The sequence below is a fragment of the Gorilla gorilla genome, chromosome 2 (genome assembly GCF_029281585.2).
Source record: "Gorilla gorilla gorilla isolate KB3781 chromosome 2, NHGRI_mGorGor1-v2.1_pri, whole genome shotgun sequence".
NCBI classification, from domain to species: domain Eukaryota; kingdom Metazoa; phylum Chordata; class Mammalia; order Primates; family Hominidae; genus Gorilla; species Gorilla gorilla.
In genome coordinates, this window is record NC_086017.1 from 42,384,888 (window position 1) to 42,456,976 (window position 72,089).

General features: G+C 40.6%; 1 protein-coding gene across 2 annotated transcripts; it reads right to left on the reverse strand.

Moving 5' to 3' along the window:
• Positions 1-8,262: 8,262 nt before the first annotated feature.
• On the reverse strand, positions 8,263-55,606 carry DYNC1LI1 (dynein cytoplasmic 1 light intermediate chain 1). Of its 2 annotated transcripts, XM_031009537.3 has the most exons (13): positions 53,709-55,606; positions 53,429-53,502; positions 28,291-28,407; positions 27,318-27,548; positions 23,129-23,298; positions 19,292-19,385; positions 16,795-16,930; positions 15,272-15,383; positions 12,724-12,783; positions 12,539-12,583; positions 11,796-11,916; positions 10,699-10,854; positions 8,263-9,185 (listed from the first exon to the last, which is right to left on the reverse strand). In XM_031009537.3, exons 1-13 carry the CDS (start codon positions 53,852-53,854, stop codon positions 9,076-9,078), a joined length of 1,572 nt encoding a protein of 523 aa, XP_030865397.1. In that variant the 5' UTR covers positions 53,855-55,606; the 3' UTR covers positions 8,263-9,075. The 2 variants fall into 2 exon arrangements, with proteins under 2 accessions (XP_030865397.1, XP_055239330.1); XM_055383355.2 differs by lacking the exon at positions 12,539-12,583.
• Between the last annotated feature and the right edge of the window lie 16,483 nt (positions 55,607-72,089).

Sequence of the window (72,089 nt, forward strand, 5' to 3'; positions counted from 1 at the left end):
AAGAAATCTTAAAAGGATCTTATTTTATAATACCATCAAAACCAAATACTCTCCCAAAAAGCAACGAAAAGGAGATACAAGAGTGCACACTGAAAACTACAAACATTGCTAAGAGAAACTGAAAAAAACCCTATATATAATAAATGGAAGACTATTCTGTGCATAGTTTGGCGATGTTGTAAAGATAACAGTTATCAGCAGGGCACAGTGGCTCACGCCTGTAATCCCAGCACTTTGGGAGGCTGAGGCGGGCAGATCACGAGGTCAGGAGTTTGAGACCAGCCTGGCCAACATGGTGAAACCCCGTCTCTACTAAAAATACAAAAATTAGCTGGGCGTGGTGGCGGGCACCTGTAATCCCAGCTACTCGGGTGGCTGAGACAGGAGAATTGCTTGAATCCAGGAGGTGGAGGTTGCAATGAGCCGAGATCGCACCATTGTACTCCGGCCTGGGCGACAGGGCGAGACTCTGTCTCAAAAAGAAAAAAAAAACAAAAACGAAGTAACATTTATCCCCAAAGCAATCCCAATAAAAATGCCAGAATTTCTGTGGCAATTGACTAATTGGTTCAAAAGCCCAGAAATAGATGTTTGCATAAATAAACAGTCAAATTGTGACCAAGATAGCACCGCAGAATGGTAAAGAAAGGATGGTTTTTTTGTTTTTTTTTTTCTAACAGTGGCATTGGATTAAATGAACATTTGCATTTTAAGAATGAATGTTGTCCCCTATTTCACACTATGCATAGAAATCAATTCCAAGTGGATTGTAGAAATGTGAAACAATAAAGCTCATAGAAAAATGAAATCATAGAATATCTTTATGACTTTGGGGCTAGCAAAGGCCTTTTTTTTTTTTTTTTTTTGAGACAGGATCTTGCTCTGTTGTCCTGGCTGCACTGCAGTGGTGTGAACATGGCTCACTGCAACCTCTGCTTCCTGGGCTCAAGTGATCCTCCTTGTAGCCTCCAGAGTAGCTGGGACTACAGGCTCATGACACCATGCCCAGTTAATTTTAAAATTTTTGGTAGAGATGAGGTCTCACTGTATTGCCCAGGCTGGTCTCAAACTCCTTGGCTCAAGTTGGCTCAAGTGATCTTCCCACCTTGGCCTCCCAAAGTGCTGGGATTATGGTGTAAGCCACCATGCCCAGCTGGCAAAGACTTCTTAAAAACAGGTTATGAAAGCAATAACCATAAAGAAAAGCTGATAAATTGAGCTATATTAAAATCAGTAGCTTGTATTCATCAAAAGACACCAATAAGAGTGAAAAGGGAAACCACAGAGTAGAAAAAGATATTTGCAATACACACCTGACTGGAAACAGTATTCTGAATATGTAAAGAATGAGACAAGGCTGGGTGTGGTGGCTCACGCCTGTAATTCCAACCCTTTGGGAGGCTGAAGTGGGCAGATCACCTGAGGTCAGGAGTTCGAGACCAGCATGGCCAACATGGCAAAACCTCATTTCTACTAATAATACAAAAATTAGCCAGGTGTGGTGGTGCATGCCTGCAATCCCAGCTACTCAGGAGGCTGAGGCACAAAAATCGCTTGAACCTGGGAAGTGGAGGTTGTAGTAAACCGAGATCACACCACTGCACTCCAGCCTGGGCAACAGAGTGAGACTCTGTAAAAAAGAAAGAAAGAAAGAAAAAGAGAGAGAGAGAGGGAGGGAGGGAGGAAGGAAGGAAGGAAGGAAGGAAGGAAGGAAGGAAGGAAGGAAAAAGAATGAGACGATAAGAAAAACTCAGGCCAGGCGCAGTGGCTCACACCTGCAATCCCAGCACTTTGGGAGGCCGAGGCAGGTGGATCATCTGAGGTCAGGAGTTCAAGACCAGCCTGACCAACATGGAGAAACCCCGTCTCTACTAAAAATACAAAATAGCCTGGCATGGTGGTGCATGCCTGTAATCCCAGCTCCTTGGGAGGCTGAAGCAGGAGAATCGCTTGAACCCAGGAGGCAGAGGTTGTGGTGAGCCGAAATCACGCCATTGCACTCCAACCTGGGCAACAAGAGCGAAACTCTGTCTCAAAAAAATAAATAAATAAGAAAAAGTCATACAGTCGCCCCCTCCGCCTCCAAAAAGGACAAGACTCTTAAACAAGTACTTTACAAAAGAGGATATCCAAAGGCCAGTACACATGAAATATGCTTAACTTCATTAGTTATCAAGGAAACATAATTTAAACCACAAGATCCTACCATACATCTGCAGAATGTCTAAAACTGCAGACAGTCAATAGTTTGTATAGACAAGGATGTGGAGCAACTGCAACTCTCATGTTGCTGGTAAGTCATGGAAATTCTTTTTTAAAAAATTATATATAATTCACATAAAATTCACTTTTTTTTTTTTTTTTGAGATGGAGTCTCACTCTGTTGCCCAAGCTGGAGTGCAGTGGCATGATCTCAGCTTACTGCAACCTCTGCCTCCCGGGTTCAAGCGATTCTCCTGCTTCAGCCTCCCGAGTAGCTGGGACTACAGGTGCGTGCCACCACACCCAGCTAATTTTTTGTATTTTTAGTAGAGACGGGGTTTCACTGTGTTAGCCAGGATGGTCTCGATCTCCTGACCTCGTGATCCACCCGCCTCAGCCTCCCAAAGTGCTGGGATTACAGGCGTGAGCCACAGCGCCTGGCCCAAAATTCACCCTTTTGAAGTGTACAAGTCAGTAGTTTTTAGTATATTCACAAGATTGTGCGACTACCACCACTATGTAATTCTAGAGTAGTTTCCTTACCCCCCAAATAAACCCCACTAGCAGCCACTCCTCATTTCCTCCTTCCTCTACCTTCTAGCAACCCACTAATCTACTTTCTGTCTCAGCAGATTTGCTGTTCTAGATATTTCACATAAATGAAATCACACAATATGGCTTTTTGTGACTAGCTTCTTTGACTTAACATGTTTTCAGGGTTCATTCATGTTGTAGCATACATCAACACTCCATTTCTTTTCATGGCTGAATAATATTTTATTGTATGGATATGTCATTTCATTTATCTGTCTGTCTGTTGATAGATGTTTGGGTTGCTTCTGCCTTTTGGCTATTATGAATAATGCTGCTGTACACATTTGTATACAAGTTTCTGTGAGGACATATGTTCTCATTTGTGATTAGTATAAACCTTGACATGGAATGGCTGGGTCATATGGTAACATTTAACCTTATGAAGAACCACTAAACTGTTTCCCAAAGCAGTTGCACCACTTTACATTCCCACCAGCAATGGATGGGGGTTCCAGTTTCTTCAAGTCCTCACCAACACTTATTATTTTAGCCATCCTAGTGGTTGTGAAGTGGTATCTTATTGTGGTTTTTATTTTCATATTCCCAGTAATTAAAGATGTTAAGTATCTTTTCATACACTTATTTTACATTTTTATAACTTCTTTGGAGAAGTGCCTCTTCAAATCCCTTGCCCATCTTTAAATTGGGCTATCTTGTTATTGAATTGTAAGAGTTCTTTATATATTCTGGATACTGGGCCTTTCTCAGATCTATGATTGCAAATATTTCCCCCCAAGAATGGGAATTCTTAAAACCACTTTGGAAAAACTTTGGCTTTATCTGCTAAGGTTGAAAACATATATAACCTATGGACCCAATAATCCACTCCTGCATAAACACCCAACAGAAATGAAAATACGTTTTCCATCAGACATATTCAACAGTGTTTACAACAGCATCATTCATAATAACAATTAAAAAAACTGAAAATCACCCAGACATCCTGTGGTTAGGCTGAGTAACAGTGCCCCCAAAAATGTCCACATTCAAATCCCTGGAACCTGCAAATGTTACCTGACTTGGCAAACAGACTTTGCAGATATGACTGAGGATCTTGAGGGGGTAAATAAGATTTCCAGTTCAGCATGTAAGGAGTTTCGAGGTCATCACTTTGTCCTAAGTAGAGCTGTCAGGGCGCGGTGGCTCACACCTGTAATCCCAGCACTTTGGGAGGCCGAGGCGGGTGGATCACCTGAGGTCAGGAGTTCAAGACCAGCCTGGTCAACATGGTGAAACCCCATCTCTACTAAATATACAAATATTAGCTGGGCATGTTGGCGGGTGCCTGTAGTCCCAGCTGCTCGGGAGGCTGAGGCAGGAGAATCGCTTGAACCTGGGAGGCGGAGGTTGCAGTGAGCTAAGATCATGCCATTGCGCTCCAGCCTGGGCAATGAGCAAAATTTCGTCTGAAAAAAAAAGAAAGAAAAAGAAGTAGAGCTGTCGGAGAAATGGTCACAGGGCAAACCACTGCCTCCCAAATTGGAGACAGACAGGTGACACAGAATCACAACTTACCAGAGCAGAAATCACTGGGCATACACCTCCATGGGAACCAGTACTGGGACAGAGGAATCTGAATTGTAATTGATGAATTGCCCAGAGGTTCAGTTTGGGTAAGTGTGTGAGTTAATAATTCTACAAAAGACCCAGTCATAAGAGGGTCCCCACACTTTGTGAGTTTTACCTCTAGGAGCTCTCCCAGGTTCTCACCATGAAGATCAGAGTGAAGATTTCACCATGAAGATCTCTCGTGCTTCTGGCAAGGGAGGGGGAAAGTAACCATTTTGAAATATGCCAGAGCATTCTGTTCTTAACAAGGCCTGTCCTCAAGAAAAATGATTCTGCCACAGCCTTACCTGTTGAGGTTTTATCAGAGCCAAATCAACCTGGTGGAAGGCAAACACCTAACTCCAGCCCCTTCTAGACATCCTGTCCCACCTAAAGGGGGTGGGGGTACTGAAAAGCACTTGTGAAGTTTACATCCCAGGGGCACAGGCTTGCTAAAACTGAGACCTTATCATACAAATATAGAAAGCTTCCTCTCCCCCCTATACCGCTAAAGGACTACTTACCAGAGTTCCTTTTACTGTACATCATATCCAGCTGTTAATAAAAAAGTGCGAAGCATACAAAAAACAGTTTGAAGACAGAGCAAGCATCAGAACCAGACTGGGATATAGCAGCGATGTTGGAATTATCAGACCATGAATTTAAAACAACTATGACTAATACGCTAAGGACTCTAGTGGAAAAAGTAGACAACATGCAAGAACAGATGGGTAATGTTAAGCAGAGAGGTGAAGTCTAAGAGCGTATCAAAAAGAAATGCTAGAGATTAAGAAAAAGCTAACAGAGAATGCCTTTGATGGGCTCACTAGCAGACTGGATTGAAGGCGAGAATCGCTAAGCTGAGGAAAGAATTGCTGAGCTGGAGGACACATCAATAGCAACTTCCAAAACTGAAAAGCAAAGAGAAGACAGACACACACGCACACAAACGAACAAAATGTGCAAGAACTGTGGGGCAACTCCAAACGGTGTAACATGTAGATAATAGGCATACCAAGAGAAGAAAGGAACAAAATAAATATTTGAAGCAATGACTGAGAATTTCCCCAGATTAATGTTACACCAAACTACAGATCCATGAAGTTCAGGAAGCATTAAGAAAGATAAATGGGCTGGGTGCGGTGGCTCACACCTGTAATCCCAACACTTTGGGAGGTCGAGGCAAGAGGATTGCTTGAGCCCAGGAGTCTGAGACCAGCCTGAGCAACACGGTGAAACCCTGTCTCCACGAACAATACAAAAATTAGCTGGGTGTGGTGGCGCATGCCTGTAGCCCCAGCTACTAGGGAGGCTGAGCTGGGAGGATTGCTTGAGCCTGGGAGGCAGAGGTTGTAGTGAGCCCTGATTGAGTCACTGCACTCCAGCCTGAGCAACAGAGTGAGACCTTGTCTCAAAAAATAAAATAAAATTAATAAAATAAAATAATAAAATAAAATGAAAAATAAATTAAAAAAAAAACCCTACACCTAGGCATATCATATTCAAATTACAGAAAATTAAAGAAAAAGTCTTGAAAGAAGCCAGAGGAAAAAAGATCCTCTAGAGGAGCAAACATAAGAATTTCATCTGATTCCTTTTCAGAAACAATGCAAGCAAGAGAGTGCGGTGAAATATTTAAAGTGTGGAGGGAGAGTATACGGAATTATTCAGGGGGGGCCAATTTAATCACTTCAGTCCTTACAAGAGGGAGGCAGGGAGGTCAGAATGAAAGTGATGTGATGGATGCAGAGTTGAAGATGCTAGGCTGCTGGCTTTGGAGAAGGGGCCAAGAGCCAAAGAATGCAGGCAGCTTCTAGATGCCAGAAAGAAATACAACAGATACTTGGCCGGGCGCGGTGGCTCACGCCTGTAATCCCAGCACTTTAGGAGGCAGAGGCGGGCGGATCATGAGGTCAGGAGATCAAGACCATCCTGGCTAACATGGTGAAACCCTGTATCTACTAAAAATACAAAAAAATTAGCCGGGCGTGCTGGCGGGCGCCTGTAGTCCCAGCTACTCGGGAGGCTGAGGCAGGAGAATGGCGTGAGCCTGGGAGGTGGAGCTTGCAGTGAGCCGAGATCGCGCCACTGCACTCGAGACTGGGCGACAGGGCAAGACTCCGTCTCAAAAAAAAAAAAAAAAAAGACAACAGATACTCTTCTAGAGCCTCAAAAAAATAAAAAAATTAAAAAAAGCCAGCTCTGCTGACACTTCACTTTAACCAGGTGAGGCTTATTTTGGAATTTTAACCTCCAGCATGGTAAAATAATAAATTTGTATGGTTTTAAGCAACCAAATTTGTGGTTATTTCCTGCAGTAACAGGAAATTAATACATACCCATCTATAGCATAATAGATACTATATTTGCACAATGGAATAATATACTGCAGTATACTGCAGTAACTATTGATAAATGCAACAAAATGGATGAACCACAAACCTGATATTGAAAGATACCTGGCACTAAAATAATATTAACTCTGTAAGATTCAATTTTTATAAAGCTTAAAAATAAGCCAAACTTATCTGGCTATTTGTAAGTTAGGCAGTAGTTACTTGGTGGGTGGGGATACTGATTGAGGGGGCACACTCGAAGCTTCTGTAAGTGCTGGGTAAAGTTCTGTTGCTTATTTTGGTGCTGGTTATATGTGGTCACTTTGTGATACTTCAAACCATACACTTGTACATTTTTTCTGTACTGTATACTTCAATAAAGTTTGCTTAAAAACAAAGTTTTAAAACAAATTTCCTTGCAAAAAATTGTACAAAAATAGGTTTCAGGTTTTTTTTTTTTTTTTTTGAGATGGAGTCTCACTGTCACTGGGGCTGAAGTGCAGTTGTGGGATCTTGGCTCACTGCAACCTCGGCCTCCCAGCTTCAAGCGATTCTCCTGCCTCAGCCTCCCAAGCAGCTGGGATTACAGGCGCCCACCACTACGCCCAGCTAATTTTTTGTATTTTTAGTAGAGACAGGGTTTCACCATGTTGGCCAGGCTGGTCTTGAACTGACCTCGTGATTCACCCGCCTCAGTCTCCCAAAGTGCTGGGATTACAGACATGAAGCTTTCAGATTTAAACATGATCTATGCAAGGTCTTAAGATTAAACTAAATCCCAGAGTGAACAATTACACTAAACTGAAGTAACAATTAATTTCAAAGATTTTCTAGTACATGTTCAATGTCTCACACACACAGAATGAGTTGGTTTATGCATGCAAACAAGGTAGCAGATATATCCAAGTATACCAAATACTGTCAGCAGTTTTCCTTTTTTCATTAGTTCCACTTACTTCATCGAGTACTGATTTAGAGAGAATCTACACCACCCTTTTTGCAGAACCCTTTCTGGACTAAAGATTTTATCACTGGCATTGTTTATCTCAAATATTTTATCAGATAAAATGTTTTCATAAATTTTTGTATGCCCATGAACACCATTTTATCCTCATATACATACACTTGTGTATTCATTTATCTCTTAGGTCAGAAAGCTTAATATTATTAATTAGGTCAAACATTTTAAATTAGTCAGCGCTCTGTATCCGTGGGTTCCATATCCATGGATTGAACCAATCACAGAAGGAAAATATTTGAAAAAAAAAAATTGCATCTAAACAGGCACTTTTTTTGTTATTTTCCTCTGAACAATACAGTATAAGCATATACATAGCATTTACAGTGAATTAGGTAAATCTAGAGATGATTTAAAGTAAACAGGAGGATGTGAATGTTATATGCAAATACTATACCATTTTATATCTGAGACTTGGGCATCTGTAGATTTTGGTACCTGAGAGAGGTCCTGGAACCAAACCCTCATGGATACCAAGGGATGACTGTACTAATGAATCTCATTTATTAGCTGACACATGTAAATTTAAACATAAGAGAATGCAACAAGTTATTTGAACCTGAATGCAGAGAATAAATACTTTATTAACTGATTACAGTTGAAAGTCACAAACAAAAAAGGGGGTATATTAAGGCAAAGCCATATATATATATATATATGTATAGACAAATCCAAAGATTGTTACTTCTTTACATTTTAATAACCTCTGCATTTTTCTTTTACACATTTAGGCAGTGTGCTTTCTTTTCTTCTCAGTTAAAGAAACACCTTGGCCAATATTTCTAAATCATATTTTGATGACAACTTACAGGATCAGTGATTGAGACAATGACTAGTGTATCAAACGCTATCTGATAGTTTTCTTAGCATATTCCGTGTGTGGTGGTACATTTATTGTGGTGTGCAAAATCTGACAACTGACGATTTTTCTCTGTCAGCAAAACTAACAAATTTTTAAAAATGATTTTAATAGTTATAACTAAAACAAGCTTAGACTTCCAAGTCAGTCAAATGCCCAAACTGCATGTTTTCTGCCCTTCCCCAAATCCTTTCACGTTTTAAATAGCCTTTAGAATATGATCGATCACATGGTTGTATTTCAGATCTAAAAGTTTTGAGGTTTTCAAAATCAAAAATCACTTTCTTATGCAAAATGGCAATGCAAACAGCAATATCCTACATAATGCAGAATAATTTTTCTTCTGTACGGCTCCTTCTAAAAAATGGGTAACCACACACACACACACACACACACACGACATAAATTTAGTCCATCTGAAGAAGCACTCCAGCTTTCTAATTCCACTTTTGAAGGAAAAGGCAGAGGCATGTTTACATTATCCCAGAAAACAGAATAAATGGCTTTATTTGGTATCTTCAAGAAGCTTCTCCTTCCGTAGGAGATGAAGGTGTTGTGGCAGAAACTGTAACTGGTTTTCGTGTAATTCTGTCTAGTTCCGCATGAACATCTAAGACAGGCTTCTGGCCTACATTGAAGAAAAAGAAAAAAAACAAGATTTAGATATAAGTATCGTTTTCACCAATATCTCTTCATTTAAAAAGTCCTAACACTTCCATTAACTTTATTTAGCACACTAAGTTATATAAACAACCCTTAATTTAAAAATTTCAAGCTGGGCGTGGTGGCTCACGCCTGTAATCTCAGCACTTTGGGAGGCCAAGGCGGGAGGATCACTTCAAGTCAGGAGTTCGAGACCAGCCCGGCCAACATGGTGAAACCCTGCTGTAATCCCAGCTACTTGGGAGGCTGAGGCAGGAGAACTGCTTGAACCCGGCAGGTGGAGGTTGCAGTGAGCTGAGATCACACCACTGCACTCCAACCTAGACAACAGAGTGAGACTCTGTCTAAAAAATAAAAATAATATAAATTTCAAGGAAAAACAAATTCCCTCACTTTAAATTGTGGATCTGTTACCAAATGGAGGTATAACTGGCACCTATCATTTAATATCATAAAGGATTTTTTTTTAAGGCATAGGACAATAAGAACGGTAAAACAGAAAATAGCAACAAAAATTTAGCATCTAGAGAAGATGAATGAGTGGTAACAACAGATGACAATAAAAATGTGGCAAGGATATGGAGAAACGAACTTTCCTAACCTACTGATGACAATTTAAAATGATACAGCATTTTGGAAAACATTTTGGCAGTTCTTCAAAACCTTTGTTTAAACCAAGTTACTACACAACCCAATAATTCCACTTAGGTATTTACCCAAGAGAATTACAAACAAATATCCACACAAAAATGGATGTTCAAAGCAGCACTATATTAATAATAGTCAAAAAGTAGATGAAACTCAGATGTCCATCACCCAGTAAACAGATAAATGAAATGTGGTATAGCCATATAATGAAATATTATTCAGCAATTAAAAAGGAATGAAGACCAGGCATGGTGGCTCATGCCTGTAATCCCAGCACTTTGGGAGGCTGAGGTGGGCGGATCACTTGAGGCCAGGAATTCGAGACCAGCCTGGCCAACACGGTGAAACACCGTCTCTACTAAAAATACAAAAATTAGCCAGGCATGGTGGCAGATGCCTGTGATCCCAGCTACTCAGGAGGCTGGGGCAGGAGACTCACTTGAACCCTGGAGGCGGAGGCTGCAGTATCGTGCCACTGCACTCCAGCCTGGGCAACAGAACAAGACTCTGTCTCAAAAAAAAAAAAAAAGAAATGAAATATTGATACATATTACAACATGTATGACCTTCAAAAACATTTGTTAAAGCCATACATTGTATGACTCCATTTACATGAAATGTCCAGATAGACAAATCCACAGAGGAAAGAGAGAAGGTTCAAGGTTTCTTTTGGGGAGATAAAAATGTTCTAAAATCAGATTATGGGGATGGCCTGCCCAACTTAGCAAAGATACCAAAACCACAGAATTATACACTTTACATGAGTGAACTTCATTATATCTCAATAAGGCTGTTATTTTAAACAAGTGACTTGCTCCCCATAAGCATACCTGACTTTTTGGTGGATGATGGTAAACCACTGCTTCCACCTCCAGCCCCACCTGCAGGGCTACCACCACTCACACCAGGGCCTCCTGGAGAGCCAGTCTTTTTACTCAACAAACTGTTGAAGAAATTTGCCAGAACGCCTTCACTTGTAGCTCCAGCTATAAAAGAATAAAAAAACAAAAACAAAAAGCTTTAGCCAAAACATAAGATTCTTCCTTAAATTATTATAGTAATCACACACAGAAAATGAATAAACTTAAAATTTAAGAGTTTTATATTCCAAATTCAAGTCTAGTTTGATCTTTTGATGCTGAGTAATTTCTCTAATGAGTAAAATTTAAGTGTAAAATAATTATTTAAAAATTAGAATGTTATTTTTAAAAGGCCAAAGGTATTTTAAACAAAAAGATGTTATATACTAATATATATCTCCCTTTTGAAAAGGATTCTTTAAAAACAGAACTGTTGAGAAACTGCCTCAAGTATTAGGAAAAGTTACAGAATCCTATATGAAAACCGGTAGAAGTTCCCAGAGATAAATGGGCAAATGATAGCAATAAACAATTCACAGAAGAGAAACACAAATAGAAGGAAAATACTAGGGGAAAAACTCTTATTAGGTAGTATTTAAAGCATGTTAATTAGGTTGTGGTAAAATTGCAACACTCAACGTTGATGATAAGCAAAGTTGAATAATCATTTGAAAAAATATTATCCAAAGGCATAAAAACATAAACTCTTTGACCTACTAATCCCACTTACGGCAATTATTCCTACAGAAATAACTATTAATGCATATAGTTTTTTTCTTTATGTTAACTGCAGATTACTTATTATAGTGTAAATGTGAATTTCTTCAATGATCTACCAGGAAATTGATTAAATATAACAAAACTTTTATCATGAAATGATGATATATCACAAATACACTGTAAAATGGTTTACAATCTGGTTAACTATGAGATTATATATCCATAGAGACAAAGCCTAAAAGGTATTACACAAGAATGAAAATAGTTATGGCAAAAGGTGGAATTTTAGATAGATTTATTTCTCTTGTAAAATGTATTGTCTTGTTATCTCCTAGAAAGAGATGTACCTTTCATGTTTGGATCAATTTTTTTTGACCCAGCAGGAATGGGTGACACGCTGGCAACATTAGATGATACAGATCTATTTGGTGTTCGTGGGGAGCCTCCTGGGACTCTTGGTGAGGCATCCTATGTAAAAATAGGAAAATACAATTATAAAAACCTGAAACTTTCATTTTCACAAAAGTTATTATTGTAAAAAGAAATTACTTTGCAACTATCCCCTGTTCTACTGGTACTTTTACACTGCAAGCCATTGACAAAATTGTTAGCAATCCTGTCCTCATTATTAGAGAATGCCAGACAGAGGCCCATCACATTTTAACATACAAATTTTTCCTCTCATAGAAAATAAAGAACATATTGAGTGATGATGTATGGTTAGAAGCTTGGGAGTCAGACTTGGTTTCCAAACTGGACTTGTATTCTACTAGCTTTATAATCTCAGGCAAGCCACAACGTCCTCCCTAAGGTTCCCATTTCCTCATCTGCAAAATGGGGCTAATAACAGTCCTGCCTCATAAGGCGGTTGTGAGAATTTGTAAAATGACATATAAATGGCTGAATATTGACACACAACAAACATTACAAATAGATCTTTACACTTTTAAAATCTCACAAATTACAGAAGAATTCTGAATTCAAGTTTATATCAAAGCACACCCATATGAAATATGTACATAATTAAGAAAAATAACTAAAATAATATGTACTGCATTTTAATCATTTTGTCAAAATTTGTAATACTGACCACAGGCCTTCCAGCTGCAGTTGGTGGTTGCTTTGCTAAAAGAGACTGAAAAAAAAAAAAAAAAAAACCAAAAGAATCCTAGTTTAGACATTCATAGCATATACTGGTGTATTTTTAAAGAAAATACACACAAGAACAGTTTACTCATTAACCATACTAAGTCTGCTTCTGATATAATTTCATACCTGTAGCTTCATAAGAAACACCTGATCATCTTCTGCCATAATTTCCTTCTCATGTACAAACTGAAATGAGCAATGCACAAATGAGCAAATTTAATATATTATGCTAACACAATTAATAACTTATTCTCTAGATTGGACTAATTAAAAAACAGTTCAAGAATTTGAACATTACCTATACTATATTTATATTCACATGTGTGAGCTGCCCTACCCAAGGCCTTCAGCAGAGGTGTCCAGTAACTAGCTACAGTTTTGGAAATATTCTATATCTGTGCTGTTCAATATGGCAGTCACTAGCCACCAGTGGCTACTGAGCACTTGAAATGTGGCTAGTATGACTAAGGAACTGATTTTTAATTTTATCTAATTTTACATTTAAAAGGCATACGAGGCAAGTGGCTACTGTATTGAACAGCACAATCCTAGAGTCACAAGCATATTAATCATGCTTATAAAATTTGCTAAACAGCAGTTAGGGTGTTTTAAAAGGGCCAGTAATATCCTAGTTAAGTGAAATGCAACTTCCCCCTTGTTTCTCTGAAATAAAAATATAATGGCTCTTCTATGAGCTGAATAATTAGGAAAAGGAATTGCAAAAATCTCCTGCTTCTATTCTTGCTGTATAACACATACCCAATCTATTTTCTTCCCAAGAGCCAGTGATTCTTTTAAAAGGTTAAGTCAGATTACATCACTCCTCTGCTCAACCTCTCAATTGCTTTCCATCTAACTCAGAATGAAACCTAAAGTCCTTACTGTAGCCTAATGATAAAGACCCACAGTAACTTAATTCTGCCTCTCATCAACTAGCTTAACCTTCCCCACAGCTCTTTACTGCCTCTGTCTTCCTCATACATTTCTGCCTCAGGGCATGTACACTTTTAGTTCCCCCTGCCTTCAGCATTATCCCCCCTTTATCAAAGACCTTCCCCCATCATTCATATACAGCATCCCTCACAGCCCAGTCCCCCTGCTCACTCTCCCTACATCCTGCTTTATTTCTGTAGCACTTATCACTACTTGACAGATGTCTATGTATTGGTTTACTATAGGTATCACTCTCCTTCCCATTTAGCACTTAGAATCTAAACAGGGCCTGAGGTGATGCTCAATAAAAGAATGTGAAATATTTTTGCTATTTTATTTTTATGCATGCATTTCTTTTAATAGATATCCAAACCAAATACTACACCAACTGATTTTTCATTTGACCTTTTCTTATTACTAACAATAACCCACAAACAGAAGATGGATGCTTTATATTATGAGTGTTTGGATTCTGAAGACTCTTATATCCTAAATAAAAATTATTTTTTCTTGATATATATGTCAAGATTAAAGTCAATCAGTGAGAACTACTACAAGTTGAGTATCCTTCATCCGAAATGCTTGTGACCAGAAGTGGAAGTGTTTCAGATTGCTGAATATTTGCATTAATACTTATCAGTTCAGCATCCGTAATCTGAAAATCCAAAATGTTTCAATAAGCATTTCCTTTTGAGAGTTATGTTGGAGCTCAAAGTGTTTCAGATTTTTGAGCATTTTGGATTTTCAGATTAGGGATAGTCAATTTATTTATGCAAATACTCATTTTTATAGAGCTTTCAGAAACATCTCTATCTATAGAACATTATACACTGCATGAAGTCAAGATATAGGAAAGCAGTGTATCTTCTGGGATCTGACTGGATAGATTGATATGTTAGAGTCAAGACTAAAACTGGGCCGGGTGCAGTGGCTCACACCTGTAATCCCAGCACTTTGGGAGGCCGAGGTGAGCGGATCATTTGAGGTCAGGAGTTCAAGACCAGCCTGGCCAACATGGTGAAACCCATCTCTACAAAAATACAAAAATATTAGCTGGGCACGATGGTGGGTGCCTGTAATCCCAGCTACTCGGGAGGCTGAGGCGACAGAATTGCTTGAACCTGGGAGGCAGAGGTTACAGTGAGCTGAGATCATGCCATTTTACTCCAGGCTGGGTAACAGAGTGAGACTCCATCTCAAAAAAAAAAAAAAAAAAAAAAACATATATATATATATATATATATATATATATATATATATATAAAATTGAAAGTTCTTGGATAGCTGTGAGCTAATGTGGGTAACTAACTGGAGAGAAGATCCAAGACCTGCCTCAACAGATAGAACCAACAGAATTATTCTAGCAATGTTTTCTTGGCTCTTAGCCAAGCTCTAGGTTGGAAAGTTCACAGCTTCTACCTATTCAAACTCTGTAAGATCCACATATTCACTCATGCCAATCTGATTTCCAAAGCACTATATTAGAATGTGGATTCTGCACTAACAATTGCTAATATAAATATGCCAAGGGCGAAGATTTAATTAGCTGAATAGCTGATTTCTATTTTGCTAAAACAAATCCTTATGTAAACTATACATTAGAAACACACCAAAATTATACTTAGAAATCCTCCAGATGGAAAAGGACATTTTTGCCTTTCTACATTCAATTTTAAAGTATGGACTTCCCCTCAGGTTAGTCTAAAGTCTAAATATTGAGATTATTTACTAAAATGGTTACCTTTCGAACAGGTGGTTTAGTTATGATGTCTTCAAAATTATCTTCTGCTTTTAATGTTTGAAAATTTTCATGTAATATTCCTATTTTCTTATCATTATCCCACCCTGCTGGACTGGAAAGAAATACATATGATAAATTCTCAAGCATTTATATAGTCATTCTTTCATTCAGTCCAAGATCATGTAAAAGGAATACTTTTATGAAGTCAATTTGAACAATTATGGAAAACGAATTAGCTTTTCATTATGATGTCCACGTTTTACTAATTTCTACTTAAAATGAAAGCCTGGGCAACATGCCAAAACACCATCTCTACAAAAAATACAAAACAAAAAAAATTAGCTGGGCATGCATGGTGGCATGCACCTGTAGTCCCAGCTACTTAGGAGGTTGAGACAGGAGAATCGCTTGAGCCTGGGAGGCAGGAGCTGAAGTGAGCCGAGATAGCACCATTGCATTCCAGGATGGGCAACAGGAGTGAGACCCTGTCTCAAAAAAGATTACCAATATTAAAAATGTCATTAGTGTTAACTTGGGGGAAGGGGGCAGTAATTATTACCTCCCAATTTTATACGGTTACCTTTTTTTTTTTTTTTGAGACAGAGTCTTGCTTTGTTGCCCAGGTTGGAGTACAGTGGCTCAACCATGGCTCACTGCAGCCTCCGTCTCCCAGGCTCAAGTGATCCTCCCACCTCAGCCTCCCAAGTAGCTGAACCACAGGTGTGTACCACCACATCTGGCTGATTTTTAAATTATTGGTAGAGATGGGGTCTCGCGATGTTGCTCAGGCTAGTCTTGGGCTCTTGGGCTCAAATAATCCTTCCACCTCAGCCTCCCAAAGTGCTGGGATTTTAGGCGCAAGCCACTGCACCTGGACTATTCAGGTAACTTTTTTTCTTTTTTTTTGAAATGGAGTCTCGCTCTGTCACCTAAGCTAGAGTGAAGTGGTGCGATTTTGGTTCACTGCAACTTCCGCCTCCCAGGTTCAAGTAATTCTCGTGCCTCAACCTCCCAAGTAGCTGGGACTACAGGTGTGCACCACCACACCCGGGCTAATTTTTGTATTTTTCATTAGAGAGGGGGTTTCGCCACGTTGGCCAGGCTTGTCTCGAACTCCTGACATCAGGTGATCTGCTCTTGGCCTCCCAAAGTGCTGGGATTAGAAGCGTGAGCCACCGTGCTCAACCAGGTAACTTTTAAAAGCATGTCTAGATCTCATATTTGGTCATTTATGTATCATAATCAATTAAAGAATAAGCAGATACAATACACTAATATAGGCACCCAGTAGACAGTTTAGCTCAAAAACCTTTGAAAAAGGGCTCAGGCCAGCAGTAAATCTAAAAGGCAATAATAGATAAATCAAGACAGGTTATAAACAAAAAACAATCTAGGAACAGAGAGATTCTCACTTTCTCATCATGGAAAGGTCTATTGGTCCCATCTCAAAACTGAAATAATGATTCACCATCAAATAGTAGCAATAATACATGATAAAATTATATATTTAAGAGTCCACTTACATAAATACTGCATCCTTTTCCACAACAACAGCAGGAATCTTATAGGGAAATCCATATAGTTTCTGAACGATGTATTTATATACTAAGTCTATATTTTTGTTTTCTTTTACTGAAGTGTAAATAAGTGCTGCACCATCTGAATAATATGGTTAAAGAAAAATTCTGGACAAATGTCATGAGCAAATACCATAAAATTCTGTGTTTTCAGCTTAACTTTTATTTCTATGCATTTTAGTTTCAGAAATAACTCCAAAGGTATATTATATGGTAATCAAGAACTTCAGAAGTAAAAAATACTACCTTCAAATGGGCTACAACTAATAAAAGAATTTTTACATAATCAATTTAACTTAGGAAGGCAGAAGTCTCATTAAGACAAGAAGTAAAGGTAAATCTAGAAATACTGACACCATGACTACTTCTATATTTAAAGCACATGAAAGGACAATTTTTATGTTTTAACTTTCCTAAACTTCATAGAGGGGATATTATTTATCAACAGCTGTTTTGTTTGCCTTTTCAACAAAAATGGTGTGTTAACAGTGTCTCTTTGTAGTTTTTACAAAACCTAGGAATTAAAGACTTCAGGGATAAGGCTCAGGAGACTCACTGGAGAGAGCAAAAGAAACCCAATGTTGAAAGGTGAGCCAGCAGGTACCAATTAGGAAGCTTTCAGGAATAACCCAAGGCAAAAGCACATTTCATTACAAAACTTGAAATAACAGAACCTCACATCAAGATGTATTAAAGCAGAGCCTAACTTTGACCTTTTATCCAAAAGACACAGTGGATGTAAATATTAAGACATCCATGGACAATGTGACCACTGACAGATGATGGATTCAGAGTGGCTATCAGAAAATCTATGACCATCCACACTCTAGCACTGGCCCTTGTTTCTCCAAGGGAGATGGTGACCTAGGCCAAGGGGGTAATGCTGGGAGTACAGTCTAACTTCTTAACTGGGAGGGATACTCATATTTTCTGGGACATGACCTGAGGCTTATGAACCTAAAAGCAGTATTGCTAAATACAACTTACTAAACTTACTTTGATATGAAACTTTAACATGGTAGAGACAAACATAATCTTAGGCAAAAGTTTAACTGTATTAACTTTGCATTAATGCTCTTCCCCACAATGAAAACCAAATTATGATAATTTGGAAGATTTCTGTAACTGAAAAACTTACATTGCAATTAAAAATTTAATAAAATAAAGGTGATTTTGAACTGTCACTGTCACTGATAAATACATACCTCATTATCTTGAGATGACTTCTCACATTTTGTATTCTTTTAAAATCAACTGGCTCTAATGGTCTCTATTTTGGTAGAAAGCTTCCTTTCTGATTACATTTCTGTATTTACATTTTTAAGTATAGTATTAAATAAATGATTAAAGAGACTGTTTACTCTCAAATTTTCTAATCCCCAAAGATAACATAAAAAAGAGGCTATAGATACCTATGCTACAATTACCCTCACTTTTTATTTTATTTTTGAAGACATTATGGTAGACTAGTACCCTTTAACTCAACCAACTCAGCCATTTGGTGACATGAGAAGAGAAAGGCCCATAAAGAGAAAGAACTGAAGAGAAAAGGGGAAAGGGAAACTATCAGTGTCAAGTGATCTTATTCAGGCTTTCTTTAAGTGGTCCTTAAACGCCCACTAATGAAAATGATTTATAATTTGTAGACACCATAAACGTGTGTATTACTCATTACTATCTATTTCTAATAATCATTTCATTATGTTTCAGACTCAAAAACTTTGGCTGGGGAATGCAACTGCAAAATATCTGATCCAAGAGGGTTGGTGAGTTTACTCTTCAGTGCATTCAAGGTGTAACTAAGTTTTCAACAGTAAAGTCTCTAAAAAGTACTCACTTTTAACCTTCATTTTCTCCCTATTTTGGCTGTAATTATTACTCACTGGCTCACCTAATCCTTGCAATCTAGATTAACAAGACTTTCTATGATACATTTTCCAGGAAGGTTTCTAAAGTTTAGATGATTCTCCAGCCTCACTTTGGAATACTCCAATCCAATATGTCTAGATAGGCAGAGCCAGATTTTGAAACCACTGTTAGGCTATATGTGGAGAAGATGACAACACACTAAACAAATTAAAAATGAAAACACAAAAAAAACACAATATTGACCTTGTCCTACCACCCACCAATAAATACAGTTTTTTAATCAGATATGTTCATAACTACATACAGCTTACTAGACTTTTCCACATACAATTGGTAATTATTTTTCTTAAGCATACTTTAAACACAGCAAATCAAATATACTTCAATATTTGCTTTTCTATCTCAAAATATCCAAATATAAATAATTTGGGAACTAAAATGAAATTTCCAACCAGAGACAGAAGGAGAAATGTTTACAGAATTTCTCAAGTCCATCAATTTAATTCTTTTAACTTTAAAAAACAAAAACAGGTAAAGTGGTACACTGTATCAATAAATGTATTTAAAAGGATACACTGTAAACAAAACTTCCGGATATGTGACTGAATAAAATCAAAATGTTCATCTCTGTAGTCATGTTCTTTCTCCAATACACTAATGGCATCACACTGTTAAGTTAAAATAATTAAAAATAATACATTTAAAATAATCAAAACTAAATATAGTAATTTGAACAGTTCAATTCTGGATAGGGGAACATCATAAAAGTACCACTCTGATATGGTGAATGAACAGCAGGACACAGAATATCAAGTACCCTATGAACTTTTAGTTGGAGGGACTAATGGATAATTTTATCTTTTTAAAAAGCATTAACTTCAACATTAATGTTAAATCTGGTCAGAACACCAAAGACAAAGTTTTAGTACCTAAGGGAAGGAAGAATAACAAGCCTAGCTTGTTCTAAGAAGTCATACTTGCTAACTCAACTACTTACAACCTGGAACAAAGTTTTAAAAAATCTAACATCTATTTTAGTTTTATAAAACACTTCTGCATATCCAGGGAGTCTCTACTTCTCACCATTTCTTCTTTGTTCCTGTGTTTATCTGATAATTTTCAAGTGACCTTAATTTCTTTTCTGGTGCTTTTATTCACTCTTATTACAATCTCACTAATAACAAAATAAGGAAACTACAACTGATTTTTGAAATGTCGCCTGCACAATCAATGAGACAATTCTGAATTCCGCTTGCTACAGAAAAATGCTAAGAAAAATACAAAGAAGGCATGTTCAAACATCACGACATCCAAATAATTTCACCAAAACCCTTCTGAATTGCAGGTGTAAAATATAAAAATAAACATTTAATAATGGTCATTACACCTAATATTAGTTTGGGGTTAAATCTGCTATGTAATTTTTTGTTACATATATATATAAATATTTATATATATAAAATAGCAAAAAAAAAAAAAAACCTAACAGGGTGCAGTGGTATGTGCCTGTACTACTTTGGAAGGTGAGGCGGGAGGATTGAGCCTAGGAGTTCAAGACTAGCTGGGCAACACAGCAAAACTCTCCACAAAAATGAAAATAAAAACATATATACGGCACAGAACAGAGTCTCATTATATAATTATGATGAGCATTTCATTGCCCATTTTATCAAATACTGACAGTGATTTCAAATGATTAAAAATAATTATTATACTTTGACTTATTGACACTTTTGGAAAGGCATGGTGGTTTAGTAATAAAAATATTTTAAGGCCAGGCGTGGTGGCTCACGCCTGTAATCCCAGCACTTTGGGAGGTCGAGGTGGGCAGATCACGAGGTCAGGAGATCGAGACCATCCTGGCTAACATGGTGAAACCCCGTCTCTACCAAAAATACAAAAAAATTAGCCGGCCATGGTGGCGGGCGCCTGTGGTCCCAGCTACTCGGGAGGCTGAGGCAGGAGAATGGCGTGCACCTAGGAGGCGGAGCTCGCTGTGAGCCAAGATTGCGCCACCGCACTCTAGCCTGGGTGACAGAGCAAGACTCCATATCAAAAAAAAAAAAAAAAAATTTTTTTTTAACTGAAATCAGAGGATCTGGACTTAAGACAAGAAACTTAGAGAGACTAAGTTTCTAAGACTAAGAGAAATCTCCATTTCCGGAGTCTTTAAACTGATAGCGTTGAACCACCATACTTCTCTCCCTTTGGAAACACACATTTCTCCATACCCCTACACATTTTAAAAGTTCATAAACTGAAATACATCTGATAGTGTCTTAGATTTTATGAAATACAGTAGATGATCTATTCTGGTTTGAAAATGTTATGACTCTATGACTCATTTGATACTGATTCCGGACCCTTTAAGCTTAACATTTTTCTTTTGGAAAATAAGACTGCTTTTCATAAGGCAAGTAGTGCTGACGGAACCAATGGAACCAACTTCCAATAAACAAACAGCTCTTCACCAACCAAAACAAAATAAAAAACAAAGCACACAGAAGGATTTCAGTGTGAGATTTTAAGATAGTGTTTTACAGAAAAGGTGTATGTAACAATTAACTATACCAGAACCACCATTTGAAAGCAGATGGCAGACTTTAACTTAATTATTTTAAGTGCCGTCACTCCGTTCCTTTGTTATGGATAATTTTTGTAGCAAAGTAAAACCTAAGCTAGGTTTTAGATTTTTTAATCAATTTTACTCCAACAATGAATAAATTCTATACCCTCCTTTAATTTTACATGTGCAAATTTTACATAATAAAAAGCATTAATTTCAGGTCTCAAAAGGACTTATGTTCTGTCATTTTCTTAACTATTCCATGACTTACGAACAGTAAAAACATACACTTAGGACCAAGTGGGGAGAACATGAAACTGATCTATTATTATTATTATTATTATTATTATTATTATTATTATTATTTTGAGATGGAGTCTCTGTCGCCCAGGCTGGAGTGCAGTGGCGCAATCTCAGCTCACTGCAAGCTCTGCCTCCCGGGTTCACGCCATTCTCCTGCCTCAGCCTCCTGAGTAGCTGGGACTACAGGCGCCCGCCACCATGCCTGGCTAATTTTTTGTATTTTTAGTAGAGATGGGGTTTCACCATGTTAGCCAGGATGGTCTCGATCTCCTGACCTCATGATCCGCCCACCTTGACCTCCCAAAGTGCTGGGATTACAGGCGTGAGCCACCACGCCCAGCTGATCTATTAATTATTTTTATTTATGTATTTATTTTTGAGACGGAGTCTCACTCTGTAGCCCAGGTTGGGGTGCAGTGGCGCGATCTCGGCTCACTGCAAGCTCCACCTCCCGAGTACATGCCATTCTCCCGCTTCAGCCTCCTGAGTAGCTGGGACTAAAGGAGCCCACCACCACGCCTGGCTAATTTTTTTGTATTTTTTTTTGGTAGAGGAGGGGTTTCACCGTTTTAGCCAGGATGGTCTCGATTTCCTGACCTCGTGATCCACCCGCCTCAGCCTCCCAAAGTGCTGGGATTACAGGTGTGAGCCACCACGCCTAGCCTTCTATTAATTATTTTTAAAGGAAACTTAATTTTATTACAAAATATATACAGTGAAATAACCAATAATATAATTTTGATAATAGTGGTCCTATCAGAACCTCTTTAAAAAACAGAAACCCTTGATGACTGCATGTCAACTTTATATAATGAGTGCTGCTACATGTTTAAAAGTCTACTTTAAGTATATAATCCTCTGATATTAGAGAATATATAAAAATTTAATGTTGAGGCTGGGCGCAGTGGCTCACGCCTGCAATCCCAGCACTTTGGGAGGCCAAGGCGGGTGGGTCACCTGAGGTCAAGAGTTTGAGACCAGCCTGGCCAACATGGTGAAAGCCCGTCTCTACTAAAAATACAAAAAATTAGGTGGGAGTGGTGGTGGGCGCCTGTAATCCCAGCTACTAGGGAGGCTGAGGCAGGAGAATTGCTTTAACCCGGGAAGCGGAGGTTGCAGTGAGCCGAGATTGTGCCATTGTACTCCAGCCTGGGCAACAAGAGCAAACAAGAGCAAAACTCCGTCTCAAAAAAAAAAAAAAAAAAAAAATTAATGTTGAAAAATAATTTTATAAAAACCAATAAACTATCATTTTACCTGTAATTATTTCTACTAAACTGACTGATCATACAATGAAGTTCAATTGGAATTATGAAAATGAAATTCAATCACAAGTATTTGAAATAACATTTTCTTTCAAAGAGACTATAATTAAGACCACAAAAGCAACATGTTAATATCATTAAATACTTTAAACTATTATTTGTTTGTTAACAAAAAATCATCTAGGAGAACTAATGTGTTAACTCCAAAAAACCTGGAAAACAAAACAGTTGTTCATCAGTGAATATCAGTTGCAGAATCCCTAGGAAGCAAACTAACCTTTGTGCAAACTACTAGTACTGGAATGCCCAAGTTATGTGTAAGTGTATCCGCACCCAGAGGTAAAACTACACTGTCATCTTTGTCTTCTTGTGACGCAGTGTTTCTTCTCTGGGGAGAAGCCGGGAAGTCTTCTCCTGGCTCTACATATTCTTGGAAGTCTCTAATCACTGAAAATCAAAGTAAACACAATTTAGAAATTGCTTTATTTCAGCAGGTAACTTTTCTTGCCATAATCTAAAGATAAAATTTACTCGAATTTATACTTAGCCTTGTGTAAGAGAAGAAACAAAAAGGGTTTGAGAAACCTATTTCAAAGAGAATATACAAACACTGGACCCACATTAATAATTAGCAGACAGAATACTACTACTGCATGGGATGGCTCTACAAAGTAGGGTTCTATCTAGACCTGACTCAATTTATGCAAAATATTTTGGTCAAGTCACAATTAGTTTTGTCTCTCTACCTTCTCTAATTCACAAAGGGCACTATATGGATAAAAGAAAAATAAATGTGGGAGAAAAAAATCCCACAACTTAAAAGATAGTCTAGATGATTTTCTAATACTAACTTCTTTCACTAAACCCTTTACTCAGGTCTCTCCCTTTTTACCTAGGCTCAATCTTGGGCCATGCTCATTCTGTAACTCTGGTACAACTTAATGAAATATTACCAGTGCTGATCAGTTTTTAGGAGTTATTTGCAAGGTTGTCAAAACTGTCACTAAAAAATATAAAGTAAATGTGAATGTATCAAGAGACTTGAAAATGTATGTTTTGACTCAGTAATTACTCGCCTAGGAATTCTCAAGGGCACAATCAGTGATGCACATACATAGGGATTTCCATGTAACTCTTTTCTTCATGTGTAAAAGCAAAACAAATTTGGAAACAAACTGTCTATAGGATAGGATTAAAATAGTATATGAGAAAAAATTATACACAACCATAAGATGTCAAGTTTTCAAAGAATATTTAACGTTGTAGGAAATAGTAACATTAAAAGATACATAAATAAAAGAAGGCCAACGTATGATTCCACCTTAGAAATAAAAATACTGGGAAAAATACACAAAAGTATTATTTATTTATTTAGAGACAGGGTCTTGCTCTGTCACCCATGCTGGAGTGCAGCAGTGCAATCATGGCTCACTATAGCCCTGACCCAAGTGATTTTCTGGCTCAACCTCCCGAGTGAGTAGCTACAGGCATGTGCCACCACACCTGGCTAACTTTTTATTTTTGTAGAGATGGGGTCTCACTATGTTGCCCAGGCTGGTCTCGAACTCTGGGCTCAAGCCATCCTCCCACCTCAGCATCCCAAAGTGTTGGGATAACAGAGGTGAGCCACTGTGACTGGCTATTTTCAAATTTTTTTTTTTTTTTTTTTTGAGATGGAGGCTCACTGTGTCACCAGGCTGGAATGCAGTGGCGCAATCTCACTCACTGCAACCCCCGCCTCCTGCGTTCAAGTGATTCTCCTGCCTCAGCCTCCCAAGGGGCTGGGACTACAGGCACCCACCACCACGCCTGGCTAATTTTTGTATTTTTAGAAGAGACGGGGTTTCATCATATTGGCCAGGCTAGTCTTGAATTCCTGACCTTGTGATCCACCTGCCTTGGCCTCCCCAAGTGTTGGGATTACAGGCGTGAGCCACTGCGCCCAGCCCTACTTTCAATTTTCAAAAAACAAAGAATGTACATTATTACTTACTTAGAAAAAAAATGTGTGTTTTCTCTTAAAGTAATTATGAGCCAGATCTTTGGATCATGAAGACTGACTCATATGGAGGAAAACTGTTCTGAATTTACATGGGGTCAAGGAATAGGGAATCCCGAATAGCTGGGCACCGTTCCTCTAGAAACACAGGGGTCTGTATGTACCCTTAGCAGCCCTGGTGACTACCACCCTTAAGATCAGAGGCTGTAATCTAATAGTGCCTCTCAAATTTTATCATGCACCAGAATCACTTCAAAGGCTTGTTACATCACAGATTACTGTTTCCACCCTCAAGAGTTTCTAATTCAGTGGTCCAGGATGGGGAGTGAAAAATGTGTACTTTTGATATGTTCCCAGCTATACTGATAACTGGTGCTGCTGGTCCAGGGAACCACAGTTCAACAACTACTACTCTAGGATAAATCTAGACTTAGGGAAGAACAATAACAACAAAAACTCCACAGGCAATAGTAAACAGAAAAAAAAAAATTAAAAGCATTTAGACATCTCTTTCAATCATTTACTACATACATTTTAAGTTTTTACTGTTTTCTTACACATAAATTCCAGCAAGCTGTCAATTTTTCTTTAAAAGTTACTGTCAATGAATAATAACAAAGGAGTTCATCTATGTATTTCCTTTCTTTTTTTTTTTTTTTTTTTTTGAGACGGAGTCTTGCTCTGTCGCCCAGGCTGGAGTGCAGTGGCGCAATCTCAGCTCACTGCAATCTCCGCCTCCTGGGTTCAAGCAATTCCCTGCCTCAGCCTCCCAAGTAGCTGGGATTACAGGCACCCGCCACCACGCTGGGCTAATTTTTTTTTTTTTTTTTTTTTTTTGTATTTTTAGTAGGGACAGGGTTTCACCATCTTGGCCAGGCTGGTCTTGAACTCCTAACCTCATGATCCACCTGCTTCAGCCTCCCAAAGCGCTGGGATTACAGGCGTGAGCCACCACCCCTGGCCCACCTATGTATTTTCTTATGCAAAGCACAATATTGGCAAATGAAGAACTCTAAGTGACATTAAAAAATGTTAACAGGCAGCTGGACGTGGTGGCTCATGCCTGTAATCCCAGCACTTTGGGAGTCTGAGCAAGGTGGATCGCTTGAGCTCAGGAGTTCAAGACCAGCCTGGGCAACATGGCAAAACCCTATGTCTACAAAAAATAAAAAAAATTAGCCAGGCATGGTGGCACGTGCCTGTACTACTCAGGAGGCTGAGATGGGAGGATGGCTTGAGCTGGCGGGGGCGGGCAGAGGTTGCAGTGAGCCAAGATTGTGCCACTGTACTTCAGCCTGGGCAACAGTGTGGGACCCTGACTCAAAAATAAAAATAAAAAAATAAAAAATGTTGCTGGCTTACAACCTGTTAGAAATGACTCATACAATTTTCATAATTCCCTTGGCCGGGCGCGGTGGCTCACGCCTGTAATCCCAGCACTTTGGGAGGCCGAGGCGGGCGGATCACGAGGTCAGGAGATCGAGACCATCCTGGCTAACACAGTGAAACCCCGTCTCTACTAAAAAAATACAAAAAATTAGCCGGGCGTGGTGGCGGGCGCCTGTAGTCCCAGCTACGCGGGAGGCTGAGGCAGGAGAATGGCGTGAACCCGGGAGGCGGAGCTTGCAGTGAGCCGAGATCGCGCCACTGCACTCCAGCCTGGGCGACAGAGCGAGACTCCGTCTCAAAAAAAAAAAAAAAAAAAAAACAATTTTCATAATTCCCATAAAAATCTCCAATTCACATAGGCATGTACAAAATATGTACTTTATAAATCATAAAACCATTTTAATATCTTTATATGTATACCGTCAACATCTTTCTAGGCACATTTCATTTTGACAAGGTCAGTAAGATTACGAATTAAAAAATGAAACTGCTGAAAATGAGCAGCTGAAGAAAGATTCAATCTTTTCATCCTGCAAAGCTACTTTCCAAAATGAACACACACAGCTTTTTGGCAAGGAGAAAAGGCATCTCTACTAAACAGTTTACCATTGTGTCTTATGTTTCTAATTTGACACTATATTAAAACCTAGCACATCATCTAAAGAGAATTTTAAAAACAGTAGTCACAGGCTGGGCCGGTGGCTCACGCCTGTAATCCCAGCACTCTGGGAGGCCGAGCGGGGTGGATCATGAGGTCAGGAGTGCGAGACCAGCCTGGCCAATATGGTGAAACCCCGTCTCTACTAAAAATACAAAAATTAGCAGGGCATGGTGGCAGGCGCCCGTAATACCAGCTACTTGAACCCAGGAGGCAGGACTGCAGTGAGCCAAGATTGCGCCACTGCACTCCAGCCTGGGTGACAGAATAAGACTCTGTCTCCAACAACAACAACAAAAAAAAGTACTTACAATATGCTTACTTCATTAAACCTTTTTTATAGTCAAAAATTCCTAATGATTAAAGTCAGCCAAGACATTTTGTATTTGAAACCTACATTACTATTTCTAGACTACTTACACTTTTGTTCCATTTGTTTCATTTCTTCAGGAGGGATTTTCAGTTTGTCAACATGTTCTCTAACAACACTTGCCCATTTCTGTAAAGAATCCAAAGCAGTCCAAGGCTTTGACATGTCAACAACCAGCATAACTAGAGTATCCTTCAGAGATACGGCATCCAGTGAAAATTTAAGGAGGCCTTTGTGATACAGGTCTCCATCTAAGATCCAAACATTACATCTTGTTTGATCTACAACAGACAAAACAAAGTAACCAAGGCAACAAGATTAAGTCATTTCATCATCCAACTAACAGTACCACTTGGTATTTTAGTGCATCTCCACAGGAGATGTGCTATTGGCTTTGACAAAGTTCAACAATTTAGGCCATCTACCAATTTATTTAAAGGCCGAAAATGACTTAACTGCCAGTAAAGTTCAACTGTTTAGGCCATCTGCTAATTTATCTAAAGGCCTAAAATGACTTAACTGTAGCATCCTCTACTTCATATTTCTTAATCCAAAACCAGAGGATGTATAACTTGTTTATGTTTTTACCATCAGCAGATAGAGATATGCATACTCAAGATATCATATACAAAAATGAGAAGGCAAGTGATCTACAGAAGAAAAAATAGCTGATAGATAAAAAAGCTGAGTAGATAATATTTTTATCAGAAAATTAGAAGGTGAAATGGGAGTCAACAAAACAATCAGTATCTAAGGGAAGATGAACTGAAAAACTGAGATTCTTCAAGTATGGCAGGAAAGAAGTATCTGCACACCAGGATACCTTAAGATGCTTAAAAGTATCATATATGAATCCGAATCCCAAATTAATAAAAGTATGCCTAAACATAGCTATTTCTTGACCAGCATGACATCACAGAACTTCTAGTAAAAAATTACACACTAAAAAAAATCAAAGACTAATGTGAATGGCAGTGCACCTCAAAATAGACTTCAGAAATTTATGTTACAAATGACACTCACCATCCCTGTCTTCATCATGCACATTTAAGTACAAATATTCCAATCCTCTTCCTTTCTTATACTCCTCTATTCCCTGAATTTTTCTTATTAAGCTTGTTTTTCCAGCTCCATCTTCACCTAGATATATAAAAAAAGGATAAATCTTATAAATTATAACACCGATTATTTAAGGATGCTTTCTAGTACCAAGTGAAAAACCCAACTGGAACTAGCTTCAACCAAAAACGCAATTTGATGAAATATAATGGAGCAGCTACAGTATCAAAGATGCAGACTTGGCTGGGCGTGGTGGCTCACACCTGTAATCCCAGCACTTTGGGAGGCCGAGGCAGGCAGATCACTTGAGGTCAGGAGTTCGAGACCAGCCTGGCCAACATGGTGAAACCCCGTCTCTACTAAAAGTAGAAAAATTAGTCAGGCGTGGTGGTGCATGCCTGTAATCCCAGCTGCTCAGGAGGCTGAGGCAGAAGAATCGCTTGGACCTGGGAGGTGGAGGTTGCAGTGAGCCAAGATTGTGCCACTCTACTCCAGGCTGGGTAACAAAGCAAGACTCTGTCTGAAGAAAAAAAAAGATAAAAAAGATGCAGACTCCATCATGACCAGGATTCTCTCTCCCAGTCTTGTTAAATCTTGTCCTATCCTATTGCAAATGACTTCCTCTACAGATAATTTTCAGGAGATGAGAAGGTAAAGTGAAACACCTTAGGTTTCAGGAATTTCCACTCTCATGTCATCCCAGTTTAATCTCCAAGGAATAAAAGACTCTTACTCTTAGCTTTCAGTCTGAAGAACCTCAGGTAAAGACTCTTAATTGGCCCAGTTTGAGTTATATGTCCACCTAAGGGCCAATCAAGGGGGAAGGATGGCACATCAATCAGTTCCCTGTACATCAGGACAGGGAACTGTGACCTTTAGCAGAACCATGAAGCCATAATAAATACGTAGCAGGAGAGATGGTGAGAAAATGGGGATAACAAGTTGGGCAAGAAAAAGTGTAGGGGGGATGTACAACAGACAAAAATTAAAAATAGACTTAAAAGTATTAATGACAGAAAATCACGTGATTTAAATTTGACACAAGTATTTTTTAAAAAGGTTTAAAACTAGGCTAACTAGGCCAGGCGCAGTGGCTCACGCCTGTAATCCTAGCACTTTGGGAGGCCAAGGCAGGTGGATCACGAGGTCAGGAGTTCAGACCAGCCTGGCCAGCATGGTGAAACCCCATCTCTACTAAAAATACAAAAAATTAGCCGGGCACAGTGGCGCGCATCTGTAATCCCAGCTACTCGGGAGGCTGAGGCAGGAGAACTGTTTGAATCCGGGAGGTAGAGGTTGCAGTGAGCCAAGATCGCGCCACTGCACTCCAGCCTGGGCGACAGAGTGAGGCTCTGTCTCAAAACAAAACAAAACAAAACTAGGCTAGCTGTTCAATGTTTTGGTGAGGGCTTTTTAATATTGTGAGTATTTAAATGCTCCTTACATGTTACGGTTCATGGACTTATTAGAATCATAGTATTTATAGATATAAAACTGGAGTTGCTTGAATCTAAGGACTTATTCCTGAAGATCTATGAGTTCTCTAAGAATTTAAAAATTGTCTTCATTTCCATGTTAAGCTAAAAAAAATATATAAGTCTTAAGTTTTTATATCTGAATGCTGCCACAAGATTGCAGTGCCCACCTCTGCAATGGTGTTTATAATCCTACTGGGGCCAAGGTGAAGCCAAGTGATGCAGACAGAACAGAAAAGAGAGTCAACACACAGGCATGCCAAATTCAAAGTATCCCAGAGCAGTCAATTCCATATTCAACTGCACTAGGCAGACTGGTTCTTTTTATGAAGCATTTTCCAATACTTCATAGCAATAAGTGTAACCTTAAATAGGCAATAAAAAAGGTGACAGTAAGAAATCCAAAGGAAGTAAATACGTTAAAGAGATATCTGTACTCCCATGTTCATTGTGGCATTATTCACAATAGCCAAGATATGGTATCAACCTAATTGTCCATCAACTCCATCAACAAATGAATAGATAAGGAAAATCTGGTACGTGTATGTGTGTATATGTACATATGTACATAATAGTATTGCATTGCGGGTATGTGTATGTATAATATATATGTGTGTGTATATGTTACATGTATACACGTACACACACATATATATTATATACACACATACTCGCAATGCAATACTATTTAGCCTCAAAGAAGGAAGGAATTTCCATCATATGCAACAACATGAATGAACCTGGAAGGTTCATCATTATGTTAAATCAGGGGCCCCCAACCCACCGGGCTGTGGACCGGTACCAGTCTATGGCCTGTCAGGAACCGGGCCACACAGCAGGAGGTGAGCCGACAGCATTACCGCTGAGCTCCACCTCCTGTCAGATCAGCAGTGCCGGCATTAGATTCTCATAGGAGCCCAAACCCTAATGTGAACTGCGCACGCCTGGGGATCAAGGCTGCATGCTCCTTAGGAGAATCTAACTAATGCCTGATGATCTGAGGTGAAAGAGTTTCATCCTGAAACGTCCCCACCCAGTCCATGGAAAAACTGTCTTCCATGAAGTCAGTTTCTGGTGCCCAAAAACACTGGGGACTGCTGTGTTAAATGAAACAAGCCAGGCACCGAAAAGCAAATGCTCCATGATCTCACTCATACATGCAACCTTAAAAAGTTGATCTTACAGAAGTTGAGAACACAACAGTAGCTACCGGGGACTGGGGCCATGGTAGGGAAGGGAGTTGGGGAGACAGATGTTGGTCACAGGTTACAGAATTTCAGTTAGACAGGAGGAATACCTTCAAGAGACCTATTGTACAACTTGGTGACTATAGTTATTAACAATATGCTGTACTGAAAAATGCCAAGAGATTAGATTTAAGTGTTCTCACAACAATGACAACTATGTGAGGTAATACATATGTTAATTAGCTTGATTTAGCCATTCCATAATGCATATATATATATTCTAAAACTTCATGTACTGTAAATATATACAATTCTACCTAATTTAAAAAAAGAATTTGACATTAAATTTGTATTTTTCAGTACTATTTTTACAATGTACCATTAAACTGGCCCATCAAAAAAAGAAATTAGGTTTAAAAACAGTAATATGTATGATGCCAATGATTCCCATAATGATCATGTTTAAAATGCTTAAAATGGAAATAACCAGTAAAAAATAAAATACAAAAATATTTCTTTCTATTACTAAACCCAACACTGGCATTTAATTTCAGCAAAACATCAGTTGTTATACTGATGTTCCTAATTTGAATTTTACCAAGTTCTATAGTTTCTATGGCATTTAATTTATAAGTACTTATAAATCAGTATAGTTTCTGTGGCATTTAATTTATAAGTACATTTAATTTATAATTTTGGGGTTTGGAGTTATTTGGGAACTATAAGCCAAAAAAAAATAAGTATATCTAGTTGCCTCAGCAGACACAAGCATTAGACTTTATACAATAAAAATAATTTAAATCACCATGTGAAGAGTTCTATGAATATCTTCCTTTAAAAGAAGCCTGAATCTGTTCTAGAACTAGGAAAAGAATCAAGATTTCTTAAGGTTTTTACTCTTATGACAGGCTACTTTCCTGAAAGAAATCCTCTAAGTTAAAATGATATCAACTTGATTTGGATTATCCCACAAAAACAATGTTTTGCACTGTAAGTAAAAACCTAGTGCCCAGCCTTACAACAGAAGCTTACTGAACAACACAATGTTCAATAAGTATTTTGTAAAGCATACACAGATCCATAAAAATAAGCAGTAATTAGTTAAGTAAAACTACATATAATATGACCCAGGATTTATCTTATTTCTTTAATTCCCACTTTAAATGTTAGAAAATGAAAAGACACTACCTTGATTGAGCCATCCCACAATGTACACACATTTCAAAACATATTGTACACAATATACACAATTTTTGTCAGTTTTGAAAAAGTGAAAAGACACCTTCATAAGGGTAAAAACTTCAGATGAGTTTATTTCAACTTATTTCTTAAAATATTAATATTTCAAATTACTTAAATATAAAGGCTTCCAAATAAAAAATACGTAGCTGCAGAAAATCTCATGCATAAGCAAAAGAATAGAAATCATACTATCTAGAAATAATCACTGATAATTTGGTTATCTCTGATGGCGATACTATGAGTAATTTTTTCAATAACAAGCTTGTGTCTTCCTTTTAGTTTAACTAATCTCTAAAGGTTTAAGTTAGTAGATTCAGAACAGATTTTGAGCCTGAATTCATGACATCAAAAATACTATTGGCCGGGCACAGTGGCTCACACCTGTAATCCCAGCACTTTGGGAGGCCAAGGCGGGTGGATCACCTTAAGTCGGGAGTTCGAGACCAGCCTGACCAACATGGAGAAACCCCGTCTCTACTAAAAATACAAAATTAGCCAGCTGTGGTGGTGCATGACTGTAATCCCAGCTACTCGGGAGGCTGAGGCAGGAGAATCGCTTGAACCCGGGAGGCGGAAGTTGCAGTGAGCTGAGATTGTGCCGTTGCAGTGAGCTGAGATTGCGCCATTGCACTCCAGCCTAGGCAACAAGAGCGAAACTCCGTCTCAAAACAAACAAACAAACAAAATTGTCAATCTAACTATATAGGCTCACTATTTTAATTTCTTGCAGCCATCACTACAGCATGGTTGTCTCCTTTTTCTAAAGACTGAACAGGGTTCTCCTCCACTTATCATAAGATCAGAGTTTATTCCTCTCTGTGAATGCTGTCAATCATTCTTTCACTGGATGAATTAATAATTTTCTAACTATTAGAACTATCAGAATCACCTGCAGGATTTGTTATAAGGTATCAGAATCACCTGAGAAGTTTGTTAAAACACAGATTACTGGGACCCACCCCTTTAGTTTCTAATCCAGTAAATATTGAGTGGGGCCTAAGAATCTGCATTTCTAACGAGTTTCCAGAGATGCTGATACTGCTGGTACAGAAGCCATACTGAAAACCACTCCATGGCTGGATGTGGTGGTTCATGCCTGCAAACCCAGCACTTTGGGAGCCGAGGCAGGAGGATCAGCTGAGCCCAGGAGTTCAAGAGCCTTGGTGATCAAGTGAGATCCCATCTCTATTTATAGTTTTTAAATTTGTAAAAAAAATTTTAACAGCAAATTAAAAAAAAAAAAAAGAAAACCACGGCATTAAACATTTATTAAACTAAGCCAAACACTAAGAATATGAAGATCCTTATACCAAAATTGTTGTCCTCTAAGAACTCATAAATTGGAAGGGGATAACAAATACGAAACAGTTTCAAGATATTGTCATTACACCTACACCAGAGATATGCAACAAATCAGGAAGTCAGCCCAGAGGGAAGAGCCTGGTTTTACTTGGAAGTCAGAAGTCTTTGCAGAAAAGGTAACACTTTAGCCAAATCTTGTACAGTTAATGAACCATGGAGAGTTTGTCATTCCAGGAAGTAAGAACACATGAAAAAAGCACGTACAGAGACCCAGAAGCAAAGAAGCGTCCTTCTAGGAAGGACAAATAATTTGAATGCATGAAATTTAGGATGTGAAGGGGAAAGGAAGCAAAAGGTGAAAACAAACAGTGGAGGCCAGATCATGAAAGGCATCTTATGCCAGGCTGAGAAGGTCAGACTATTCTGAAGATGAGGAACCACTGGCACAGTTTAGGTACTTTAGAAAGAGTGCTATGGAAAAGTGTGGAAGAATGACTTACAAGAGTAAGTTTAGGAGTAAAGAGACAAGACAATAGGCTATTAATGGAGTCCTAGCAAAAAATGAGGTAGTTCTGAACTAAGGTATGGAGGCAGAGACAACTATACTCAAAGGCTGTTTTGGTTGGGAGTTGGCAGAGAGAAGAGGCAGACAGAGAAGTCAGAGAAGACTGCCTGGCTATAACTTCAGAAACACCATCCTCTTTACCAGCTGCCTCTGAAGTGTTTGGTCCTAAGTCTTTTTTGCAGACTGCTCTTCTATCCCTACCCAACATTTGTTACCTAGGGTTCCTTCCTCAGTCCTCTGCTCTTCTCACTCTATACGTAATTCTCAGAGACTGCAAATCCACGACTTCAATTCCACCTAAAATCTGGTGACCCATAGACTTCCTTCAAGGCTCAGCTTCTCCCAAACTACTTACTAGTCATTACTACTGGATGTCCCATGAATACCTCACATTTCAATATGCACAAAGCATTATCATCATCTTGCCACTTCCCCCAAAACATTGACTTACATAATTAATATAAGATTCCAACCTCAAAGCCTTTGTATCCACTATTCCCTCTACCTAGAACAAAGTTCCTTCAGATATCTGCATGTTGCCTAACCTCCTTTTTGCCTTCCCTTAAATATTACCTCCTCAGGTAGGCCTCCCTGACCACCTCATTCATTCATTCCTTCTTACAAACAAGTATTTACTATTCATTCATTCATTCATTTTAAAGACAGGTCTCACTCTGTTATCCTTATTCATTCATTCACTCATTTTTAAAACAGGGTCTTCCTATGTTGCCCAGGCTGGTCTCAAACTCCTGGCCTCAAGCATTCCTTCCGCTTAGCCTCCCAAGCACTGGGATTACAAGCATGAGTCACTGAGACCCCCACCTTTTCTTCCCCCATCTCATTTAGAATTACAACCTCCCAACATTCTTTATTTCTTTTTTTTTTCCACTGAACATACTAAGATACTATGTATTTTACTTAGTCTCCCCCAACCTCAAAAGCAAGCTCCAGAAAAACAGACATTTCTATTTTGTTCACTGCTGCATCCCTAGTACCTAAAAAGCACATGTGACAAACGTGCCTATTATCTCTGCTCCTTTCACAGCAAAATGTATACTTTTGCTGTTGTTGTTGTTGTCGTTGAGACGGAGTCTCCCTCTTTCGCCAGGCTGGAGTGCAGGGGTGCGATCTTGGCTCACTGCAACCTCCACCTCCCAGGTTCAAGTAATTCTCCTGCCTCAGCCTCCCGAGTAGCTGAGACTACAGGCACACGCCACCACGCCCAGCTAATTTTTTTATTTTTAGTAGGGAAGGGGTTTCACCATGTTGGCCAGGATCTCTTGACCTCGTGATCTGCCTGCCTCGGCCTCCCAAAGTGCTGGGATTACAGGCATGAGCCACCACACCCGGCCTAAAATGTATACTTCTAAGCCTCCTACAGAGCAGCCACTGACACATCTTGTCTCAAACAACAAAAAGCTATTGGCGGGGCATGGACCTCAGCATTCTGGAAGGCCAAGGCAAGAGGATCACTTGAACCCAGGAGCTGAAGGTCAGTCTGGGCAAGATAGGGAGATCCTCTATCTACAAAAAAATAGAAAAATTGGCCAGGTGTGGTGGTGCACACCTGTGGTCCCAGCTATTCAGGAGGCTGAGGTGGGAGGACAGCTCAGGCATGGGAGAATCAAGGCTGCAGTAAGCTGTGATCATGCCACTGCACTCCAGCCTGGGAAGCAGAGTGAGACACTAACCCAAAAACAAAAACAAAAAACCCAAACCAAACCATAAAAAAGTGCTATCAATTCAGTTGCAGCCAAAAATTGATCCAAGTTTCACAAATCCCTAAATGCAGGATACAAATTTCATCCCCTTACCTACTTTGAGAGTATTTTAAAACTATATTGTATATTAATGAGTTTGAAATGCAAAGGCCTAAAAAACTAGGACAGAAAAAGGATGAAGTCAACATGTTTCCATACAATAAATATTAAAGACTAGAATTATGTCCCTTCGCCCATACCTTAGTCAAATGGAGCCACTAGTGGTTCCCACTTCCCTCTCTACAGAAGCAGCAAGCAGCATACAGCAGTGAACACTTACAGAGTGCCTACCTGCAAGAGTATCCTGCCAACTGTAACTAACACAACAACTCTGAGGGGCGTGATTATCTCCCATCTGGCAGGTAGGATGCTGAGGCTCAGTTAAGTACCTTATCCGAGTTCACACAGGTAAGAAATGACAGAGCCAGGTCTGGATTCATAGGAATTTAATGCCAAGGCACATTCTTCCTAATACTCAACAGTGCTGGTGTCTTTAGAGACCATTAAAGCAAGACTGTTTGGGAGCTGTGGTGGCTCAGGGCTGTTGTCCTGGTGCATAAGGAGGCAAGGCTAGGCATTTGAGGCCAGCCTGGGCAACACAGAAACCTCTAATCTATGTAACAACAACAACAACAAAAAGACTGTTTATTATTTTTTGTATTATGACTCTCTGAAGAAAAAAGTTATCTCCACTTCCAAGAATCACTACTATTTTCAGAAGAGAAAGAAAATTAATGCACTCTTCTTTGTGGACTTCCTCTGAGTGACAGGTAGATATGTTCCTAGTCTTGTGAATCTAACTTGAAGTACCAGAAATTTGTTTTACTATGCTGGTAATTTTTTCTCTGCTAGAATTTTAAATGATGACAGCTATTCCTCTTAACATTCAGTACTTTGTAGATGTGTTTTAAGTAAACTTTACAACATAAAATTTGAAAAAGGAAAGAGCATATGGTCAAATAAATGTAGTATGTTAAACATAGTAGTTTCAGATTATTTCCCCACCCTGTGATTTCAAAATTTCTCACTTCTTGTAACAAGTTAGAAATGGTCACACTGAGAATAAATAACGTTTCATAAACACAGCATTTTGGGGCTACAAGGAACTGTAATAAATCCCCTCTTCTTACAAATGGGGAAACTGAAGCCAAGGCTACAGTCACAAAGATTGGTGGTAGCATAGAATAATCCATGCCTCCCAAGAGAATCCAAGTCAACCTCTGCAAGGGTACAACTCCCTTTAGCTCTTAGGGTAAACAGAATAAGGAAAAAAACAAAAACTTATTCCCAAGAATATTCTGACCACCTCACACAGTGCTTTGGCAGGAAGAAGGTTCTTAAAATGTTTCAGGAAGCATTTTATTTACTGAAACAAAATCTTTCTGGGAGCAAAATTTCTATCAACCACTCTTCCTCCCCTCTCATTTATCAACTTTAATAACATCTGGTAATTTAAATTTTTGAATTTTTTTTTTTTTTTTTTTTTTTGAGACAGACTCTCACTTTGTCACCCAGGATGGAGTGCAATGGCGCAATCTTGGCTCACTGCAACCTCCGCATCCCGGGTTAAAGCGATTCTCCTGCCTCAGACTCTCGAGTAGCTGGGACTACAGGCGCATGCCACCATGCCCGGCTAGTTTTTGTGGTTTTAGTAGAGACGGGGTTTCACCATGTTGCCCAGGCTAGTCTCGAACTCCTGGCCTCAAGTGATCTGCCCGCCTCAGCCTCCCAAAGTGCTGCAATTATGGCAAGAGCCACCTCATCAGACCCTGGTAATTGAATATTGAACATTCATATTTTATAAACATTTTAAGCCTATTTCTTCTTTTCATACATCTTAAGCTTCAATTCAAAATCCTCTTAAGACCCCTCAGGGGATTATGCAGCTTTCACTTTCTTTACACCTAAATGCAGTCTGACATGATGTGTCTTGATGGCAAATGCAACATCTGAAAACAGATCTGTTTCATAAAAGGTCTGAAAAGCTAATGAAAACAAAGGTTCTGTAAACAAAATCCCACTTTTTATCTCCTATTTTCCAGGAATCTGATCTGAGGTATCTGCAAAGATGCAGTCTTGTTCTAGGGTTATACACATCTTCCAATCATATTGTTTGTTAAAACTGTTTTTCTCTTTTCATGTCTTTAGGCACAAAACTTAACATTTGGCCTCCTCCCAGCTCTCTTCTCCTCACTCTATTAACACACCACTTATAAGTGAGCATTCACTAAGTATATACCACCCCCCAATCCATTCCCATCCTGCAGCTGAGTGATCTTCCTGAACCGATCTCATTATGCTACTCTCTCTCTTAAGACCCTTCATCAGGGCATTCTAGTTAATGATACACTTGCTGAAGTATTTAGAGGAAAGTGTACTGATATCTGCAACTTACACTGAAATGCATTTTTAAAAAATGGGTAAGAGAGCAGGACACATGTGATAAAGCAAATGTAATTAAATGTTAATGGTAGAATCTAGGTTGAGATATATGAGTATTAACTGTAAAATCCCTTCAACTTTTCTGTATGTTTGGAATTTTCGTAAGATGTGAGAAAAAAACCCGTCAGGGTCTTCCTGCTGTTCTTACAGGTAAAGGGCAAAATGTAAAGGTCAACATTCTTACAAAAGCTCCCTTACCTTTCCTGCCCATCTCTCACCGTGTCCTCCACCAACATACTAGGCTCTAGACACACAATTTCTTTCAGGAACTTCTAGTCAGAGGCCTCGTTCTCTCCCAACTCTACACCTTCACATATGCCATCACTTCTCTCTGGAATACTCTTCCCTTCCCCTCACCTGGGATAACGCTATCTTCTTCTGGTCTCTAGGAAGCTTTCTTTGACTCCACATGTTTGGTTAAGTGCCCTCTTTGTGCTCTCAATAGCACACTGCAGACTGAATAGCACACTGTACTGCAGAGGGTCATCTTAGACGTGTGTTTCTTCCAGCAGTCTATAAGTGTGTCAGGTATGTCCCCCGCATTCAACAAATACTCTTCAGGCAGGTTCTCCTAACAGTCAGCAAGACATAAAGTCTTTGCTTTTAAGGAGATTGCTTGCTTACCAAATAGAGAAACCATGTCTTATGTACAGATCTTTCACCAACCTTCATATTCTTTTTGCTGCTTTGTGGGTTTCCTTCTTGTTTCTCTGTTTTGTTTTTTTTGTTTTTTGTTTAAATTTTTTTTTATTATACTTTAAGTTTTAGGGTACATGTGCACATTGTGCAGGTTAGTTACATATGTATACATGTGCCATGCTGGTGCGCTGCACCCACCAACTCGTCATCTAGCATTAGGTATATCTCCCAATGCTATCCCTCCCCCCTCCCCCCACTCCACAACAGTCCCCAGAGTGTGATATTCCCCCTCCTGTGTCCATGTGATCTCATTGTTCAATTCCCACCTATGAGTGAGAATATGCGGTGTTTGTTTTGAGACAGGGTCTCATTCTGTCACCCAAGCTGGGGTACAGTGCACAATTATGGCTCACTGCAGCCTCAACCTCCTGGGCTCAAGCAATCCCCCCACCTCAGCTTGAGTAATCGGGACTACAGGGGTGTGCCACCATGCCTGGCTAATTTTTTAATTTTTTGTAGAGATGGGGTCTCCCTATGTTAACCAGGCTGGTCTTGAACTCAAGCAATCCTCCCACTTCAGTCTCCTAAAATGTTATGATAACAGTCATGAGCCAGGACATCTGGCCCAAACTTTGCTATTTCTTGATTCCAACCACAATCTCTATTTTCATAATATACTTCATCTGTAACTGCTTGTCCTGGCCATTTACCACAATCGATTAAAATCATTCATTACTCATATATATAAAAATCAAATGTCCACCTCTCATCAATAACAGATCAATTAATAGTGTAAGCTCATAATACATTCCTCCTTCACTAAACTTAGGAAAACTTTTTCTAGCCGTTGGACCAAGGGTTGGTCCTTAGTTGCCTGGCCACAACCAAGCTGGACAGTGTTTGAAGATACTAAAAACTCCATCATGAACCCTCTTCTCTTTATTCACCTATACAATCAGAAGGATTAAAAAATGTTAAAGTTTAGGATGCCTGTCCTTTGACACTGATACGTTTAAAAATAATGCTTGGCTGGGCACGGTGGCTTAGGCCTGTAATCCCAACACTCTGGGAGGCCGAGGTGGGTGGATCACCTGAGGTCAGGAGTTTGAGACCAGCCTGGCCAACATGGCGAAACCCTATCTCAACTAAAAATACAAAAAAAAAAAATTAGCCAGGCATGGGTGGCGGGCACTTTGTAATCCCAGCTACTCGGGAGGCTGAGGCAGGAGAAACACTTGAATCTAGGAGGCGGAGGCTGCAGTGAGTCGAGATCGCACCACTGCAATCCAGCCTGGGCAACAAGAGCAAGACTCCGTCTCAAAAAAAGTAAATAAATAAAAATAAAATAAAATAAAATAAAAATAGAAGTAAAAATAAAAATAACGCTTAATGGCAAACAATTTTAAAAATTAAGTCACTAAATTATAAGTTATTGTTTAGAAAACACAACACATCTAATAGTTCCAGTAAAATAAAATAAAAAAATTTACTTTATTCTACACAATTAATATACCTTTAAAGTGGCAAGTACAGAAAAGGGGTTTCAAACGATGCTTGAAATAATCCAGCTACCTATCTTCAGTTCCTTGGCCTTCAGCTGGCAGTGAAACAGACACATCAGCTTTAAGACTGGCAGCCAAATAGTTAACGATCTGTAAACATACAATTACGCAAGTAGAGAGTTCCTGTTCAAACAGACTGGATGAAAGCCCTTCCATAAAGAACCCTTTAGGTGATGATGCTAAAATTATTCTCTGAATATTTTATCTAAATTTGCATGTTTATATACTAAGTTTTCTTAAAGAGGGCATATTTAAAAAAACAAATCGTTTCATTACAGCCTGAGCAACATGGCAAAACCCCATCTCTACAAAAAAAATACAAAAATTAGGCGGGCATGGTGGCACACACCTGTAGCCCCAGCTACTCAGGAGGCTGAGGTGGGAGATCACCTGAGCCCAGGAGGCTGAGGCTGTAGTGAGCTGTGACTGCACCACTGCTCTCCAGCCTGGGCAACAGAGCAAGACCCTGTCTCAAACAACAACAACAATTTCATAAAAGCAATACTATTAATTTTCATGTCTACACGCAGGTGCTAGAAAACTTCTTCTGTAAAGGACTAGACAGCAAATATTTTAAGCTTCTCAGGCCACATAGGTCTCTGTCACACATTTTTTGTTTTATTTCCCCAACTCTTTAAAAATGTAAAAAAAAAAAAAAAGAAAAGAAAAAGCAAATCTCAAATTCCACACACGGTCACCAAAACAGTACAGGGTGATACTGCTTTATCTCCCTGATAGATCTCTAACTCAACAATAGAATGTAATCTCCATCAACTTTATAATAACAATTAACAGGGGGCCGGGTGCGGTGGCTCATGCCTGTAATCCCAGCACTTTGGGAGGCCGAGGCGGGCAGATCATCTGAGGTTGGGAGTTCGAGACCAGCCTGACCAACATGGAGAAATCCCGTCTCTACTAAAAACACAAAATTAGCCAGGTGTGGTGGTGCATGCCTGTAATCCCAGCTACTCAGGAAGGCTGAGGCAGGAGAATCCCTTGAACCCAGGAGGCAGAGGCTGCGGTAAGCCAAGATCGCACCATTGCACTCTAGCCTGGGCAACAAGAGCAAAACTCCATCTCAAAATAATAATAACAATTAACAGATTAGAACCGTGAAGACTTAGAAATGTGATTTCTAACTGCAACACTGTCATTATTGATTGTGTAAACCTGTCAAATAATTCCATTTGTTCCCCAACTTCTAAATCGAGGAGAGTAAGATCAGACCATCTCTATAGTTATGGATTTAAAATGCTTTACTATTATCATCCATTACTACTACTTTTTTTTTTTTTTAAAGACAGGGTCTCGCTATGGTGCCCAGGCTAGTCTTGAACTTCTGGGCTCCAGCAATCCTCCCACCTGAATTTCCCGAGTAACTTGCACTACAGGTGTGTGCCACTGTGCCCAGCTTCATCCATTATTTCTTGATCAGTAATACACTAGAAATAAAACTCATATATATATAGTTTTTGTGTGAGTGTGTGAGACAGGGCAACTCTGTTGCCCAGGCTGGAGTGCAGTGGCAAGATCTCAGCTCACTGCAGCCTCAATCTCCTAGGCTCAAGTGATCCTCCCACTTCAGCCTCCTGAGCAGCTGAGACTACAGGTGCATCCACCATGCCTGGTTGATTTTTGTATTTTTTGTAGAGCAAGATTTCACCATGCTGCCCAGGATGGTCTCAAAGTCCTGAGTTAAAGCGATCTGCCCACCCTGGCCTCCCAAAATGCTGAGATTATAGGCGTGTGCCACCATGCCCAGCCCAACTCCTTTGTAACTTATACAGCAGTTTAAAAAATATAACAATAAAAACAGGAATTGTGAAAAATGAGTAGTCAAAGCAAAACAATTAAGAACATGTAATACTTTAATGATAATAGCTATCTTGAACACTTCCCAAGTACACATGCCACTGTTTGACATGGTCCCCAGCATCATGAACATCAGGAGACAGGGAATTCTAATGTGCTATATCCCTTCCTTATCCAATTGAGATATCAACATTGTAAAGCTGACATTTTTGATTTGGACTTATGTAACATAAATTATCCTATTTTATCTGAAAGCTCTGGTGACAAGAGCCATGAGGGGTCTTCACTGAACTACCTGTGGCGTACATCTTCTGCATGGCCTTCCACAGGTTATCTGGAGGACCCAGGTAGGGTGAGGGACTTTAGGTGTGCTCCCCATCTCCTAGAGGGCATCTTCCTCCCTCACATTGGTAGGTGAGAGTAGGGAGAGACTATTAACCAAATGTAGGACACAAAGTGACTGTAAGCAAACATTTATGCATGCCTATTCATGACTACATCCCTCCAACATGTCAAGGGGTGCCTGTAGAGCGAAAAGACAAACCCAATTTTGAATTCCAGCTGAAGGCCAGGCGTGGTGGCTCACAGCTGTAATCCCAAAACTTATGGAGGCTGAGGCAGGCGGATCAACAGAGGTCAGGAGTTCAAGACCAGCCTGGCCAACAATGTGAAACCCCATCTCTACTAAAAATACAAAAATTAGCCAAGCCTGGTGGCACGCCTGTAGTCCCAGCTGCTCCGGAGGCTGAGGCAGGAGAATCACTTGAACCAGGGAGACGGAGGATGCAGTGAGCCGAGATCGTGCCACTGCACTCCAGCCTGGGCAACAGAGTAAGACTCCGTCTCAAAAAATAAATAAATAAAATGAATTCCAGCTCAATTGTGCAACCTAGGGCTTAAAACCCTTTCCTGGAAAAATGTAAACATGCTACATAATACGGCACCTAGCAGAACACCCAACACAAGTAACAGACACAATACATGATAGTTTCCATCCCTGCAGCTGGCCAAAGCCCTACCTTTGGATTGATCATTCAGCAATTCACATTACATTAAAAAAAAACAGAACTTATCCTTAATCATTTTACTTACTCCCACGGGCTGTCTAGATATGAATTAAAAATAACATTTAGTTGGCCAGGGACAGTGGCTCATGCCTGTAATCCCAGCACTTTGGGAGGATGAGGCGGGCAGATCACCTAAGGTCGGAGTTCAAGACCAGCCTGACCAACATGGAGAAACCCCCGTCTACTAAAAATACAAAATTGGCCAGGCGTGGTGGCTCATGCCTGTAATCCCAGCTACTCGGGAGGCTGAGGCAGGAGAATCACTTGAACCAGGGAGGTGGAGGTTGCAATGAGCCAAGATTGCACCATTGCACTCCAGCCTGGGCAACAAGAGCAAAACTCCGTCTCAAAAAAAAAAAAAAAAAAAAAAAAAAAAAACCACCAAAGAAAACATTTAGTTTAATCCAATAAATATCTACCAAGATCAGTAAATCCTAACCACAGTGGTTGATTACAACAGCTATTAATAGTTCCCATGCCCTAGGAGGTCAAAGTCACACTAAAGCAATGGTTCTTAATCAAATATGGTATGTATTCTACAATTAAATCATCTTTACATTAAGATGCAAATTTTTAACCTACTAGATAGCCGAAGATTAAAATGAATAATACTTAGTATTGGCAGTGGTGCTAAACAAACAAGTATTTTCACATACTGATGGTAAAAATGTGGCAAGGCGTGGTGGCTCACACCTGTAATCCCAGCACTTTGGGAGGCTGAGGTAGGCAGATCATGAGGTCAGGAGATTGAGACCATCCTGGCTAACACAGCGAAACACCATCTCTACTAAAAAATACAAAAAATTAGCCAGGCGTGGTGGCACACGCCGGTAGTCCCAGCTACTCAGGAGGCTGAGGCAGGAGAACTGCTTGAACCCGGGAGGTGGAGGTTGTAGTGAGGCAAGATGGCACCACTGCACTCCAGCCTGGGTGACAGAGCGAGACTTCATCTCAAAAAAAAAAAAATAAAGTAAAATAGTACAACTTTCCTAGAAGACTGACAATACTTACGTAGAAAGATTTAAAAGACCTAACAATTCAACTTCTGGGAACTTATCCCAAAGAAAATAGTGGGCAAATGGAAAATGAGGTATAACAATAATAATCTGTCTACCAATCCATTATAATTATGGTATAGCTATATATACTATTCAGTCAATAAACAAAGCCGTATCTATTAACATGAAAAAAAACCCCGTGTTACACGAAGTGAACCATGGTACATGACATTAAAAAAAAAATCTGATTGCAAACGAATAATATAAATCATCATTTATTTTTAAGAAAAAAATATTCACATAGAGAAAATGAACATGACCTGGTGTGTTAATAGATGCTCATACCTATAACCCTAGCACTTTGAGGCCAAGACCAGAGGATCATTTGAGCACAGGAGTTTGAGACCAGGCTGGGCAACATAGTGAGACTCCCATCTCTCCAAAAAATAATTAGCCAGGTATGGTTACTCAGGAGGCTGAGTAACTCAGGAGGCTCCCAGTTACTCAGGAGGCTGAGGCAGGAAAATCACTTGAGCCCAGGAATTGGAGGCTGCAGTAAGCTATGATTACACTACCGCACTCCAGCCTGGGGAACAGAGCAAGACTTTCTCTCTAAAAAATAAAAAATAAAAAAATAAGAAAAAATGAACACTTACCTCTAGGTGGTAGGATCATGCATTATTTTCATGTTCTTTCTTTCCTTCTTTTGGGACACGGTCCCGCTCTGTCACCCAGGCTGGGGTGCAGTGGTGTGATCACAGCTCACTACAACCTTGGACTCCCAGGCTCAAATGAACCTTCTGCCTCAGCCTCCCAAGTAGCTGGGACAAAAGACATGTGCCACCATACCAGCTATTTAAAAAATTTTTTTTGTAGAGGCAGAGTCTTGCTGTATTACCCCGGCTGGTCTCAAGCCATGCCCCCACCCTGGCCAAAGTTCTGCAGTCAAAGTTCTAAGACTGCAGGCGGGAGCCACTGAGCATGGCTATTTTCACTTTATCTTCTTACCTTTTTTAAAATTTCTCTGGCAAGAAACATGCATTACTTTCATAATTTAAAATAGTGATTTCCAATTTTGAGAGGAAAGTGTTTTAGACATAATTTCTTTTGGTTCTTTTAATCCCATGATGCATGAAATAATCTCAGTTTACAGGTCAAGAGGTTCTAATTTGTCCACAACTCCACCGCTTCAAAGGATAGGGAGGCTGACTCTAAGATCTTGTGGCTTTCGTCAGGACTCCTTCCGCCATACCTAAACTGCCTCGGCCCTTTTCTCTGCGTTTTAGGCCCTTTTCACAGGTTGTTCTCCTCCCCACCCTTCTTAGCAAAATTGTACTCAGATACCACCTTTTCCGCAAAATATTTCGTGACCTATTTAGCAATTATTTCATACCGACATACTTGATCTTTACTACTTTGAGTCTCTTCCTCACAGGAGTTTATAAGCTCCTGGAGGGCAGGAGCTGAGTCTTAGTCATCCTGTTTACCCCAGATGATTCAGCAAAGCATTTTATACATGACATGTCTCTAATAAATGTTTGGTGAAAAAAAGAATAAAATGGTAATCTGTGGGGTCTTTCTAATAGCCACTGTCCTGATTTTACAAATACAGCAAATAAGGCCCAAAAAGGTTAGTCCATGGTCACTTACTTTTTTTTTTTTTTTTTGAGATGGATTCTTGCTCGGTCACCCAGGCTGGAGTGCAGTGGCACGATCTCGGCTCACTGCAACCTCCATCTCCTGAGTTCAAGCAATTTTCCCTGCCTCCACCTCTCGAGTGGCTGGGATTACAGGCACCCATCACCACACCTGGCTAATTTTTCTGTTTTTAGTAGAATGGGGTTTCATCATGTTGGCCAGGCTGGTCTCGAACTCATGACTTGAAGTAATCTGCCTGTCTTGGCCTCCCAAAGTGCTGGAATTACAGGCCTGAGCCACCATGCCCGGCCACTTAGACTTGTTAGTGACAGAGTCCCAAGCTAAATTTTGGACTTTTCTTTTCCTATTTCAAGACTCCTGTTTTATATTTTCTAAGTGCTTTTACTGACATTTCCTCTCACATGGATTTCACACCAGCTGAATTACTGCTCTACCAGCCTGTATCTGTGATTTGCCAGTTCTGTTTTCTGCTTTTGACAGTAGCACTGGGGGAAATATTATATGAAGTCCTCTTAACAATTCTTAAACCTGTGCTCAAACTATACCTAACTGGAATAACAATGATACTTTAAGTAAAGACCGTTCATCATTTGTTCAACAGATATTCACTAGGCACCTATTATGTGCCACACACCATATCCCATTAACTAGAAATCTCTATTAACTGGCATTTGTGCTTACTGATAAAACTGACGCCAATAATCACCTAACACAGCCATGCGCTGTGGGTCATACCTATAACCCCAGTGATTCAGGAGACTGAGGTGGGAGGATCACTTTAGCCCAGGAGTTGGGGACCAGCCTGGACAACATAGTAAATCCCTGTCTCTAGAAAAATACAACAAATTTTTAAAATTAGCCATCGTGGTGGGAATACAGTCCTGTATTCCCAGTTACTTGAGAGGCTGAGGCAGGAAGATCTCTTGAGCCCAGGAGTTTGAGACTGCAATAAGTTATGATTGTGCCAGTGTACTACAGCCTAGGTGACAGGGCAAGACCCCATCTCCAAACAAACAAACAAACAAACAAACAAACAAAGAGGTTCACAAACTTCAGGCCACAGGCCAAAACTGGCTTGCTGCCTGTTTTTGTAAATAAAGTTTTATTGAAACAAGGCTGTACCCATTCATTTACATATTATCCATGGCTGTTTTGGAACTACAACAGCAGAACTGAGTTGTTGCAACAGAGACCATATGACTTACACAGCCTGAACTATTTACAATCTGGCCCTTGACAGAAGAGTTTGCTGACTCTATTATAAGATGCCAATATGCCATCTTACTCTCAAAACACTTTATATTTGGTGTATTTTAGTAGTAGTAACATATAATAAACGTGTAATAAATAATTTCATGCTAATTCTTTGAAAAAATTCAATATCATATATGGTAACAGTCTATTCCTTGCATCATATTCCCATAACCAGTCATGCCAGAAAACAGCATAACTCATGGAACCTTGATGATCTTTAATCTCAGTTCCTCACCAAATCAATAGTTTTAGACTGAACACTCTCATTATTTTTATTTATTTTTTTTTTTGAGACGGAGTCTTGCTTTGTCGCCCAGGCTGGAGTGCAGTGGCGCGATCTCGGCTCACTGCAAGTTCCACCTCCCGGGTTCACGCCATTCTCCTGCCTCAGCCTCCCGAGTAGCTGGGACTACAGGCGCCCACTAGCACGCCCGGCTAATTTTTTTTTTTTTTTTTGTATTTTTAGTAGAGACGGGGTTTCACCGTGTTAGCCAGGATGGTCTCGATCTCCTGACCTCGTGATCCGCCCGCCTCGGCCTCCCAAAGTGCTGGGATTACAGGCGTGAGCCACCGCGCCCGGCCACACTCTCATTATTTTTATAATCAGTCCTCACATAGAAAACCATACACTCCCTTGCCAGTTACAAGTTACTTCTCTTAACAGATCTCTGAATTCCACTGTGTATATCTTAAGGTTTCCTACAATAGCTCAAGCATAATAGTTTTATTCCTGAAGTGGGGGAAAAAAGACTTTCACATATACTTATTGATGATGTTCAGCATTTTGTGGGACTTTTGGCTGCATATTACTGTGGACTAATACCTTCAGAGAACAATATAGTGACTTTACATTTTTTTCCTGGGTGGAATTAAATGGCCCACACCTATATTAATTAATTAAAACCCAATTTCAATATGCCTTAAAACATTTCTTTAAAAATATTCAATAACTCACAAGATTAAAATAAGAAAATTTATAAAATGTCAGATCAAATAAGGCTTTGGAGATCATTAAATTCAAATAGCCTGATTTACAGATGAGAAAGATGAGGCTTATATGACTTGACAAAGGACCAGCTAGTTTTCATTAATTCACACTGACAGCAAATCAAAAAGTTACACTGAAGTCCTATCTAAAAACCAGTCACTGTGCTTGGGACCAGGATTACATATGCACCTTTGCTGACAATGAATTCAATTAATCTAAATAAGTGATATTGTTTGCACTAAAAGATACACACTGAGAAGAATCAGATAAAATTCCTTAATAACTGCTAAGCATCCTCTTACATACAAGGAAAGCTCTTTTCCTTTAGGGAGATTCTATAGATTAAGAGTACTAGCTCGGGGAGCTAGGCTGCACAATTTTTTTTTTTTTTTTTTTTTTTGAGACAGAGTTTCACTCGTCACCCAGGCTGGAGTGCAATGGTGCCATCTTGGCTCACTGCAACCTCTGCCTCCCTGGTTCAAGCGAGTCTCCTGCCTCAGCCTCCTGAGTAGCTGGGACTACAGGAGCCACCACCACTATGTCTGGCTAATTTTTGTATTTTTAGTAGAGACTGGGTTTCACCATATTGGCAAGGCTGGTCTCGAACTCTTGACCTCAGGTGATCCACCCCCTCGGCCTCCTAAAGTGCTAGGATTATAGGCAGGAGCCATGGGGCCGGCCTCAGGCTGCAAAATTTTGAATACTGATTTTGCCTCCTGGCTATGTAACCCTAGGACAATTTACTTAACATTTCTGTTTCTGGCCGGGTGTGGTAGCTCACCCCTGCAATCCCAATACTTTGGGAGACTGAGGTGAGAGAAGGACTGCTTGAGCCCAGGAGTTCAAGACCAGCTTGGGAGTTCGAGACCAGCCTGACCAACATGGAGAAACTGCCTCTACTAAAAATACAAAATTAGCCAGGTGTGGTGGCACATACCTGTAATCCCAGCTACGCAGGAGGCTGAGGCAGGAGAATCGCTTGAACCTAGGAGGCGGAGGTTGCAGTGAGCCGAGATTATGCCACTACGCTCCAGCCTGGGTGACAGAGTTAAGACCTTGCCTCAAAAATAAAACAAAAATTCTGTGTCTGTTTCCTGATCTTTAAGGGGATAGAGTACGTAAACAATCCTTACATGACTAGTACCTGTACGTGCTCTATGTTAGGTATTATTATTATTTTCCTTAGGGAGTTTTCTTATCAAAACATGGGAAAGTAATCAATATGGAGAAACTGCCTTTAAAGGCAGCTATTAAAATACAAATATGCCCAGTGCGGTGGCTCACGCCTGTAATCCCAGCACTTTGGGAGGCCAAGGCGGGCAGATCACCTGAGGTCGGGAGTTCGAGACCAGCCTGACCAACATGGAGAAACTGTCTCTACTAAAAATACAAAATTAGCCAGGTGTGGTGGCACATGCCTGTAATCCCAGCTACGCAGGAGGCTGAGGCAGGAGAATCGCTTGAACCTAGGAGGCGGAGGTTGCAGTGAGCCGAAATCTTGCCATTACACTCTAGCCTGGGCAACAAGAGTGAAACTCCATCTCAAAAACAAACAAACAAACAAACAAAAAAACAAATATAATCAATTGTATTAAAAGTAATTAAATATAAAAGGTAAAAATGAAAATGCAGTTCTTAAAAAAACAATTTAGAGGTTAGAACCTACTTAAAATACATGTGCAAGAAGTCCTACCCTTATTAAAAACAAATCTTCATGAAATCCATTCTCAAAACCTTTCAAGAAAGAAGAGTTAATACCATAGACTTTTTGGATTTCATTAGAAGTCAGGCCTAGGCAGATTAAATGATTACTTAAACACAAGTGCCATTGCAACAGCTGCATCCCAGAATCCAATAAATATTTGGATTTTCCTTTAAAATAATTACCAGTACTTTTGTTCAAAGACAGGCTTTGAGTAGAAAGAGTTTTGTACCTGGCACTCTCTCCCTTGCAGGAACTTCTATCAAGTTAGAAATCCATGCCAGAGTCACAGAACAGGGCCCTTATGTTGTGTGACCTTGGAAAATCCACTTAACAGGTCTCTACAATTCATTACCCCGTCTATAAATTGGTGCCCTGATCAGGGAGGAGAGAGGAGGTGAAATGAGATTTGTATGAAAATCCTTTGAGAATGGCTCTTACACATACACACATTACTAGTCATGACCCTTTACTCCCATCAGGTAGTAGTAGGAGAGAGCATGTGGCAAGCTAAACTGCAATTTGTGTGTGTTGTGAGGGGAGTACTTAGGTCTATATCATTGTTCCTATTCTAGGTTGTTTCTGAAATGTAAAGCCTTGTCATAGGCTCAGATTTGGTTTTTTATTTTATTTATTATTATTATTATTATTTTGAGACAGGGTCTCACTCTGTTGCCCAGGCTGGAGTGCAATGGTGCAATCTCAGCTCACTGCAACTTCTGCCTCCAGGGCTCAAGATGTCCCTCCACCTTAGCCTCCTGAGTAGCTGAGACTACAGGCATGCACCATCTTACCCAGCCTTTTTTTTTTTTTTTTTTTTTTTTTTTGAGACAGAGTCTCGCTCTGTCACCCAGGCTGGAGTGCAGTGGCACGATCTTGGCTCACTGCAACCTCCGCCTCCCGGGCTCAAGCAATTCTCCTGCCTCAGCCTCCCGAGTAACTGGGATTACAGGTGCGTGCCACCATGCCCAGCTAATTTTTGTATTTGTAGTAGAGATGGGGTTTCACCATATTGGCCAGGCTGGTCTCTAACTCCTAACTTCAGGTGATCCGCTCACCTAGGCCTCCTAAAGTCTGGGATTATAGGCAGGAGCTGCCATGCCAGGCCAATTTTTTTATTTTTTGTAGAGATGGGGTTTCACCATATTACCCAGGCTGGTCTCCAACTCCTGAGCTCAAACGATCCACCCCTCGGCCTCCCAAAATGCTGGGATTACAGGCGTGGGCCACTGTGCCTGGCCTTAGATTTGTTTTTTTAAATAAGAGACTCCAGAGACCACTTGCATTCATGAAAGATGTATTAGGGCCAAGCATCCTCCTGCCTAGCACCTTCAAACTCATAACAAAGAAAACCACAATCCCTATTTGGTATTTCTTTCCTCCACCAGCACAGAGTGAATGCTGCCATATGTGACGGTGAAATGTCTGTAGGAAATCTTCAGGGGTATTTTAGAAAATTAACTCTATTTTTGTAACCAGTATACAAATTAGTTATTAGCTCCTTCCAAAGCTGAAAAGGACTCTCTGATGAAAATCCCAATAGTACTGAAAGAAAAATATTAAATTTCAAGCTCATATTACCTGATATTAGATGGAACTTTATGAACTATTAAGTTCATAAAAAAGGAAATTTAATCTATTCTTGTATGGTGGAGTGAAGGAGGCTGGGACCTCTAAGAACACTCAGTCACATGCACAGACCCAGTGTCAAAGGGGGGTTAAAAAAAAATGGCACAACCTCAGTGCAAATTAGGTATACCAAAAAATGAACAAAACTGCCACTTTTGTTTTACCATAAACAGAATCATCTACACAATATCTAATGTGCAGAAATAACTGGAGAAAATGTATAAAATAAGAACAAAACTTCTGAATCTTACCTTTACCACGGCAGTGTTTCCAAATATTTAATTAAAATAGAATCAATTTCAATGAGGTCATATGAGCTTAAATCCATTTTAGCTTAGAAATGAGTAGTAATTTGTTTAAATTAGTAAACTAAAAATATATTCTACAATTTTTTTTTGCTTTTGGATCCTAATTTATTTTTGCCCTATTAATATCACTTCTGTAGGCACTAATTCAATTTTTTAAAAAGTTCTGATCACAAATATTTTCTAATTCAGTTTAAGATAAATCCATGACAAAGTATCACTTGCAAATATTACCACGATACAAACATTAACTCATTTGATTCCCCCCACAACCCTAGAGGCAAGTATTATTATTTCTATAACAACCATTTTAAAGATGAAGAAACTGAGATTTATAGATGTCAAGCAACTTGCTTAAGATCCTAGGGCTTATATGTGATAGGGCAGTGACTCAATCCAGGCTAATCTGCAGTAGGTGCTTTCAACCACATTAAAAACAAGGGTAAAAACTAATTTTTCAACTAGCTCCATGTAGCTTTAAACAATATCAATAATCATATATTCTTGCTTGGCAGCAGTCTATTAAAAAAGTAATTTTTTCTATGTAAACATTCATATTTAACCATGCAGCCTATCAAGTAGTACTTGACTTCTTGTTTCCTGTTTTTAGATGGATATAACCAAAACAACAACAACAACAACAAAAAACTCTGGTATTGAGCCGACACCAAATACCAAAGTTTTTAAATTTAATCATCGTATAAGCCAAACTTCAGTTATCTCGCATGTAAAGAACTATATAAATTTCTCCTATAAATGATTCAGGAGCTAAGCCTAGAAAAATGCGAATCTGCGAACTATTCTCCCTCAGTCCTCTATCCCCACCCCCAGAGTCACTAAAGAAACAGAATACACAACTTCCAGAGAGCCGAGGAGATACAGAACAATCAGGAGAACTGACACTGGACCGTTTCTCCTTATTACATCCATTTGGCTGAAAAGACTTTAACTAGAAACTTGTGTTCTACTGCCCTTTACAAATTTCAGAATTATATGTGACAGTTAAGGTAGCTGCAACACGAGCACATTGTACCAGAGAACGCTGAATCAAGAACATTTATCGCCAGGTCTTAGTTCTAGCTTCTGTCAATTATACAAAGAGTCAGCTATTAAATATTAATGGCATGCCATTTGCGCTGCAGCTCTCGCAAAGAACCTCCTGCTACCAATTTTTGTGATGAAAGAAAACCTGTCATTTTCTAGATAAACCCCAGGCCACGAGAATCCCTCAGATGAGCGATCGAATTCTGTCCTTCCCAGGGGAGGCTGTCAGGGCCACCCCCATATCCCGGGGAGGAGGAGGAGGAACCTGAGGGAGGGCGGGTTCCCGCAGGTCCTGGGTCAAGGGTCTCGTGATCCCCTTCTCTCCCAGCCATCCGCGACAGGTCGGGAGGCGAGGCGGGGCGGGGCTGGGCCGGCTGTCCGCACAAAGAGAGCCAGCGAGCTAGCCCGCGGACCAGGTACCCCGGGCCGCTGGGGGCCGGGCGGGGCGGGGCGAGGCAGGGAACACTTACCCAGCAGTAGCACGTTCTTCCCCGCAGGGAGCTTGGAGCGCGAGCGGGTGGAGACCTCGCTAAGGATGCAGGACCTAACGGGAAGCAAGGCGTACGGTGAGGCCGGAGGCCGGAGCCGCAGCGCGGGAGGGACGGACCCGGCCTCGGCGCGCCGGGGATGGGGCTGCCGGGAACGCAGTGGGCCGGGCGCGGCGCCGAGCTCCAGCGGGCACGGGATCCCGAGGCGTCCGCGCAAGGCCGGGGGAGCCAGCGGGGGCTGAGGGAGGGGTGGAGTCGTTACCAAAGGTTCTGCCCGTCCTCGTCGTCGCCTGCCGCGGCGCTACCGTTGCCCGACGCTATCTCGTTGCCCAAGGGGCCGCCAGTGTAAGTCGAGGATAATCCCGGCGGAGAAGAACCGAAGGAGCCGACTCGCCCCACGGCCGCCATCTTGGTCGGGAATCACACCACTCCCGGCAAGACTAAATGTGCGAGGCGGCTGAGGCGGTGGCGGTGGAGGCGGCGGAGGCGGCGGGAACCCGGATATGGGGCGTTCAGCGCACGGGAGCGGGGCGGGGCCTGCGGGGGCGGGGCCCCGGGCCGGGCCGGGACTGATGGAGCGAGCGAGAACGGACTGCGCGTGCGTGGCTGCCTGGCCGGCGCGGAGGGGCTGTGCGTACGCGGGCGGCGGGGTGGGCCGCTATGCTGCAGCTGAAGTCCAGTGATCTGACAGTATCGAAGCGCTTTCCTTCCGCTCATCCGCGGCCCTGGGCTGCGGCAGGGGGGTTGGGTGTGTCAGGTGAAAAGTGCTCCCTCCCACCCTTCAGACAGGTCCCCAAACCCTGCGGCCTGCGCGGAATTCCTGCATTGTCATTGCCGGCCCACCCACTGTTCAGGCTGAGAGCGGTCCCCCGCCCAAACCGGCGCTTCGCAGGCGCCAAGATAGAAATGGGTCGCCCGGCTGGTAAAGAGGCTGCCCTGCAACCCTGGGCTGGAGTATTGCTGTGGTCCTGGATTTCTGGACTTTATTTGCGTTCTCAAGTGGCGAAGTGTTCCTCAACCTGGACCCACATCAGAAGCTGGTTCTCCGAGCCCCTAAGCAGCGGCGTGACAAAGTAATTGTTTACCCTGAAAATAGACTGTTATTTTTTTAAAATTATTGTCAGGGCTTGCTTTAATGTTCTTGATGTTTTTGTATGAGATCCTCCATGTGAGATTTGAAAAGATCCACGATGCGGGTCATCTAACCGGTCACTAGACATTGATTCCACACTTACTACGTCGAGCACAGTTGACACTGGGAATACATGGATGGACTTATACTAGCCCTAAAATAACTCCTTTTCTATTAGAACTTTACTAGGTAAAGGTATTTGAATGTCTGAACTCCATGTTTAGAAGGAGTCAATGGTTTTAAGGCTCTCTCCCAGTACACCTGTAAGAGCATTTGCTTAAAATTGCCTGGCCTTTGTATGTTATCTCTATCACTTCATATTGGAAAATCACTTGCTAGAATATGGCCTGATCAATGCTGTTATGCTAGTGAGAAAATCCACAACTAAAGACTATTTGCTGTATATTAGCATTACGGTTAGAAGTCTGGAAGCCTTTGGAGGCTGGCAAATCTGAGTTCAGGTCTAGCTCTTCGAGTTTACTGGCTGTGTAACCTTAGGCAATTTACTTAACCTCCGTGAGTCTCAGTTTCCTTATCTGTCAAATGAGGATAAAAGGACCTAGAGTTGTTGTGAAGATTAAACGGGATGATTCATGTAAAATGGCTTAGAATAACGACTGGCAAATCTTAAGCGCTTACCACATGTTAATTGTTATCAATGACTTTCTTTACCTTTCACACCATTAATATCTGACCAACCTCTAGAAGTGATGGGCCTAAAGAACTCTTGGAGCTAAAATTTTTTGTCACCTGTAATGCCAGCGCTTTGGGAGGCCAAGTCAGGCAGATTGCTTAAGCCCAGGAGTTCTTGATCAGCCTGGGCAACATGGCGAAACCCCGGCTGTACAAAAAATTAGCCAAGCATGGTGGTGTGTGCCTACAGTCCCAGCTATTTAGGAGGCTGAGGTGGGAGGATCACCTGAGTCCAGGAGGTCGCGGCTGCAGTGAACTGCGATCCTGCCACTGCAATCCAGCCTGGATGACAGAGCAAGACCCTGTCACTAAATAAAGAAATAAATAAAATAAAACTTTTGATTTTGTTGTTTATATACTTAAGAAAGGAACCAGAACCCTCCCCAGTAGTCCTACACTTTCTGTGGCACAAAGCAGGGTGGAGACCCCTAGAAGAAGCTGAGTCTTTATGTCACTGTTCTAAAGGAGAGCTGTATACTGCTCTTGGCCCCTCTGAAAGCCATTTTACTCTGTACTTTATTCTTTTAGTCATCTTCCTCAGAGCATTTTCCCCTCAATTTTGTTGTCAGTTCCATATCATATTTGCTTAGTCTGAGAAGTGTTTACTTTTATAATAGTGTCAGGCTTCAACACCTCATGACTTCCAGATGCTCAACTACCCACCTAAATTGAGGTCAAAGTTGTATTCCTTGTGGTTTTATAATATCCCTATCCAGCATTCTTCCATTAAGGTGGCTGACAAAAGTGGTCATTTATGAATGCCTACTATGTGCCAGGCACTCTGTGTGTTGTATTTGCAATCCTCATACTTTGTAAGGGTCAGCAAAATTAAGTAACCTACCCCAGGTCACACAGATCAGAAGTTTATAGATAAGCTGAGATTTTTTACTGTCTAGTCTGTAAAATGACCTAGGCCAAATCATGTTAAAATAAATGTCCTGGTAATTTTAGATGCTGTTCTGGTAAATACCTTCTGTGAAAACCTCTACATTACAAAAATAGGGAAGCTATATATTATGAGGAAGTCTATAAAAGGAAATAATTCATCAGTCCCTTGGAATTTTTGTTGCATAAATGCTGTTTTATAATTGACCTGTTTTCTATACTATGATTGCTTTTTCTTTATTGCCCAATGTTTTCTTACATCTAAAATTAATAACCATCTTGTTTTTCTTTTTTCTTTTTTTTTCTTTTTTGAGACGGAGTCTTGCTCCGTCGCCTAGGCTGGAGTGCATTGGTGCGATCTCGGCTCACTGCAACCTCCGCCTCCTGGGTTCAGGCAATTCTCCTGTCTCAGCCTCCCGAGTAGCTGGGACTACAGGTGCCTGCCAACACACCTGGCTAATTTTTGTATTTTTAGTAGAAACGGAGTTTCACCTTGTTGGTCAGGCTAGTCTCGAACTCCTGACTTCAGGTGATCCACCCGCCTTGGCCTCCCAAAGTGCTGGGATTACAGGCATGAGCCACTGTGCCCGGCCAACCATCTTCTTTTTCATTTGCTTAGATTTCCATGTCTTTAGTTCAGTTTCAAATTCCCGTCCCAGCTGTGTAAAACTCCTTGTTAGGTATTTTAACAATTTTACCTTCTTAAAGACACCTTTAAGAACCTTCTGGCCTGCTCCATTCTGAGTTGGTTATTCTGAAACTGAATACACAGCTGTCATCCTGTGATCTTTCACCATTGTTCAGGAGATTCCCTTTGCCTCAATCTTGTGTCTTCTTGTTTTAGTGGAGAACTTCCCCCAATAGTTTTATGATAAAAAGGCTCACTGGTAAGTCTTTGGACACCAGTGTATCCAGTCAAGGTCAACCAGAGGAAAAATGGCATTCTTAAGGGGGTGCTAGAGGAAAGCTTAATGAAGGGACTGTTTACAAAGGTGTGAACAGTGTGAAGAGATAGGACTAGCAACAGCAGGAAGCCTTAGGCCTGAAAGGGATAGAGGAAGGAATGTTTACTAGAATCCAGAGAGAGATGCAGCTTATAGGAAAGGGTTGCCCACCAAGATTTATAGTCTTCAGTAAAGGAACACAGTATCCATCTCTTTCTTTCTGCCCCCTGGTCTCCCACCAGTGTCGCCCTTTGACCAAACCCAACCAGGAGCCAGAGGGCAAGAGACCCAAGTGAAGTAATCCATGCAGGTCTACCTCCCTGAGCACAAAGTGGGAATAGAGAAGGATCTCAAGGGGCAAACAAGATATCTAGCACACCTCCTGTGTTTGAAAATGCATTTTATCTACCTTAACTTAATAATAGTTTGGTTAAGTATAGAATTCTTGAGTTACAAGCTATCTTCCCTTAGGTTTTTAAAGCCTTGGCCCCCTTATCTGTTAGATTCTAGTGTTACCATTGAGAAATCCAAAGCCATTCTGATTTCTAAATCTTTGTTATGTGTTCTTTTTTCTCCTTATTGGAATCCTTTGCAACTTCTACAAATTCCCACTAACACATCTATCCCCCTTCCATTATTTGCACTTTCATACTCTTCCCTCCTGCTAAGTATCGAAAGAATAATCCATACTCTTATACTAAAGCATTCTCTATGCACTAGATCCCATCTACTATCCTCAACTCAAGGACATTGTTCCAACAATTATTCCCTTTCTTTCTCTATATAATCATTTTTTATTTCCACTAGATTATTGCCATTAACATACAAACATACTATTGATACTCTAATCTTAAAAAAAAGAAAAAAATTTCCCTGAACCCCATTCCTTCACCAGCTACTACTACATTACCACATATCTTTCCTTTTCTTTGAGACAGGGTCTCCCTCTGTCTCCCAGGCTGGAGTGCAGTGGTGCAATCTCGGCTCACGGCAACCACCGCCTCCCGGATTCAAGCGATTTTCCTGCCTCGGCCTTCTGGGTAGCTGGGATTACAGGTGTACACCACAACACCTGGCTAATTTTTGTATTAGAGACAGGGTTTCACCTGTTGGCCAGGCAGGTCTTGAACTCCTGACCACAAGAGATCTGCCCTCCTCGGCCTCCCAAAGTGCTGGGATTACAAGTGTGAGCTACCACGCCGGGCCTCTTTCCTTTCTTTGACATCAAAACTCTTTAAAAGAATTCTCTCTCTATGCTATCTTAAATTCCTCTTCTCCCTTGCCCTTATGGCTCACTTCAATCAGGCTTTTACCCCTATGACTCTACAGAAACTGCTCTTACCCTTGTCAATGACACCCTTGTTGCTTAATACAATGGTACACTCTTTATCCTTGTCCTTCTTGACCTATCAACAACACAGGATACAGTTGCTCATTCCTTCTGGATATCCTTCATGTCGCTGCCAGGTCACCATGTTCTCTTTGTGTTTTTCCTCCCTTGGTAGCTGTTCCTTCCCAGTCTCCTTTTCTTTACTCATTTTTCTGACTGCTATGTGTTCAAGGACCCCAGGACTCAGTCTTTGTTCCTCTTCTCTCTCTACACTCACTCCCTTGGTGATGTCATCCAGTCTAACTACTTTAAATTCCATCTATATGATAAAGACTTCTAAATTTATTGCTCCAGCCCAGAGCTCCATCTGGAACTCCAAGTTAATATAGCCAGCTGCCTATTCCACATCTCCACTTCAACATCTAATAGATATCTCAAACTCAACATGCCCCAAACTGAACTTCTGTCCTATGGGAACAAAGTATCTTCTACCTATGGCTTTCCCCATTGGGTAGCAACTCCTTGTTTCTTTGTTGCTTAGGCCCAAAACCTGAGTCATGCTTGACTTCTCTATTTGTCTCACACCACACATTGAATCCATGAGGAATCCTGTTGTCTCTACCTTCAAAATATACCCACAATCCAACTTCTTACCGCACTTCCCCTGATACCCTTTGACCTGAGCTATCATTTCTTGCCTAAATTCTGTAAAAGGCTCTTCAACATAACATCTAGAGTGATCCTTTAAGAATGTAAGTGAGACCACGTCACTTCTATGCTCAAAACCCAACAGTGGCTCCTCATTTCAGTCGGAGGAAAAGACAAAGATGTTACAATGACCCGTAACGCCATGCAGGATCTGGCCCCACCACCTCTCTTTCTCCGTTCCACTCTTCCCTTCAATTTCCCCCTTTCAGCCACATCAGCCCCACTGCTGTTTCTTGAATATGTTGTGTGTCTCTTTGCTTTGAGGCCTTCGCTCTAGCTGTTCCTCCTGTTTTGAAGGAGGTGTGGAGCTGTCCATCCCAGTGTCTTCCCCCAGGTAGCCAGTTGGCCAACTCCCTCTTCTCCTGCAGTGAGTGTGCTCCATTCTCAACTTCTCAGTGAGGTCTATCCTGACCACTCCATTCAACATTGCACTCTGGCGCTTCACCTCTGAAATTCCAGATTCTCCTTACCTTGCTGTCCTTTTTGTTCTCCATAGCACTTATTATCGTCTAACATGGTATAGGATTTACTTGTTTAGTAGAACTCAAGCTCTGTGAGGGCAAGGATCTTTATCTTCTTCAGTAATGTATCCCAAGCACTTAGTACCTGGAACATAGCAGGCTTTCTGTAAAGATTTGCTGAAGATATGAATAAATGAATGAACCTACTTGTTACCAGTGTTCCAAAATTTCAGAATGGGGGGTGTGTGTGTGGGCACGTGTGCACATGCTTGTGTGTGTGTGTGTGTTTAAGAGAAGAAGATAAAAATTCTTCATTCCAACACCTGAAAGCAGGAGCTCTCTTTTATGATATTTTAACCATTAAATTAATTTATTTAGAGACAGGGTCTTTCTCTGTTGCTCAGGCTGGAGTGCTGTGGGACAATCATGGCTCACTGTAATTTCGAGCCCTGGGGCTTAAGTGAACCTCCTGCCTCAGCCTCCTGAGTAGCTAGGACTATACCTGTGTGCCACCATGTTCCAGCTCATTTTTTTTTTTAGACAAGGTCACACTATCATCCAGGCTGGAATGCAGTGACCTGATCTCAGCTTACTGCAACCTCGACCTCCTGGATTCAAGTGATCCTCCCACCTCAGCCTCCTGAGTAACTGGGACTACAGGTGCAAGCCACCACGCCCAGCTAATTTTGAAAGTTTTTATAGAGACAGGGTTTTGCTTTGTTACCCAGGCTGATTTTTTTTTTTTTTTTTTTTTTTTTTTTGGTAGAGAGAAGTTCTCACTATGTTACCCAGGCTGGTCTCAAACTCGTGGACTCAAGCCATCTTCCTGCCTTAGCCTCTCAAAGCACTGGGATTACAAACATGAGCCATCACACCCAGCCTTAACCATTTTAAAAACATAGATCACTTAAAAGTATATTACACACCCCACTTCTTTCCTATTTTAACAAGTTATATAAATATAGATTTATGTTTTCCTGAAGGCCCTTGGCTTCCTTAGGCTCATCAATAATACTACCGTGTTAAATCTGGGAAGTGCTTAGGTCCTACGGAGATTTCCCGGGTGTATCCCAGATGGCTCTGCCTTTTAGTTTGGTTTCTAATTCAGCTGAGACTCAGGGCCTGTAAGTGGGAAATGGAACACTAGCCAAAAGTGAGACAGCTCCTCCTCTCTCCAGCTTCCTGTCTCCCAAGAGCTACACGTCTCTCCTCTCTGCTTGCTTCTCTTTCCTCTCTCTCTGTCGACCAGTGTCCTCTGCAAACTCATCAGCTTTCTCAAGGTCACATTGGGTATTTCTCTATCTCAAGAAAAGTGATCACTGGACAGACAAAAGAGCTCTGCAGAAAACTAGTTTGACTGGGAGGGGAACTTTCCGTAGGTCTGGAGGCGGGTACTGCAGAACCACTTCCTCTTTCTTTTGGGGATGCCTCCTTCTCTGTTTGGGAACCAAAACAAGGCAGCTACCACTTGGGCTGCTTCCTATTATCAGTTCCACAGGCTGCCACCAGCAGATTTTCAAATAAAACCTGCTTCACCCATGGTGCCAAATGCTGGCAGTCATAGTTGATATAAATGCTGGCTGAAAAGCCAAAATCAAAAGAAAAAGGAAGTAAGCAAGATGAGTGGACCCTTAAAGTTTCACTGTGAGCAATTCAAATGATAGCGTTGAAAAGGACTTCAGAGTTTAAATAGTCCCATCCTCTACACAATATATGAATCTTTTTTTTTTTTTTTGGTAACATTCCTGACATTTGAGACAAACTGATAATGCTAGAATTTGCAGAGTCCTTGCTAGCCGTCTCTCCCAGCAGACCCAACCAGGGATCCCATTAAAGACAAGCAAACACCCACAGTTGCTTATATTTGCTTTCCTTTGAGTCATGTTTTTCTCATTCTAAGTACCTTCTTAGAATGAATGAAATGATGGGTATCTAATTCATTTCGCAGTCACCAGCCCCTCTAATTACAGACCTATCCTTCCTCTTGCTTCTCACCTAGGGATTTTTATCAAGTGGACCCTCACAGAACATCATATCTTAGTGAGAGGTGACAGCGTGCTGGCAGCTCTCGCTCGCTCTTAGTGCCTCGTCTGCCTGGGCTCCCACTTTGGCGGCACTTGAGGAGCCCTTCAGCCCACCGCTGCACTGTAGGAGCCCCCTTCTGGGCTGGCCAAGGCTGGAGCTGGCTCCCTCAGCTTGCAGGGAGGTATGGAGGGAGAGGCGCGAGCGAGAACCAGGGCTGCGTGCAGCGCTTGCAGGCCAGCTGGAGTTCCGGGCGGGCGTGGGCTTGGCGGGCCTGCATCGGAGCGGCCGGCCGGCCCTGCTGGCTGGGCAATGAGGGGCTTAGCACCTGGGCCAGCGGCTGCGGAGGGTGTGCTGGGTCCCCTAGCAGTGCCGGCCCACCGGCGCTGTGCTCGATTTCTCGCCGGGCCTTAGCTGCCTTCTCCCAGGGCAGGGCTCGGGACCTGCAGCCCACCATGCCTGAGCCTCCCCGATCAGCACTGCCCCCTGCTCCATGGCGCCCAGTCCCATCGACCACCCAAGGGCTGAGGAGTGAGGGCACAGGGGCAGGACTGGCAGGCAGCTCCACCAGCGGCCCCGGTGGGGGATCCACTGGGTGAAGCCAGCTGGGCTCCTGAGTCTGGTGGGGACTTGGAGAACCTTTATGTCTAGCTAAGGGATTGTAAATACACCAATTGGCACTCTGTATCCAGCTCAAAGTTTGTAAATACACCAATCAGCACCCTGTGTCTAGCTCAGGGTTTGTGAATGCACCAATGGACACTCTGTATCTAGCTAATCTAGTGGGGGCGTGGAGAACTTTTGTATCTAGCTCAGGGATTGTAACTGCACCAATCAGCAGCCTGTCAACACAGACCAATCAGCTCTCTGTAAAACAGACCAATCGGCTCTCTGTAAAATGGATCAATCAGCAGGATGTGGGTGGGGCCAGGTAAAAGAATAAAAGCAGGCTGCCCAAGCATGCAGTGGTACCCCACTCTGGTTTGCTTCTGTATTGTGGAAGGTTTGTTTTTTTGCTCTTTGCCATAAATGTTGCTATTGTTGACTTTCGGGTGTGTGCTGTGTTTATGAACTGTAACACTTACCGCCGAGGTCTATAGCTTCACTCCTGAAGTCAGGGAAACTGTGAACCCACTAGAAGGAGGAAACTCCCACCGCATCTGAACATCAGAACGAGCGAATCCACGTGTGCCGCATTTAAGAACTGTAACACTCACCGCGAGAGTCAACGGCTTCTTTCTTGAAGTGAGTGAGACTAAGAACCTGCCAATTCCGGGTACATCAGCACAGAGAAATGGAGTCTATTTCTAAGAGAAAGTAGAAATAGACTCTCTTAATGTGTTTGTTTTTTCATGGAAACCCCCAGAAAGTGCCAGGCGCAGTGGCTGTCACCTTTAATTCCAGCACTTTGGGAAGCAGAAAAGGGCAGATCACTTGTGGCCAGGATTCAAGGACAGCTTAGCCAGCACTGCGAAACCCGATTTCTACAAACAATACAAAAATTAGCCAGACATACTGGGGCATGCCTGTGATCTCAGCTATTCAGGAGGCTGAGGCAGGAGAATCGCTTGAGCCTGGCAGGTGGAGGCTGCAGTGAGCCAAGATCAAACCAGTGCACTCCAGCCTGGGCAACAAAGGGAGACTCCACCTTAAAAAAAAAAAAAAAGTCCTGGTAGGTGTATGTGTGCATGCAAGTATACTTTAGGACAAAATTTTACAAAGAAATTTTTTTGTTGTTTTGTTGTGGTTTGTTTTTTTGAGATGGAGTTTCAATCTTGTCATCCAGGCTGGAGTGGCAACGGCTTGCTCTCAGCTAACTGCAAACTCCGCTTCCCGAATTTAAGCAATTCTCCTGCTTCAGCCTCCCAAATACCTGGGATTACAGGAGTGCACCACCGTGCCAGCTAATTTTTTTGTGTTTTTAGTAGAGACAGGGTTTCACCATGTTGGCCAGGTTGGTCTCGAACTCCTGACTTTAGGTGATGTGCCCACCTCATCCTCCCAAAGTGCTGGGATTACAGGCGTGAGCCACCGTGCCTGTCGAAGAAATTGTTTTTCATTGGCTTAGAAATGTATCATTGAGAAATAACTGTCTCAATATATATTTTTTAATTCCAGGATAAGGTGATAGTAGAATTGCCTTTCATTTCAGACTGAACTTCTCACCACAATATCCATATTCATTTTTGGAAAATGGATGATGAATGGAAGGGTAGTAACCTATAAAATCAACTCATACAGCAGCTTGAGTGGGCAAATTATGTTAATGTTAAGTGAGATGCACAGGGAAAACAAAGACACTTGTCTTTTAGGCTGGAAGCATTCTTCATCTAAGTGTTTTAATTATCTACTTACACATTGTTCAATACTAAACAGATAGGAATTTTAGGGTGCTTAGTTATCATTGTTTTAATCTATTCTTTGCCACTGAAAAGAGGAAAGAAAAAGGTCCACTGACTAATGTATTGTTAATTGCATATTTATTATACATATTTTTGGAGGATCTAATTTTCTTGTAATCAAATACTCCGAAGTTCAAGTCCATTACCTTTATTTAGTGATTTTAATGCCACTTAGTTCTCAGATTTCCAGTGTTACACTCTACTGCCCTCTTTGCTTCCTAAAGGAAAAGATATAACTAATTTTATAGACTGAGATCTGCCAACACTAGGTCACAAAGGTAATTAAGTTTTTCTTCTTTGGAGGCTCTGCGTTAGGCAAAAAAGGGAAAAAATATAATTCTCTGGTATTTTTAGAAATGTGCTATCTTTTGTAGCTGTAGGTGATTTCATATTCATACCAATTTAGTCTACTTTAGTCTAGAGCTAATTATGACTTCTTGTTGCTTTTACTAAAAGTAAGCCTAGAATTATAGTCTATTATATTCTCCACCAACCAAAACATTATGTATGTTTCTTTTTTCCTCACACAGGAAAGAGAATGAAAGAATTGCCCAGTGGGAATTTTTTATAAGCAAAATAAATCCATTCCTTTACACCATACAATGTTACAAAGTTGTTTATTTGAAGATATTTAAGGAGATTCTAAGGATCCTAAAGTTTTTGCTACTGGGAACAAAAAGTTAAAGTTGCCTAGTAATGTGAAAGTGGAATCCAGAAGCGCTTTGTCTTTTATGATCCTTCCTTAGTAAATCCCAGGATTGTTTTGAGGGGTCAGCTTCATCTCCTATATTCAGTTCACCTATTGGTAAATGAGGACTATCCAGATAAACTACTGGAATTTTCACTCTGATATATACATATATATGTAAAATTTTCATCCTGATATACATATATAAAAATATATATCAATATCATATAGATATAATATGTATGTAAAAATATATCAATATAATATATAGATATATATTAATATATTTATCTGAAATACATATAAATATATGTAAATATCTATCTATATATAGATATATATAGATAGATGGATTTTTTTTTGAGACAGAGTTTTGCTCTCGTTGTCCAGGCTGGAGTGCAGCGGTGCAATCTTGGCTCACTGTAGCCTCCACCTCCCAGGTTCAAGTGATTCTCCTGCCTCAGCCTCCCTAGTAGCTGGGATTACAGGCTTCCACCACCATGCCCGGCTAATTTTTGTATTTTTAGTAGAAACAGGGTTTCATCATGTTGGCCAGGCTGGTCTCGAACTCTTGACCTCAGGCGATCTGCCAGCCTCAGCCCCCCAAAGTGCTGGGATTACAGGCGTGAGCCACTGCGCCCGGCCCACCAAAGGTAAGTCTTGAATCAAATTATGTTAATGTTAAATTGAGGAACATGGCAGTTAATTTGCATTATTTAGATGATACAGAATGTTTGGATTTAATGTTTGTGGTAAGGGTAATGGGTTATGCAGTCCATGCTCCACAATCAGATGAAGGTGAGTTCAAATTTAGATTCCTGCCACTTACTAGCTCTGTGTCATTGGAGCTGCTTAAATGCTAAAGCGTGTTTCCTCAACTCTAATACAGTTCTTCTGAGGAATAAACAACCACACAAATCTGACACATAGTGGGAACTCAATAGATGTTAGCAGAAATGTTTACTGTTATTTTTATTTGAGATAAATGTATAAGGCTATTTTTTAGTGCACAGTTCATCAATTTTAAATGGTTTAAATGTGCACACAGATACCCTGGGATCCTCATTAAAATGCAGGTTCGGGCTGGGTGTGGTGGCTCATGCCTGTAATCCCAGCACTTTGGGAGGCTGAGGTGGGTGGATCACTTGAGGCCAGGAGTTGGAGACCAGCCTGGCCAACATAGCGAAATCCCATCTCTACTAAAAATACAAAAATTAGCCCAGCATAGTGGCACACACCTCTGTAGTCCTTGCTACTCAGGAGGCTGAGGCAAGAATCGCTTGAACCTAGGACAGGGATGTTGGTTGCAGTGAGCCAAGATCCTGCCACTGCACTCCAGTATTTTAAGACAGCAAGACTCTGTCTTAAAAAAACAAAACAAACAAAAAAAGTGCAGATTCTGATTCAGTTGGACTGGGGTGGGGTCTGAGGTTCTTCATCTCTAACAAGCCTCCAGGTGGGCATTCATATCACTGAATGCAGAACACGGTTACGCAATAGAAAGAACATAAGCTTTGGATTTATCCTTCTGTGAACTGGAATCCCGGTGAGCTATGTGACCTTGTCAAGGTCAAACTTCCTTTTCTCCAAGAGGGAGATAATAATATCTATTTCTATTTAAATCAATTTTCATCAAATAAAAAATAGTATACTAAAATAGTACCTGGCATACTGTAGGTGCTTAACAAATATAAGTTCAGGCTGGGCGCGGTGGCCCACACCTGTAATCCCAGCCCTTTGGGAGGCCAAGGCGGGTGGATCATCTGAGGTCAGGAGTTCCAGACCAGCCTGGCCAACATGGTGAAACCCCGTCTCTACTAAAAATACAGAAAAAATTAACTGGGTGTGGTGGCCGGCACCTGTAATCCCAACTACTGGGGAGACTGAGGCAGGAGAATCGCTTGAACCCAGGAGGTGGAGGTTGTAATGAGCGGAGATCGCACCACTGCACTCCAGCCTGGGTGACAGAGTGAGACTCCATCTCAAAAAATTGTGTGTGTGTGTGTGTGTGTGTGTGTGTTCAGTTTTTCTATAAGAAATGCTTTATTGGTCTGTCCACTACGGGGTTGTGCTAGTTTCCCTTCCTAAAAGAATCAAAAATTCCAATTTCCTTTGAAAACTTCTTAGAATTCTAACTTGATGAAATCAACATCAACATTGGTTTAAAAGTTTGTCATTGCATAGCAAGCAAATCATTTCATACCAGATGGCGTGCAAACAGACTGGGAAAATGCCCCAGGCAAGCAATGGGACTCAGAGTCAGAGGGATTTCTGCAGGAATGGATAACTGAGAAAAGGGGCTAATTCTGAAGCTTTTTATTTTACTATTATTTTCTTCTAACCTTTTTATTATGGAAAATTTCAAACATAAAAGTACAGAGGGTGATATAATGAACCCCACATACCCATCATTCAGCTTTGGTAGTTATCAGCACATGGCCAATCTTTAGTTTGCCTTCCTCCCTCTTCCTCCATCTCTGAATTATTTTAAAGCAAATTCAAGACATAGTATTTGATCTATAAATATTGCAATGCATATCTTTAAAAAAAACAAGGACTCTTGGCTGGGTGCAGTGGCTCAGGCCAGCACTTTGGGAGGCTGAGGTGGGTGGATCACGAGGTCAGGAGTTTGAGACCAGCCTGACCAACACTGTGAAACCGTCTCTACTAAAAATACAAAAATTAGCTGGGCGTGGTGGCACATGCCTATAATCCCACCTACTCTGGAGGCTAAGGCAGGAGAATCACTTGAACCCAGGAGGCAGAGGTTGCAGTGAGCCGAGATTGCACCACTGCACTCCAGCCTGGGCGACAGAGCGAGACTCTGTCTCAAAAAAGAAGTAAATAAGTAAATAAATAAAATTTTAAAAAAGGACTCTTCCTTTAAAACACATAACCATAATACTGTTATAATAATTCATTCAAAAATAACATTGAATTTATAGTATATATTTTAATTATCATCCAATTTTATTAGGCAATGAGATAACTATTAAAGTAGAATTCAAAATAACCCAACACTTAAGAACAAGGTAAATACACTTGTTCCCTGAACATTGCTGTTATCAAGGAGGGCAGAACAGTCATTGTCTTATCAGCAGCAATGACATTCATGGCATCCCTCCTCTCACTGCTCCAGCTGGTTCCTAACTGGTCTGCCAACTCTAGGCCTCGATTACATTCTTAAAATTGTCCCCTGCATTCTGAGCCCTCCCAGCTTAATTATCTCTGACAGAAATAAACTGCCTTTAACTTTTGCCAGGAGCAGGGCACCCCTGGCAAGCTGATCTGAATTCTAGGCTCTCCAAAAGTGCTTAGAGTTCTAGGATCTCATAAAATACTAGAGCTGGAAGGGACTTCATAGTTCAGCTACTAGAAAAAAACCAAGGGGCAAGAGTGTTAAATAGCTTGCTTTGCCTCATAATTACCCAAAAGCCTCTCAAAATAAAGGCAAAGTATTACGTGTCTAAACTGACCTTTCTGTGTGGTAAAATTTCAAGGAATTTCTTCTATTTTACAATATTTGGTTATCCTTTCTTGAGTTAGCTCATTGAAATCCCTCTTGAACCCACATAAAATTTCCATTCCAATTTTTATTTTATTGATTGATTGATTGATTGACTGATTGAGACAGGGTTTTGCTGTATTGCCCAGGCCAGAGTGCAGTGGTGCGATCTTGGCTCACTGCAACCTCTGCCTCCTCGGCTCAAGCCATGCTCCTACCTCAGCCTCCCGAATAGCTGAGACTACAGGCACGCACCACCACGCCCGGCCAATTTATGTATTTTTAGTAGAGACAGGGTTTTACCATGTTGCCCAGGCTGGTCTCAAACTCCTGAGCTCAAGCTATCCACCCCTCAGCCTCCCAAAGTGCTGTGATTACAGTTATGACCCACTGTGTCCTGCCTCAATTTTTATTTATAAACTATTTCACATATACAACTACTAAAAATAAGGTAATATACACCTATTAATATATTAATACACATATTATACAAAATAAATACAATATCACCATAGAAAATCTTTTCCTCTTGATTTTTTTTTAATTGAGGACACTAATCTGCCAGCTCTTAAAATTTTTTAAAGAAAGCTCATTCTACTCCCATTCTTTTCCAATCCCTTCTTCCATGGAGATAGTCTTTATCTTAAAAATAGATGAATTTCATTCTCATGCAGATATATGTTTATACATTCAATCGTTTTACATGTTTTTAATTTTTACATGTAGGATACACTGTACGTGCATTTTACAAATTGCCTTTTTCGCTCTATATTATGTTTTCAAGACTGAGCCATATGGACACATAGGTGAATCATAGATCATTCATTGTAATTGCTATGTAGAATTCTACAGCATGAATAAACCACAGTTTATTTAATCTACTCTCCTCCTATAGGAATAATTAGGTTGTTCTATTAGACAATTCTGTTACACTTATCACTAGGTACCCTGTACTTTTTGCAACTAGGCTAAATGGCATCTTTGCAAATACCACATACTTACAATTGTTGATCACTGGTGCAACCAACATGCTATTGATGTTTGTATATTGATCTTGTATGTTTATTTTGCTGAACTATTTTATTCATTCCAATAGCTTATCTCTCAGTAGATTTTCTTTTGGGGGAATGGTGATCAACTTACTGAGCTCACCATTTTCTTAATATCTTTTATTATAATAAAATAGAGAAATTTGGATTTATTAGAATTCTAGGAGAAGGGGTGACTTGAAAGCTAGCGTAATACGGAAGCTGATGGGACTGTTCCTCTTGAAAGAAGCAGCCAGAGCTGGGGAACTGCTCACCGAAACCTTCATGTACAGAGAACATAAGGGCTTTTGAAATGGAGTAACATGAGGAACTAGCTGGGGGCCCCATGAGATGGCAGATGGCTGCATAATCTGTAATGTGACCCCCTCCTCTGTGTCTTAACATTTTTAGTAAAAATAGAAAATGGTCACATGCTTGGTCTCAATGATCTTTTCTCAGGAACTATAAAGAGATGTGGCTCTGTATATAATGTACATGATGCAGGGACCATAGAACTGCAATAGCCTTGTGACCACCAAGGCCAGGATCCAAACAAGCCTAAGAAAGTGGATTCTGAAATCTTGGAGAGGGACTGGAACTGCTCAGGCTTGGGAAATGGGATTCAAACCAAGTTCCCTAAACTTTAAGGGCAGGAAATCTCCCAAATGATATTTGGGTTTCCATCAACAGCCATCTGATTTGTATGCTTTCCATGTGGAATATACAATGTAAAAAGACAAGGTTCCGTTTTGTTCTGTTTTTTGGAGACAGTCTTGCTAGAGACTCTGCTGGAGTGCAGTGGCACGGTCATAGCTTCCTGTAGCCTCCAAATCCTAGGCCCAAGCAATCCTCCCACCTCAGCCTCCCAAGTAGCCAGTATTACAGGCCCATGCCACCACATCTGGCTAATTTTTTTTTTTTTTTTTGGTAGAGACAGGATCTTGCTTTGTTGCCCAGCTGGTCTTGAACTCCTGGCTTCAAGTGCTCCTTCTGCCTCAGCCTCCCAAAGTGTTGGGATTACAAGTGTGAGCCACTGTGCCTGCCCTTCATTATTTAAAAATATATATATTATTTCAAATTTTGACTTTGTTAATTCTTTGGTCTTCCATGAAATTATAGTGTTTGTAATCAGAGAAGTATGAAAAGAAGTATCATCTTCAAATTGCCTCCTCTGTGGTTTGTCGTAAAGGCAAAATATTGTTACTAGATTCATATCTTGTGGGCCCTCTACACATTTAATTAATTATAGCCATATGTTATCTAAATGAATAATAATATATGTACCGGATAATAAATAAATGATAATGTAGATTAGTTTATCCTTTTAACCCACTGCTATCAAGGAGATGATAGTGTAATCCTAGCACTTTGGGAGGCTGAGGCAGGCAGATCGCTTGAGTCCAGGAGTTCGAGATTAGCCTGGGCAATGTGATGAAACCCCATCTCTACAAAAAGTATAAAAAATAGCCAGCTGTGGTAGTGCATGCCTGTAATCCCAACTACTTAGGAGGCTGAGGTGGGAGGATGGCTTGAGCCCAGGAAGTCGAGGCTGCAGTGAGCCGAGATTGTACCACTGCACTCCTGGGCGACAGAGTGAGATACTGTCTCAAAAATGAAACAAAACAAAAAAATCCAAAGTATTTCAAAGGTAATTATGTGCTGTTTTAAGACAAGAGCTGCTGTGCAGGCTGTGGCTTCTAAGTGAACTAATTCCTGTACTAATATGCAGGTCCCAGAAAAGCCAGTGATTCATTTTGGTGTTAATGACTGGAAGTCAGGGCCAGATTTAACTGGGCACCAGGATTGCATCTTGATACAACTATCAAACCAGGGGTTCTTTTTCATTTTGGCCAAAACATTTCTGTAATATCCATGATCTGCTCAGAATTTACTGAGAATCAGGATGATGTTTTAGAAGGAACATTCATTCTCATGGAGTTAAGGGACTTGGGGTGTATAGTCTAGGACTTGTACCTAATTAAGATCTTGGATAAATCATTCCACTTCTCTAGGCTTTGGAGTCTGAAGGATGAGGGGATAATGTGGATAATCTCTTGTGCCTTCTAGCTCTTCAGAAAAGAAAAAGTAAACCAGCTTGCAGCCAGTGTGTAACCTGCAACCATAAATAGACAGTTGCATGTATAAATATGCAATGTCTACATGGTGTGATTGAAATAGTTTCTATGTGCCATGTCCCCAATATGTCCTGTCCACATAAACTCTGGCCTCATAATGTGAGTCTCTGCATAGAAGTAGAGCAGAGTAGCATGGTAGCAAGGAGACTGAAAGAATGCTACTTCTGAGCTGTGTATCTTTGGGTACATTACTTAATCTCTCTGGCTCTTAGTTTCCTCATCTATAGATGAATGAGTTGAATAGCTACTCACGGGGCTGTTGAGGATTAAGTAAACTGAGTATTTGAAAGGGCTTCATAAGATAACATAATACAAATATTAATTATTAACACTCATCCCTGTAGTGTGGGAAGTGATTTAAGATGTCAGAATTACAGTGAAATTCTGCATGCTTAATAGAAAGAATAGAACAATAGCCTTCAAAAGAGATGAATATTCTACTTAGAACATTCAAAGACATAACGTCAACAAAGACCACTTAACTTCCTAACTCAGGAAATAGTTTATAAATAACTTGATTCTTAGAGATTGAACAATGGATTATTTGGATTATTCAGTCTTAAATTAGGTAGGCCTTTTGTTCTCCCTCTATCTCTTGCTAATTGTACATATTAAGGTTAGAAGAAAATGAAAACCAAGAAGGTGTGCTGCCTGAGAGGGAAACCAGTTGGCCACCAAGTGTTCCTCCCCAACTGGCACCCTTATTGCCT

What these genes read in the sequence shown, in the direction of transcription:
- DYNC1LI1 (XM_031009537.3), bottom strand. Translation starts at nt 53,854, where the DNA reads ATGGCGGCCGTGGGGCGAGTCGGCTCCTTCGGTTCTTCTCCGCCGGGA. An exon ending in GAAGAACGTGCTACTGCTGG is followed by an intron (nt 28,408 to 53,428) that starts GTAAGTGTTCCC and finishes TTATATATCTAG; the next exon opens with GTGAAGATGGAGCTGGAAAA. An exon ending in AATTGATCCAAACATGAAAG is followed by an intron (nt 10,855 to 11,795) that starts GTACATCTCTTT and finishes ATTCTTTTATAG; the next exon opens with CTGGAGCTACAAGTGAAGGC.